The sequence below is a fragment of the Pagrus pagrus genome (genome assembly GCF_965226575.1).
Source record: "Pagrus pagrus genome assembly, chromosome: 17".
NCBI lineage: Eukaryota > Metazoa > Chordata > Actinopteri > Spariformes > Sparidae > Pagrus > Pagrus pagrus.
This window is the reverse complement of record NC_140201.1, coordinates 14,587,866-14,657,071: the sequence shown is the minus strand read 5'-3', so window position 1 is coordinate 14,657,071 and position 69,206 is coordinate 14,587,866. Positions and strand designations below refer to the sequence as shown.

The following is a 69,206-nucleotide window of genomic DNA, read 5'->3' as shown; positions in this document are numbered from 1 at the left end:
CAGGCAAACCACAACAGTCAGGCATGTTAGGAAAAATTCATTTTGATAAAACGCACAAAGCCCTGTGTCTGCAAGCTGTTTAACAGTTCGTTAATGCATTGGTTATTTATTTATTTTTTTAATGTCTTCTTGGAGATAAGGGCAGAACTGTACTCAAAATGGGAACCTCCTGATTGCTCTGTATATCTACTTCCAAATGCATTTGAAGGAACATATCTATAAATTGCTCATTAAACTTCATAATACTCATCACTTATACTTATCACACACACTATACATCACGAGTAGCATTACCATGAATGAAAATTTACAGTCGATATAATACAAAAGTATGACAGCAATATATTTGTTTTATGACGACCTGCCCTGGAGAACTTCTCTAAGTGTATACGACAACATTTTAACTGACTTGATTCTAAAGGTAGCAACAGTAACCATGTTAAGTTAAAGCCTCTCCTTTATTCAGTTAAAGACAGTGAGCAAAACGTTTAACCAAAAGTAGTTACCAGCCAGGTTCGTCCCAGGTGAGTGAAAAATCATCTGTTTCATCAATTATCATATCATCTTGTGTCTAGTAGCTAAGCTAATGTCAGTTAGGGCTGCAGTCAGGCTGAGTAATGCTGGCTAGCTGATGGATTGACTGTCCAGCTTCTCAAAGCATAAGCTAACATTAGCTAGCTTAATGATGTGATGATATATCTCTGTCTGATTACTGGGTATGTATGTAATACTTTAGAAACGTTTGATGGTAATTGATTGATGGTAAACATTTTGAGGAATTTATGAAGCTATGGTGGGAAGAGAGATTTCTGTCAACCTGGTTCAATTCATCTTTCATCAAGTGTTAAAGATGCAGTGTCTAAGACGGTCATTTTTTTTTGTTGCAAATTTGTCATGTTCAACTTTTTTTTACATGCATGATTTACCTTATAATAAATACCATGACTGCTGTTTAATTCATAATGCAGGATACAAAAAAATACTGTCAGTAAGTTTGCAGCACTTCAAAGTATACTGATTATTCCTGATTAGTCCCCCCCAATTGATAAAATGCCATACTATACTAAACTAGGCTATTTTTGGCCTCTTGTCCACATGTCAGTAGAGATTTAGGTACCTGGAATGTGGTTTTGGGGGTTTTTAAGAACGCCTTCTAAGGGACTGATTTGTCAAAACTGCATTACCATGGGTATATTGTGAAATAATGTCATCACCTGAATTCAGGTGTGCCAATTGTGGCTTTGTGTAATGAGCATGCTTGAAACAACAAACAAAAACTCGTAGGAAAAACCGACTGCTTACTAGACTAAACACTTACGTGTTATGCTTTGTGTGTGTGCAGGACCGCTTCCACCCAGGCTCGCTGAATTCAAGCACTGATGCGGAGACCTTATTTGACTTGGCCAAACAGGCAGCACAGATTGACTGCAAATCAAATGTGCAGGTATTCTTTACCAGAATTTTAATTTCTGTACCATTTATATAGCTTCATGTACCTTCACACCTTTCACAGGAGTCAGGTGGTCAGGAGGAAGGGGACATTAAAAAATCTAAGCTCTCAGGAGAATGCAGATGTTGAGCAAGTATCTACTTCAACAAGCAGTGCATGAAAAGTAAAAGAAGGAGAAATACATTCTTCCCAGACAGAGGATCCCAGAAGATAATTTTGCCTTGTAAACAAACTAAATTGTAATAAACTAGAAAGCAAGTCTAGAAGAAGGGGAGAAGAGTTTTTAGCTGAACTATTTAGTTTGAATTTATTATATTTTTCTTATTGATTATGTCTGAGGTGCTGTCACGCAAACCTACTGAATAATAGCGAATAATAGTGTCAAGGCCAGGTACATCATAATAAAAGATGGAAGGTCCGTGGAGTGGAAACCCACCTGGACCTAAAGTATATAAGCTGAACGATCAGACAGAGTGTTTCAGTCTACCCAGGGGTAACCCATGGTGTTTGTGGCCTGTTTTGTGAATAAACACCTTTTGTGTGAGGGAGTGCGTGTACGCTTGTGCGTGCGTATGTGTGTGTGTGTTTCTCCTGGTTGACTTGGCCCTACGTGTTGATTTGGAGTGTCCACGTGGTTATGTGTGTGTGTTCTTATCAAGTGTGATGTCAGTTGTATTTCCCAATCTATTGTTTATCTCAGACCCCAAAGCAGAATAACGCATTCATTCAGTTACAATACTGGTCATCTAGTCGGGCCACAATTCTCAATATAATCCAGAAACGGCTTCTAATACATCAATCAAACGTTTCTAACTTTTGGCACGATCTAATACAATTCTATCTTTGTTGTACCTTGATTGTAATTCAATTATAATTGCTGTTGGGACTTCTTGAAAGCCTTGCCATTGCGTTTACCCTAATTTTAACCTTAAACAATGACGACATTCTCCTTGTCAAAGACACAGCTGCATGTTTAGCGACACAGATGATATGTTGTACTGTCTGGTACATCTTTCTGTTGTGCCCACTCTTGCAAGTGTAAGAATAAGCCTCAGAAAGCCAATTCTTGTTTGTGAGTTGTTGTGACAACAGTGTAAATAGTGGCAGTTACTTGAGTCCCATGTGTGAGAGTTGACTGTGTAGCTTCATGTAACATTTCTAATCTGATTTCATAGGAAATAAAATTGGACAAGCCCATCTGGGAGCCCTGCGACTACGAGAAAGGTAATTATGTGTATTGCAGTGAATTACTTAATATTTCACATTGGCATTGATTTGGTTCCTTGCCAATTATTTTGCTATTTTGATCCAGCGGTACCCATCCTACGGTCTGCAAAGAGGAGACATGGGAATGGTAGGCTTGAACCCCCAATAATACCTCGAAGGAAGCTGTGTAAGTCAATTTTCTAGTATATGTTTGTTGATTTTTGTTGTTGTTTATTTTTCTTTTTTGTAACTTGGTGTAGCGGCTAAGAAAAATACTACGGGAGAACATTTGACTGCCTGTAAATCCACTACAACTTACTTTTTCGCCTCAGCCATTATTTGCTTCATTCATGTCTTTTTGCTTTTGTATTGTTGCATACTGAGTGGATACTTGATAAAGCATTGCAGATAATTCAAATTAAATGCATGTTTTGAAAATCTGTATCTTTCTCAGTCCCCAGAAAACTTTTCAAAGACACGGACAAAGGCCATGTGAGAGACAACAGTAAGGAAAACAGCCAGATGATGCAGCGATCTGTGAAACAGACCAGTCAGAACCCTACAAACAACCGTGAGATCACCAGTACGCACAGTGTAGGAAGTGGAAAAAATGCAGGAAAGGGAGACCACAAGACGCCTCCCTCACCAAGTGGAAAAGAATCAGAGAGGAGAACAGAGGTGTTTTCAAAAACGGGTTCAGAGGAGACAAAGAATGCAGGTAGGGAGACTAACCTGGTGATAAAGGAGGAGAAGATGGAAGAGCCTGTAGTGATAAAGGAGGAGAAGATAGAAGAGCCTATACAGGTGAAGCAAGAAAAGGAAAGAAAGAGGCCAAGCTGCATGTTTGAAAAATCACAGGACGACACATGTTCTAATGAGGATGTGGAGAAAGAAATTGGCCATAAAAGGCAGCGGCTCAACTCCAAACAAGACGCATCTTGCAAAGAACCCCAAAACCTGCCAAGTGTGACCCCGGCAGATAAGCGAAAGAGTGGCAAACCAAATCCCGATAATGCAAAGGATGAAGGTACGTGAATGCCATATTTAAGTTTGTGGAAGATTTTTCTCTGTTTTTGTAACTATAGCAGTCTGTGGTGTTCTTACAGTGCCTTCTACCATGAGCCCCCAACAAGCAGCTCCACTGTGGCAGTATATCCAGATGAAGAACAGAGAGCCTGTGATTGGTCAGTCCAAAATTATGGAGATTTAACCAAACTGGCATGTTCATGACTCACAAATGTGACCCAATCATTTCATTTCTCTTTTTTAATTATTTTTTTTTGGGTAACAACTATCTGGAGAGTTCAACTCCAAATATTAAAGTGTTAAGTCAAAGAGGAAATGGAAAACAGAATGCACTTTTCATATTTTGATTCCCTGTTTTTTTGCATCCATCTAGCCGTGCATTCATTTTCAAACCAAATCATTTCTGCATTTCTGTGAATAAGAACATGTTGAGCCAGAGGGGAGATTAACACCTTAATATTAATTGTATTTCCTTTAGGCTTAGAGGTACTTTTTGAATGCCATTGTGATGAGCATGACCCGATCTACTTCTGTGCATGCTGCTCTCTGAAGATCCAAGAGAAGGACATCATCAGCCATATTACTGGAGCTGACCACCAGAAGCAGTTTCTGATTGTGAGTACATGTTAAATAGTAGGATTTGTGTTTTACACACCTATCTTGCACTTTGGAGAGTGTAAACAGCAGGGGCTGGGGGAGGCATGTGATACATAGTGATCAAACTTGGTCTAGACGTCCTCTGATTAACTAGTTAGTGTTATGCAAATGTGTATCTGCAGGGTTTAAGAGACGGACAGGAATCACCATTTACTGGGCTCTTCCCAGACGTCACTCCCAATGTGTAGCACTAACTGAGAATGCCTAAGGCCCCTTCCAGACCAAATCAGGTGTTGCAGTGTTTTATCCCAGGATTGTACATATGGTGTGGGATGGTCATTCTGTTGTGTAATATAACCATATAACCATAAGTAAGTAGTTAGCGGTTAATGAATGATGGTTAAAACATGTATTACTCTGCACTAGTTGATTGAACATGCACCTATTGATCGAATTGATAATTAAACTACTGAATTGTGTAAACTTGAAGTGAAATATAACCACAAATGTAAGAGTGAAATCATGTAACCAAATATACCACACTTTTATTATTATTTTTAAAAGAAATGCAGTCAGTAGGGCAGTGGAACATATCATGGAGGAGACTTAGAGTTAGAAAAAAACGTCTCACAGCCGCAGCACAGTGGATGCACAGATAGAACAAGGCCACGAAGTGGCAACACAGTAGGTAAGACGTGCAGGGGAAGTCCAGGATAAACAGCTGCAAAGAGACATCAAAGCGTATGCCCGTTGTGACGGTTGTCTTGACCAATGTTGGCATGGGTGGGCACGTGTTTAGCCTCGTGCAGGGAAATACCCGAGTCCGCAAAATTTGATACATAGACTAAGGAAAGAGCAAGGATTGGATAAACCATGGTGCCCAACCCCTATCTTAGTGAATATAAGCAGGATATTTTGTATTGAGAATTCTGTCTGAGAGATCTCATGTTTTAATTGTCGACAATTAAAAATTACTGCACTCAGCTTTGGAGGACTCCTGGATATTATTTCCTTTTTATTGGTGACTTTTTGAAACTCTGAAAAACCTTTTTGAACAAACAAAAGAATAAGAAGTCAAAACACGACAATTTTATGGCCCGTTTGTGTGACATAATGTTGCAAACTTTAACCCTCGCCAGTCCTGAAGGTGACGGTACCTTGAAGCAGTCTCCCAACCGTCAATACACAACAAATGAGAGGCTATTATGTTGCCCCTCCTTCTGAACTCTCTCTGCTGTCTATAGTATTTTCTGTACATATACATCAAATGCTTTGTCGTAGTAATGCCTTCTCCTGTGCATGTTTTTGACATTAGGGGTCACATAAAGTCTCGCCTGCAGCAGTTAAGCAGTTGGAGAAGGACGTCAGACGTTTTGCTGCTTTGTTTGAACAGGATAATGGATATGGAGAAGCTCAGGTTTGGTCATGGTTCTTATATCTGTGGACATCGTTATAACTGTCGTATCATAAATTAAGATAAAAATGAAATCATTTAACTATGGTCAGTCCTGGATTATGTTGGAGAAAAGGTCTAAGTAAAACACCTGAGGAAAAACATTCGATAATGATTTATTGATTGTTATTTATGTCTTGACCCCAGGTGTTTGATCTGGATGAAGAGATTTACAATGAAATCTCAAAACAAAACTTTAACTCGGGTAGGGTTACATCTTTCAGTCATTTTGAGTTATTTTTGGAAAGCGTGTGTGTTCTCACTGTTTTTTTTGCTGTACAGTTATTCTTTATTCTGTTTATTTGTCCACACAGCCATGGAGAAACTGATTGCAGATCAGCCTCAGCAATACAGTTGCCTTGAACTCCCTTCTACCTCAGTCACCCTTCATGCTCAACCTGAAGTCCAATCTGTCAAAGATGACTACCAGGTGAGTCAATCATCAGCATTTGCTGAATTTAAAGAGTGCCTCCCATTCTGAAGCTGTCATTTTAAGAGAAAAGTTACATAATGTTACTTAAACGTGGTCAAACATTTGATCGACAGTAACTGTTTAGTTGCATCGTTCTTTGGCAGCTAAAAATTGAGCAGTCTACTTAAATATGGATGTTTCATTTCAAAGGTGATTGCCATGGAGATCGATGATGATTCGGAAGACTCTGTGGCAAAGCCGTCCTCAGTAACTGCAGCTGTAGTTCCAATGACTGAAACCTACTCCAAAACAACTCAAGCCACCCCTAAATCAAAGGAAGATGACAAAATGAACCAGATTAAAGTGTCTGAGTCAGCTGACAACGCTATCGCCACCATGACTGTTTCCAGAAGTAGTAAAGACTCATCAAGCCTGCATGTGTCCATAAGTGGGGCACACGCAACTTGTTTGCATCCTGAACCCACAGGAAAGGACGTGAAAGCTGAAATAATTTCAAACACATGTTCTGCTGTAACCACCTCAAACAAGTCCACATCGATCATCTCCAAATGTCCCGCCAGGCCAACCAGTTCTACATCCGACACCACCAAATCAAGAGCACCCAACTCCAAACTTAGACCCACCCCCTCCAGCTGTACCACAACCGCAACCACCCCCACCGCCTCCATATCTAGAGAAAATGCCTCCAAATGTGCCACTTCAACCCACACCAAACGGACAGCACCCAAACCCAATTCTTGTTCGACCTCCAAAGTTGATAACACCTCTAAAGGCTCTGAAACTGCGTCCCAAAATCCAGATGCGTCTCAATCCATGTTGACATTGACATATGAAAATACTGGAGCCTCTGCAAAGACTGCACTGAGGAAGAATTCACTGGGGCCGAATGCTGACGTTGCACCAAAGAGTAATGCACCTGCAGCTCCGCACCCGACCGCGATGTCTGTTAGGTCTGACGGCAAGAATCAACACACAGGGCCATCACATACCTCCATGTCTGTCAGGTCGGTAAACAAGAGGCCAACCACAGAGCCATCGCATCACTCTGCAAGTAAGACAAAGCCGAGTGAAGGACCTAGAGTCGGTACGTATGATTATGAATTACATATGGACAATCACTTAGTAAGTCTCTATGAATTGGTTTCTCCTAATTCTAATCCGAGGTTGTTGTATTTGTCTTAATAGGCTTAAACCAGATGATAAGAGTGACATCTGAGGGAAGGCAGCAAGTCTACTGTCAGTTGTGCTCAGTGAAGTTGCGCTCTTCCGGGTCCATTCACTTCAGTGGCTTCACCCACCGGTTAAACTATTTGGTGCGTGCTTGAGAAGTCTTATTGTAGACAGAGTTGAAATCTTGTAAAGCAAGGCTTTATTGCAGACGTTAACTGCGTGCTTTCAATGTTCTTACTAGAAAATGAAGTTCCCTGCGTGGATTAACAAGCCATTGGAGTTGTTGAGCAAATTCGAGAAGGTTGTGGCGGCCTACTTTGCTGAAGAGGAGAAGGACCAGAGCATGCAGGTGACCATTCAAAATGACCCAGAACTGACAGTCTGTGTGTGGTTGTTAATCTGCTTTAATGGTGATGATAATGATAATGATACAACATGTAGACAAATCTATAGATGGAATTTACTTATTATCAAGCCAAAAATGACAGAAGAAATAATTGTTGTCTTCCAGTGAAATCTACCAGTTACTGTCCATAACACACAAATTCAACAAGTTTCTTCCAATACATCTGTGGGCTGATTTATCCTGGACATATAGATTATAATTGAAGCAAGATGTCAGAGCAATTTCTTGTGAACAGACCACCAAGAGTAGTCTTTCTTTATTCAAACACTTGCTAGTGGACGCTTTAACCATTAACATGCAATCTTTCTGGCTGAAGGCACAAAACATCCTCTTGTGGGTTTTCTTATACACGTGCACACAACCCAAACTTACACCCACATCTGCAGTCCATGCATCGCCACACTTTACAGTAATTAGCTTTTGGGGCTCCAAGCCAAGGATGAGACAAGGAGGGTTGATAACATAAGAAACACAAAAACAAGGCATAACTCCTTACCCTCCCTGTCCATATTGGCACCATGATTATGTCCAAAGCAACTTTCCTGGCCTGACGGGTGATGTAAGGAGTCAGTCACTTGAAGGATGTCCCAATGTGCAGTATTTGTCCACTACACAAGATACAACGCATTTTCTTTTGTAGGAGCTTTGCCATCAAACATACAATTTGTCGTTAGTTGTTTATGTAAATGAAACCGATAAATGCAGAATGGGTATGATTTTCCACCTAGAACAGTGAATCCACACCTTTTTGAGTCCCGACTCTCAAAAAAATGAGGTTGCTGTTCATGTTTCTGGTCACCAGCCTTTGTAAAGTCCACAGCCAATAACAGCATGCAGGTTATGAGGGCTGCAGGTGGTACACTGTGTCAGGGGGCCGTGTGCTTCTGGTGTTGTTGAGCTGGGGAGGAGGGGCCGACTTTGAATCTTGTGTTTGCAAACCCTAACTGAGAAATCTTACCCACTCTGTCTTTAAGAAATGATCGAATATCCAAAGGAATCAGGATTGATGGCATAACACAGAGGACTGCAGACTTGTGACAGAAAAGATGTTCGGTGGCGTGTGATTTTTAATTATCATTGTATGTCTTTCTTTCTGCTAGAAAATAGAAGTAAAGATTGAGGAGTACAACAAGCTGGCCACTCTTCCAGATAATGAAGGTAAATGTAGTTCTTGGCAGCACCGTGGTGCAGTGGTTAGCAGCTTATATTCTCATACATTTTATCTAAAAAAAACACAATCAAAATATTTTTTTAAAGGAAAACTTTGACAATATTCTGTGCTGACTAACTACTAGATGCAATGTAAAAAATATAGAATTTTAATTATGATTATATTTTAAAATTGAAGAGAATCACTAAAACTTTGCAAGAAAATATGGTCATTGTCTTGGTGTTAATTCTCTCCTTTTTTTATTCCCAGCTCTAGCCAGACTGAAAGCAATGTTGAGAAAAAGAGAATCACGGACCTCAACCAACAGTGCCGAGACTTTGAGACTGCAAGTCTCCTCCACCAGTCAATGTAAAGTTTCAAGCCCAGATGATGGTAAATCCAAGTGTCAGCTCTCGGCAGCAAGTTTGAAATGTGTCTGCATTTTATGTCCACATAGAAACACATTTTACCCTCACATTCCTGAGTGTATTTTGTTGTCTCTGGACATGTTGTTTCCCTGGCTGAAATATATTATATTAATGATAATTAATGATATTTTCTGGCTTAATAGTTTTGACAACAAGAGAAATGTATTATACGTCTTTTTGATGTTGTGAGAACACCTGTGGGTAAGACTTAATAATAATCATCATTAATAAATGGTAGATTTACAGTTGAATAAACTTTAGTTCAAGTTATTTCATTGTTAACAATGAAATGTTTCATAAACCATTTATAAAGCATTTCATTGTTTGTGAAAATGCAACTTGTGTTTATAATACTGTTGATAATTAGATTACAAAGCATTGCATAGTTGTAACAGTGATATAATATTAACTAAAGTTTAATTAACTATACATAACCATTTATTAATGATGGTTATTATGAAGTGTTGCTGCCCTGTGAATGAAAAACAAAAGTATGGAATTACATCATACCAATTACAGCAATTTTGTCTTTATTGTCAATTACAGAGATGTCTGTTTCTACTGATAACCAATCAGAGCAGGACAAACATCAGCTCCATACACTATTGGTCCAGAGTCCAGGTGAAAACCCTTATGCTTACACATATTGTTCCAGACTGTTGAGTCCATGCTACAGTTATTAACATAATGCTGTTCTCCGTTCAGAAACTGAGGATAGAAATCTTGCTGCGGGTCAGTCAGACGGAGCCCGGAGCTTGAAGATCTCAGAGACAGAAGCTGATGACCGGATTTCAGACCCGCTTCCCACCTCTCATAATAAAAATCAACCAGATCTACCAGACCTCATCGTTACTCCTAGCGTTCACGACGCAGACTTAGCAGGTATGTCTGTGTATCGTCACCAGGGTTGCCAGGTCTGTGTGACAAAACCAGCCCAATACGGGAGCTCAAAATATGCCCTTTCCAAAAACCATATACTGTTCAGTGCAGACCAGTTTATTGTAATATCTACAAAGTAACTGTTGTCTTAACGACTCATATTCATATTCTAATTATGTGCCCTTATCTAAGCTACCATCCATCAGGACTGTCTCCTTACCAGGGATATGCTTTGAGCTCCCTTTTGGTGTGTTTTGTGGCCTCTAGCTAATGAGGTGCTTGTCCTTGGGTGCGTTTTAGATGTCTTTCACAGCTGCACCTGTGTGAGTGAGTTTTGCTGTATTCTTATCAAGGCTTCTTGGATGGACTAAGATGGCGTCGATCCAAATACTCATTAGTGCACTGCAGCTGTGTCGGCGTGAGCTTTATCTGAACTCCCCTCTTGGCTGCCTTTTGGTTACATGATTCCCCTACTTGAATTTAATGTATTTTATTCATATACTTATAGTAAATACATGTATAGATTGGATATGTGTTTGCAGTTAGTATTTTAGTTTACCTTATCTGAACTGATGCACCTTATCCTGTTAATTCACAACTTTTTTTATGATATACACAATATATATTTGTGTTAACAGGTTTTGTATTTGCTGAACTAAAGTTGCAATTTGTAGTTTTTCAAAAATTCCAGGTAGTATTTTGCTATATTAATAGGGTAATAATACAAATTCAAAAATATTGATTTATTGCTATGACTGAATACACAAGCCATCCTCAGAGAAGAATAAGGTCCCCACAACAATTCTGCTTGAAAACCGCTAACCTGGCAACCCTGGTCATAACATCACATTCCCTGACAGAAGATCATAATTATCATATTTCCAGCTGGACTAATACGATCTCCTCTTTTTTTAGTCAGTAATAAACAGGAAGCAACGGAGTGTGCAGTGGAGCCCCAGGCTACGGTTGACTTCACCCCTGCTACTGAGGTTCCAGGTAAACAAGGAGCCTTCCCTCTCAGCTGTTGTGTCTTCCAGTGTCTTGCTATTGTTTGTACCTTTTCCTCCTCCTTCTGCGTCAACACTCATTTACACAATCCACCATCTCTCACATCCCTCCCTCCCAGCAGTCAAAATGGAGACACCTCAGAGTTATGCAGATCCTCCTACGACTGACTCAGAGTCAAGTGGATTTGCCCAAATCCCTGACCTATGCCAAGAGAGAAGTGACCCAGAATTACAGGACACTCAGAAGACATCACCTGCAAATGTCTTTGAAACAGACCTGCTCCCTTCTGCTGCTTCAGTGAATACAGAACAGCAGAACCAATCCAGACCCAGCGAGAATACAGAAGATGCACCAAAACGTTCGGGATGCAGCCCAGAGACCAGACACAGCGCATCACAGGAATTAACAGGGATCTTGAAAGGTAGGTGTAGGTGCATAGATGAGTCTGTGGTGGTTGTTTTAGAAATTTAGAAATTGCTGTATAGATTTGACGTCTGTATGATTCTCTGTGAGGAAGTCGGATGAGAGTCACTCTCTTAGGTAACATAGGGTTAGGGTTAGAGGTAATAAAGGGCCATTGTCCTGGAGAAAACATGATCACCACTTGAATGTGTGACTGATTGATTCAGCACTGTTGTCCTGTTGTTTATCTGAGGTTATAAATGTCAAAAGAATCTGGGTCTTCTCTCTATGCCGCATATATCAAAGCGATCTGATTCATCACACTGAGTCTGTAATTCTTCAGAGAATTAGCAACTCTCAAACTTAGGAGAATTTCCTTTACAGCCATTTAAAACACTGATTTGTTCTATGGTATTTCCGTCACAGGGGAAATAATTCAGGGCACCAGTCATTTGTCCACATACTTGACATTGAAGGGACTGAACAATGCAGAAATCATAGGTGGGTGTGTCCATACTTACAAAGCAAACCCTCTACACTCCTTTAATTTCATTTCATAAAAGCATACAGTGTGTTAAAGACGGTGTGTCCTCATCAGGTCTGGACTCTGTGTGGGAGTGTCGAGGGATTTCTCGGTCCCCGTTCTTCTTGTGCGAGAGCTGCAGCTTGAGGCTCTCCCACAATCACATCTGTGACCACATGGTCAGCCGAATTCACCAGGACAATTATGTGGTGAGTGGCATCTCAATAAAACAACAGAAGTAAAGTTTGCTCCCAACATTTGCCACCATTTCTCACCTCTTTTCTTTTTTTTTTTTAAATAACATGACGTGTATGTCTTACAGCTGAGAAAGTACCCTCAGCATATGGAGTTTTGGTGTAATGATGACCTGACTGATGAAAATAAACTTGTAATTCTAAAGGGGGTCGTCTCAATGATCGCAAAGCGGGAGCGTTTCAAAAAGATGGATGCGCAGGTAACTAATTATGTTCATGTATGATGCATGTTATCTCAAATTTTCTTGGGGTAATGTGGGCAAGATATGGGTCATGATGTATTTTAACATGTTTATTGTCTTTTTGAAAGAGTGTGTCATTTATGGTGTTAAGGAATTGTTAATTAATACTTCACAATTGTGATTTATTTGTTGAGAAAAATAGAGTATATGCACAAAGTGGAACTTGTTTCCCTGTTTGTGTTTCACAAAGGTTATACTGCTGAGACAGGACTCCTATGAGCATGTTCTGGCAGCTCCATTCAGTGAAGGTATCAATGAACTAATTATCCATTGGTCTACAGAGATTATGATGATCCACGGGAGTATGTCTAAGTTTCAACTGTGCTGTTTGCTTTTAGCTTTAAAAATGGTGCAAGACATCAAGAGAGAACTGAACCGGCGCGTCTTCTGTCCATCCATCAGTATCCCGCAACAAAATGGTGACTCTCATTGGCCCAGTCACAGGGTCATTAATTTCTCCTTCGTATAACTAAATTGACCTGTGCAAGCAGAACATGGGTATGAGCGATGGGTTTTCCTTTCTGTTGCACAGACCAGCAGCCTGAGGAGCGGCAGAGTCGAGAGGAATCTCTTTCCACAGAGATGCAATCAACAAGGATACTTGAGACGGACCAAAGATGCGACAATGGTATTATGTTTTCTTTTTTTTTCACAGCTCCCTCTAGTAATGTTTTTTTTAATACTACTTCAGAAAAAAGTGACCCAGAGTTTAACTGAGTGATGATATTAAGTCTATGTTGACTTATTTCATTACTTTTGAGCTTGTCCATAATCAAGGCTTTGAATCTAAACTAATGGGATTTTGTGACTTATGTGACCAGCTAACCAGAAACTGGTATGACTTGTACATTACTTGCAGGTTTGCCTTGGTATTTCTCTGTCAATTAGAAGTACACATATATTCATATCTAATGAAAAATCTTCTTTAATTTGTGCATCTTTTCCTTTCTCTAAGCTGTAATAAGTTTAAGCTTTTCTTGTGCTAATTGTTTTCCTCTCTCGTGCCTTTTTAGAAGAGAGACAAAAAACAGAAAAACGTCACTTTGAAGAGACTGCGGGGGGTGGAGATTTGGATTGTGTCAAACTAAGAAAAGGCTCAAGTAATGTGGATGTCACCACAGTCTACTCAGAGGCTGATTCTGTCGTCTCTCCACCTCCTGGTGCTGGCACACGTCACAGTTTACAAGAGACCTGCAGTAGCTCTTGCGTGCAACCAGATCCCAGGCAACCTGCCTCTCAGAGACAGAGGTCTACCCCTGAGTTGCAAGTGAATCAGGAAGACGTGCGCTCAGAGTCCCCATCTTCCTCTAGTGTTAGTCCTAAAACTAATCAAACCCTGTCTGTGTCTGCCAGAGATGAATGCTTTCCAACCAGGAAAAGACTAGCTGACACATCTCTTGAAACACTAGTCAGACATGTCTCCAACAGCCCCCAAATCGAGGACCATTTACCAGCCAAACGCACATGCAGCTCACTGCAGCCCAGCATCGAACCAGCCTCCAAGTCCACGCCTGTTAACCCTGCTGCAACCCCCACCATCCTGTGCTCTAAGGACAAAGACGCCGTACCCATATCTATCGAACAAGGTGTATCCAATGTGGACCAGGTACAGTTTGAGGACTTAATTTCTCTGATGAAAAAGGTGAAGTCTGAGAAGGATGTGTCCCCTTGCAAGTCGGGTCCAGATAATACTGGGACGACAACCTCCTGTGCTGGCAATTCATTTGAAAGTGGCATGGAAACAGGATGGGATTCAGAGACTGTGCGGTTTAAATCTAAAATGGAAAAAAAACAAAACAGATGGGATGCAAAGCGGCAGTTGATTAAAATTACAGTGAAAAATAATCCACTCTCCTCCGAGTCATCAGAGAGGATTTGTTCAGCAGCGGCTCCTGTGGTCTCCAACAATGAGAGCCAACTCATTAACCCTACTACCACCTCTGTGTTCTCCACCGAAAGCTCATTTGTTGAGGGCTGTTTAGAGACGGACAACCTTTTTCTCGGAGCCACTGAAGCCAAGGCAGTGGGTACCATGATGCCTGCCACTGCGGACCCCAGTCACACACAGCAAAGTGTCGCTGCTCAGTTTGAAAATGTAAGCCAGATAAAGGCTACTACCATCCACAGTTTGGTCTCCAACCCGAACCCAGTCCAGATGCCACAGCCAGAGACTGTAAACACTGTGGATCGTCAGTTGCCCATTAACGCCATCATAACCCCCAGATTGGGCCACAAACACAAGAAAATTTCAGGCAGCTGTATTGTACAGGACCGTGCTAACCATCCGATCGCTCACAGTTTGCCCACAGTTGCAACAGCAAATCCCAGTGACGCACTAGCAGTTTCAGGAGGGTATGGTCCGTACAGCCAAATGGCTTACATCTCAAATGGACAGGTTTCAGTGTTTCCTTCTTATGTTGCAGGCTACTCAACACCAGACACCCCTCCTGTCACTGAGAGTTTATACCATCATCAAGGGTACACACCAAATGTTTTATACCGGAGCCAGATTTACCCAACGCAGGAAGCAAACTGCTTTGGACACTTAGCAACTCCAATAAGCCCAGAATGTGTGACACTTGAGTTGCAGCAGCTATTGCAACAGCAGCAGCAAATCCAGCAGCAGTTAATGCAGCTGTTAATGCAGCAGCAGCACCAGCACCAGCACTCTTCATGGACAGGTGCTGTTCCTGAAGTTGGCACCGGAGCAAATGAGGCCGCCTACTCTAGCGCCATTCCATTAACCAATCCAGCTGACGTTCACAAACATTAGTTGACCTGAACAACTACAGACTCAACAGAACGGACCTAATGCAGAATGGCAGCAACATAATAACACGGTACAAATCCCAGAGTTTATCTCAGCCCTCCTGCTGTTTATCCTGGAGGTGTAAATATTAACTCAGTGTGTTTTTATGTGTGAATATAAACGCACTTCTGCTTTGAGTTTTTTTATCTGGATGGTGACGGAGCATGCACACTTCCATGATCCCTGACCCCGTCGCCTCATCAGGGCGTATAAGAGCAGCTAAAGAACAAAATCTGGAGACTAAGCCCAGAGATCCATTTATTTTTTTGTACCAAAAATATTCCTGTTTGATATTGTTCCCTTTTTCAATTTCTGTTACATTTTTACATCTTGAAAACAATAAATATTCAAGCGTTACTTGTTTTACTCGTTACAATCACATTTTTCCTTTTACACCTGTAACCAAAGGGAAAGATTAGCTCTGCTATTCTTATTTTATTGATATATGCTGTTCTGTTGCTATATATTTTTTTAAGGTGTAAAATAATCCTCATTAGTATTTGGGGCAACTTGTTTCATTATCTTTTATTGTGTGTGTTCACATACACACGGTGGTGTACATGTGAGTTCTGCTGTGTTACATCAAATGTGAAGATTTGTTAATTCCAGTCATCTACTGTGATTTTTGTAATTGTTTCATCTTCATATATTATTCTTTTAAATAAAGTTCCTTGAAAATTGAGAGTGTCTAATAGGTGTCTAACTTTCACTTTCCTGTGGTAGACAGATGCATAACCTGAGAAAGTTGGCCTTGATATGCAGAGCACACTGGGCCTTTCAGTCTCGCAGGCTGACTGACGCACCATTGACTGATTCTGATGTAAACTTCAGCAGTAGACTACCTTCTCATTCCTATACAGCCCTTAGTTTTAATCATCACAGGGAAGACCGTGATATTCAATCAATGCTACTAATGGATAGGCCCTGACCGTGTGGTTACAAATTTACTGGACGAGGGCACAATTGCGCATCCAGCATTGAACCAGCCTCCAATACCGCTCCCGCAAACCCTGCTGCAACCTCCACCCTCCAGTCTCCTAAAGACAAGGATGCAGGAACCAGATATAATGGACAAGATATCATTTTGATGCCCTTTATATTTTTCTTGCACACTGCCCTCAGACAATGTCAGCCTTTTTGCAATAGTAGAATGATGCATAGCTTCACGGTTCCTCATTTAGCAGGAATATGAAAGTATCTGCTGTGTTTAAAAAAAATAGATCAGAAACGAATTCATGCATTTTCTTTGCAGGAAGCTCTTTAAATAAAAGGAAGTACAGCACACTGATCAGCCACAACATTAAAAAAACAACAGGTTAAGTGAATGAAAAGGAAAGATACCTCAAGTTTGTACCCAAGCTCAGTACTTAATTACTTGTTTTTACGTGTTCTTACATTCCACCACTATCAGTGTGCGATCAACCAGTGCTGGAGAAATGTATGACCACGGAGGAATGTTTAAATGTGTCTTTTAAGCTGAAGGCAGATGGTATGTTTTATTGTCATGCGCCTGGTTGTGAAGAAAGATAGGCCTCCGACCAGACTCCCCAGATTGTACTGAAGGATAAATAATGTTGACCTGGGAGTTTTCTCCAGCTGGTGTGATCCTGGAGGACCTTTGTTGTTTTTAAAAAGCATGTATGTAGTGCTGAGATGTCAAACTGTGCCAAATGTTCTCCTAAAATCTCCTCTGATCAGACATGTTTTGCACTAAACTTGCATTTATTCAAGTAAGGAAAACTGCAGCTCACTGAGTTATTTCTTTATTCATCGAAGCGAAGATTTGTCTGAAGTATAAGGCTTTCACATCAACCAGGTACAATGTGTTTCTTGACTGTAAAGGAACTTGTATTTCTACAACATTGGCCTTCCCTCTTTGTCTTTGTGACGGAGAAGATGGAGGGAGGAGAGCGTTTCTGGGACATGCTTTGTTTCAATGTCAGTTCATCAAGTTGTGTCTATCCTCCTCCGCACGGGTGGTATTTGCTGGCGCTTTGAGGTCATGCGCATCAAGGCCAGACAACTGCATGGCTTTTATTTCTGGGAGAAATTCTTCTACACTTGTAATGGAAAATTATATTACTCGACTCTCGTATGAGAAATGATTAAACTCTTAGATCATTACTATGTTTTACATTGTCTTCATAAGTTCTTCCCACATCCTTGAATGTTGTATTTGTACTATCTTCTCTGGCCTTCTTGTTTTCTAGCCACAGATAACGGATCCTGGTACAGGTGTGAAGGACACGGGGCATTCCTTTCTCCCTATCACAAAGGGTTCTAAGCTGAAAATCACATTATGTTTATGTAGTTAAGTTCCCCTTAACTGTAATAATTGAATTAAAACATATGGCTTTTGTATAAGTCTGCATCAGTTTAATTTAGGAGTCTGTAAGGGAAATTCTCCTTGTTGAGGAAGAGAGTTGCTAATTCTCCTGCTCCTGTTTGTGGGGGCTTAAGGAAGGCGGCTGATGTTGAGGAGGTCTGTGAGAAGACAGAGTCGTTAATCAGCTCTGTTTGTGCGCAAAAGGTTAGCTGGAGAGTAAGGTACTGAACCAGAGTTAATTCTTATGCCAGATGTGTGGAGCTGGTTCAATGTAAACATGTCCATAAAGGGAAAGAGAGACACAGTCAGGTCAGCTTTAGGTTGTAAGGTCAAGAAGTGACATCAGAGTTAGGTAAGTTATAGAAGACGAGACAGTCCAAAGGGGCCGGAGGCAGATCAACTCCTCTTTTGCCTATTGGATAGATGGACCCTCAATTCACCAAAGTGACCAATTAAAAGAAGTAGGTAGGTGCAGGCGAAAGGGATCTAAAAAGGCCTGCGCGTACAGAGAAAGTTAGGTGGGTACTTGTACAGATTTCCTAGATTGGAGAGGATTTCTGGTAGAGCAGAGGGCAAAGCTTTAGGCAGAACTTTGTCAGATATTGGGAACACCGGGTGCGGGCGCACTGGTTCGGACGCAGGCTTGAAAACTGTTTCAATAAAGATTGTTCTGTCCATCCACCTAGCTTTGCCTCCGCATATTCTGTTATCATCAAACTACACGACCCGACACCTTTGATGAAGAAAGCCCAGAAACAACAGAAGCATGGAGAGAAGGACCGAAGTGTTCTCTGCAGTCTTCCAAATGTTTCCGACTTAAATACAACAGAATAGGGGTTACATACTTTAATGACAGTTGTTAATCATTTCTTCCCAAAACAATGCCCCCCTGATGTTTGTGTTGATCATGCCTTTCCCAGGACAGTGACCCATTGATGCTTTATTGGAATGTATATGTCATCCTATCTACCTTCCTGTATCCACCTCAGGCAAAGAGAAGTGCCCCTCATGTGAAATATTGTACTTTATACTCCATTACGTGTGTGCCAGCTTTACTGATAGGAAAAGCTGGCACAAAAAGCAAATATTTGCATATTTGACAAACTGGAATTTAGCGTTGTAGGATGAATACCATGTCCTGCATTGTTTTAACATGAGAATGCGGGCTACAACCTGAGGGTCTGTAAACGATCCCCTTTATATAGAGTCGAATATGAATGTAGACTTATATTTAGAGAATAAGCTTTATAAAGTCGACAATTTGAGTGAAACAGGCCTGATGTCTGTCAGGTTTAGACTGGCTTCAACTTAAATCAGAGTCAAGAAACACTGTTGAGAGACCATCATGTCACCTAAAGGCCCTGCAAACACAAGTTCTACATACATGTGAAAGATGACTTCTGACATTGCATGAATGTTTTGAGTTTCTCAGCCTCTTTAAACTTTAAACTGCCTTCCACTGCAGACATTACCTTCACTATGAATGCTTTGGATCTGAAATTGGTCCTCACAAAGATAGCACACAGGTTCACACACACACAGACACACAGACACAGACACACACATACACCCTGTTGTCTGATTGGTCAGAGAGCAGACTGAACTCTCTCTCACTTCTCTTGGCTCTACAGGAAATCAATCAATCAGTGGAAGTAACTTCGTCTCGTCTTTGTTGAAGGTGTTTCGGTACCAGTGGACCTCAGACACAAACAGGAGGACACTCACTTTTTTACGGTAAGTGAACGCGTCTGTTGTTTTGCTAGTTTTAATCGAACACGAGCTGAACAGTTGGGTCACAGTAACGGTACCCGTCACTATTTATGGTAAGTGCCAATAAATAGATAAATAAATAAATAAATAAATAAATAAATAAATAAATAAAATCACATTAAAGTCGAGCTCACGTTTGTTTAAAGTGATAGGTAACGACTGAAATGTAATAATTAGCAATTTCCTTCAAAGTTAACGATAATTGACGGTAAACATCAGTTAACTGAAAGAGTCAACTAGCTAGCTAACTAATGTTTTTAGCTCAACGACAAACAGAAAGCTTTTCCAACATGTGTCGAAAAAGATTCTGGTAATTCAACTTTTACTTGTGGTGTCACAAGTGACACAAATCACCAGTTTCCTGGGTTAAAGTCCTGTCTTTACGTTAGCTAGAGCTGCTCAGCCAGATAGTGGCGTAACGTTAATTATCTTTTTTTTTATTTGGTTGTTTGACTACACCTGGGTTATGGTTGCTGAGATTGAGGAAGAGTTTTAATTTTACCCTTTAAATTCACACTGGAGCATGAAACCACAATGATTAAGTAATCAGCTAAAAACATGTTGACTCGGGGTTTTAATTGCTGTTTTTCTTAGATTTAAAAACTTTAAAAATCCCTTTCAGAACCTCATTGCAGGGAGAACATGGTGCTGTCCAGACAGTGTGATGATATTGCAGCTCCACCTGGTGGTTAATTTAGAGTCTGGATGTTTTATTGAAATGTAACTGAAACACTGAAAAAACAACGTTTGACCCAAAGCTCACAATAATTTGAAGTAGTAACACGTTTTCATACAAGATGGGTGAGTCAAGATGAGTAATTTCTCATTAAATGATCCATAAGAACAGAATTAGGGATGCACAGTTATTTATTCTGATTATTTTTGACAGACATTGCGATTAAAATATAATCAACGATTAGTTGATTTTCATTTTCACTGAAAAACTTTTTAAATCATGATGATGTGACATTTGTTGGGGTCTGTACCAAACAAACATGTTTTCTTACATAGAGAACAAGATGTGTAGGCCAGGGCAACATGCGACAATGACTACTTCATTATATGCTGTTTTGTCACACATTGCTTCTTTATCAAAACATTTCAGCTTCTTGTGATTTGGATATTGCACATAGCTGTATTGCTATTTTGGATTATTTTGCAGTTAATTGTGCAGCCCTACAGAATATATTTTCATCTTTTACACCATCCCAGGTTTGACCAAAACTACACCCTCCCCCACTGCAGAGAAGAAACACACAAAGATCAGCGTCTGTCTCTGTAAAAGAATGTGTGGGAGTCTTAATGCTGTCCAAGAGACATATAAACCATATCCTGGAGTATGTTAGTTTCCTATAAATAGCCATATATGCACACAATATGGACTAAATGTACTGAGAAGTTTCTCACCGTGAATGATAACACTGTTAACAAACAGTAATGAGTGTAACATAAATTGAAATGATCTTAATTCACTTTGCAAAGGCACAAAGTGTAAAGTATGTTGCATACTAGCAGTTGTATACTGGATATTATCTGGACTCTGTCTTTGATCATTTAGATTAGTAAGCGTATGCTTGAGCGTCTTCATCAGGAAACATGAGGGTTCACGATGACCTTCACTTGTGTCCAACTCTTGGTGTATTTGTTGCACTCTCTGTGGTAGTGATGATTAGAAGGACCTTGAAGATGTGCTCAGAGCTGCCCTCCCATATGTCACATTAACAAACTGGTTCTATCCGGTAAATGGAGGAAGATTTGTCATGTTTTTGGGCTGAACAAGTTCTGCTTTTTTATTCATCACAAGTGAAGATTGAAGAAAGTCTCACAAATAAGAAGTTGTTTTTTCTGGTATTTAACTGAGTTTCACTTGTGTGGGCACTATACTTCTACCACCACAAAGAGGCGTCTAGGCTATGAGCAAAGTTTTTATACACTGTACATCAACAGTTTTTCAGAGTCCTGGCATACATAATGAAACCCTTACTACCTACGTGACTCCTGTCGATGTCAGTGCACCTCCATGTGTTTGCAAATATTTATGTCCAACAATCAGTGTGCTCTTCACATCTTATCAAAGTCACTGTCCTGCCTTACATGCAGAGCAAGAGAAGTGCTGGGCACAGAATAACTTATTACACCATTAGGTATGACATGACATAAAAAACTGTATGTTTCCATGAAATATGCTTTTTCTTCATCACTCAGTGTTCATTTCATCACTTCAACTGTGTGCAGGTGGTGATTCTACAACGGCATCATGCAGCCGGTAGAGGCACTAAAGGGTACGTCTTTGATTTTCTGCATGTGTGCTACCATGCTTACACCATTTTTTGTAATGATGTTTGTCTGATGCATTCACTGTTTTTAGGGGTTTCTACTCAAAGCCAGCTGGTGGATTCTCTGAAGGTGTATCTGAACAACAAGAACAGACTACAACCCATTATTGGTATGTCGCGACAAATCCCTGTTTTGGATATATGTTCTCAGTCGTGTATGTATGTGTGTGTGTGTGTATTGAAATAATTTGTCATTTTAACTACATTCAGGTCTGGGCAGTTTAATAGAATGTGTGAAAGCAGGTACACACAAAGGAGAAGCACTTTACCTGTGTGAGGTGTGTGCGTGTCGAGTCAGTAAGGCTGACATCCGTAACCACATCATGGGAAGCCTCCACAGATACAACTACATTGTAAGTAGCACTGTAGAGGAAGTCATGATGGCAAGTTCATCTGCGGCTCTGATTTAGTTCCTTGACAGGTGGTCTGTTTTGCTTGACAGAAAATCTGGCACCCCCACTTAGTGTCTGAATGGAAGGAGAACTCTGACCTTTCTAAGCTGGCCTGGCCACTGATGGAGAGAGCCAAGATACTTGAGGGAACTGAGGGACCAGGAGATGTTCATGTATGTTGTTTTGACTGTGCATGTGTTTTGTGTTTGAGTGTTTTGGTTATGAGTACTCATCTTTTTGCACCTTCATATTAAGTTGTTAGAGGTTGAAGATGCCGTCTACCGGAGGATGGCTACATGCAGTGAGAATGATGGTCAGTGGCTATTCACTTGTTTGGAACAGTGGTCTTAACCTCTACGATGTCCTTTAATCCCAATCTCGGTCTTCCCAGTTGCCTATGTCTGTCACTCTCTTTGTTTTTTGTGGCATTATTTCCATTTGTACGTATTCCTTTTAAAAAAAAAAAAAACTCCAAATGGTTTTCTTTCTCTCTCTAACACTTCAGCAGTATATCTGATAAATATCTTAAGAGATGGACAGGGTAAACCTGGGAGCCATTCAGAGCTGGAGCCGTCTCCCATCCAATCAAGTAGGATTGTATTACTTGCCCGGAACCAACAGAGATCATCCAGGACGAGCATCAGGAGCTCAGAAGGCTGGTTAAACAACATGTCTACGTCACTGTCGGACGATGCCCAGGTGTCACCTGAACCTCCTTTGCTGTCTGAGAACAGCAACAGCCCTCTTGATGACTATACAGGAGGCAAGCCTCTTATTGGTAAGCACAAATGTCAGCAGTATTTAAGTAAGTACCGTACACAGTTACAGTAGGTTGTAGGAAGATGCTTCCACTCATATTGTTGAAATGCACTGAAGCTTAAAATACTAAAATTATATGATAAACTTGGGTATGGATAATTTTAAAGGAAAAGTTCACCATTTTAGGAAATACATTTTTTCGCTTTTTGTCTGATGAGAAGATCGATACCACCCTCACGTGTGAGTGGTATTGATCATGTTATCAGACTTTTGCCGACCTGACAACCTGTATGCAAAAAGCTGGTGATATCTTGTCTCAGACTCAAGTCTAACTCTAAGAGGAAGCAGCAATAAGCCTACAATGTGTAGCCTATGCTATCACTGCAGTTATTTAGTAATGAAAAGAGCTGATAAGAGATTTGATTATTGGCTGCACACACATGTACGTGACATGATACTTTTTAAATTTTGGTAGAAAGTGAATTGGTGTATTTTCCAAAAACTCAAACCATTGCTCCTTATTTGTTTTCACAACAGGTCTTTTCCGCGTGGTCGAGTGCAGAAGCGAAGCTGGCCACACATACTGTTTCTTATGTCACTGCTGCCGCATCAGGTCCAACAAAAAGGACATCATTGATCACCTGACCAGTTCATCCCATCTCATGAACTACTTGGTCAGTTTGTTGTGGATCATTAATATGTACAAGACCACAAATCCTTTTCCATTCAAATTCTTTAGAGAACATGCTACGTTGAACTATAAGTGAACTGAAAACATCTGTGTTTAGATGGAAACTCATCCTGAGCAGGTGGACGTAATAACGGCAGACATTAATGATAATTGTCAGCTTCTCCAATCACTGGCCAGGGAAGTGGAGCAAGATGAGGGCAGAGGAGAGCTGAAGGTATCATATTATTCTTATCTTATTTTCTTTACCACAAAGGTCTAAAGTTCACTTGTACTCATCTGTCATGTTTATCGTGTAATGTTTCCAGGTGGTAAACGCACCAGAATTACTCTGTATCCAACTGACTGGCAAAAGTTACCACTGGTGTAAGTACAGATGCATGTCCAGCCACTGTTTTCTTGTTTGGCCTTAAAAGCATTCACATCTTTAGTTCCAAATCTCTGCTCGAGAGGAGTGATTCCTGATGTAAGTATGACGCGTAATTAACTCTCGCCTTTCACATTACACTGGTTATGTTTTCTCTGTGTAATACTTTTCGCTGTGCATCTAATGATGCGCCACAAGCTCTGAAGTTTGAAACAACCTGTTCACCCTTTTTTAACTTTATTCTTTGTTTTTCTCTTAATACCCCTTAACTCCTTTATTTTATCTTTGTTCAAACATTTCAGTGATTCTTTTCCAGCATTCAACCATTCAACCAGTTATTTGAACTCATTACTTATTCGTTCACCTCAGTTGACTTATGCATGTTTGTATTTTTTTTCTTTGTATACCCCTTGTATTGTTTTTCATCTTTTTAAGGCATAAAGATGCTGTGTAATGGATGGACACATACTAATATCCAAAAGAAGAGAATGGCTTCCAAAGGTGTGTGTGTCTTTGGAAGCAACAGTACACTTAAAGGGGTCGAAAACTGTTTTTTTCTCAAGTAATTGAATATTTTTCTGATTTCCTTTCACGCTCTGTGGGTCCAATTTACACTTTTCTTTAAGGACTAACTGTGGTCAAGACTTCAAATCAAGGAATGCCAGAGAAGTGTGCCGTAGTGATGAACATTACATCAAAGAGGAAGAAGAAGAGGAAACCTAAAAATACTGTGTTCAAGGTAAGCCTGCCTATTACCAAAGGTTCAGTGCTGCTGGAGAGGACGTCTTTCAGCGTGGACAGCCTGCCTGTGGCATCCGGATACTTGCCTCCATCCGACTCAGATCTCACCCCCTCACCAGAGTCTCAGGCAGAGGACTGTGAGTTTGAGAGGGACACTGCAGATAACCTCGCAGAACTCACGCCAGAAGAACTTCAGCAAGACCTCTATAGTGGAGATGCCGAAGCTGGTCAATACATGGGACCGGAGAGAAACTTTGCTTGTTATTATCAAAAGGTGGATGGTTATTTCAATGACAATGAGTATTTCAATCAGTCTGAATCCCGAACTTGGACAAATGACCCAAGGATTTACGGGGAAAACAATGACAACAGAGAGTGCGGTTCTCAAGAAAGATCAAGTGAGACGTTTGAAGGTCCACAGACACAAAATAACTGGCTGTCGCCTGCTGTTTCCTACATTCAGGACTGGACAGCGTATAACTCTTCCTATGGACGTGGGGAGGGTTGCACTGAGCAGTGGTACAGTTCAACTTCACAGAATAGAGTTGACACAAGAGCTGCAGAGTCAAGAGAGGAGAGACAGAGTGAGATGAGCTCAGATGCTACGCAGTATTATTGTCAACAACAGCCCCAAGATCAGTACATGGCACAAAATCACACAAGTCTTGTGACAGGCAGTGTGGGGCAGCATGGTTCGTCTGGAGAATTAGCTCCACATGTAGGAGCTTCTTGGGTCAACATGCATCCTCATGTAGGAGGCTCCCTTTCTCACAGTGGCAACATTGCACCAATGCCGGGGGTACAGTTTCTTCAGTATGAACAGAGACCATGGCAAACATACATGGGGTACAGCATTGGTCATGTCCAGACAGCTCCGCAAAGTTACATGATGCAACCTACAGCCCAGCAAGCAATGCAAGTCGGTCAAGGAGTGATGTCTGACCCCAACCACAATACTGGACCTGTGGAAAATCCTGACCAGCAACTTCCTCATCCAGCTGTGATATGGAGCTCACGGTAATCTAAATTTCAGAATTGCTGGTTTGTTAATTTTAGATTGAACAACTCCATTTATGCGTTTATCCCATCAGAAATGGGAATCTCCTACTAGAGCGATGTTTTGCGTGTAATGGTACAACTTTCTTGGCCACTTTTTGTACCCTTAATTCAGCTTTGTCAGTTTGGACTGGTAGTTTCAACATTCTTTATATGACATATTGATTTTACAAGAGACTGATATTGCCTTCCCTTTCACAAATATTTAAAAACGGATGAGATTTTGGACCATTGCACTGAAATGAGCCTTTATTTTGTCATATTTGCTGGGATGCACTTGGACATACAGCGTGTGTGAGTGTAGCTGTTGCATCATCTGGTTACGAAAACAGAAGCTAGTGCTGAGAATTGTAAAAGTGACTCAAGCAATACATGCAGAAGTGGGGATAATGAGATGATATAAAATGAAATGTACAGTACTAGAATTTCGTTCATATATTTCTAAGTTTCATATGCATCATAACCAAGTGAGGTTGACAAACAGGCCCCATACTTTGTTTAACAGTTGGCAGTTTTTCAGTGTTTTTTTTTTTTTTCTTCTTTTTTTTGTAAATTGTATTGCTTCAGAACAACAAGTGAGAAAGTTTGAAATCTCACTCAGGCTGTGCTTTATAGCCGTCACAAAATATAGTTAACTACCTACACTTACGTTTTCTGTTTCTTTTGGACCATTATGTTATGTACAGGCTGTGCCTGAATAACTCCAAAAAATGTATTAAATAAGTGACGGCTCACTTTAGGTTTGTGCCTGAATACATTTTTATCAACTTTTGAAAAACAATGTCCTTACTGTGAATCAAGGTCAAATGTTTACTGGCTTGATTTTGACCTCTTTTGTCTACCACTGAAGATCGTATATTTATGTTGAGTATGATGTATGATTGACATGAGATCAAATATTGATTTCTTTTGTTATTTGGAGTAACTAAGTAATTACATTCATTTTATGTTGCTTTATACTTCAACTGTATGACATTTCAGAGTGAATTATTGTACTTCTATATTTACTTAAATGCTATAGCTACATTGATTTAACATAAACATATGATCAACTTTATTATCTATGATGCATTGTTACAGATTAACCTGGTTCTCAGGTGTGTTGCTGATTGGACCTACTCAGATTGAAAGTGTCAAAAGCCATTCTGTGCTTTACGTGCGCTCATCATGTACTTAATGATGAAATTGTCAACTGTCCCGTAACAAAGCTAACAAGTACAGCCTAAAGTCCTGACTATTTTTTTTTTTTTAAACCTGCAATACAGGGCTTTACCTTGTAACAGCATGTTCACACTGTGATATTGTTACTTTAGTAAAACATTTCAACTTCGTCCACAACTGCTTACTGTGATGTGTTTGAAGTCTGCTGTATAAAGTCTCCGAGCTCAACAGCACCTCTTCAACTGTTTACACAGCCTTTGACCAAACCTGGACCCCCCATTAATGCCTTCATAAACAAGATTTGTTCAGACCATTACACAATTGCTATACAGTGTGCGGTTAACTTACCAGCGTTAGGTAATACAGGAACCCACTAAAAGCGTCATTCAACAGTTATATTATGTTGCTATAAACAAGGAATGTATTTGTGAGCATTTGATATAGTAAGTTGATTTTTGTAAACGTATTTAGTTTACATGTGGGAGGTTGAATATAGCTATCCTATCCTCCTTCACTAAACCCATTGACTACATTAGTAATCGCTTATTGCATGACACCTGAGGGGGCATTGAGGGTGAAAAGGGATATATAGTCTAGGACCATAGATGTGCACTGACAGTTGCCACATTATTATGCATTTATTTATTCGCTTGCGTTCAACTGAACTTAAAAATGAATGTGATAAATATCTGATATGCCAGAGCCAATGCTTGGCGTTAGTTACAGATGGTGGTCAGGTAGTTTTTTCATATTGAAATCTGTAAGTTCCATGCGACGTGAACGCAACACAGCTGCCGTACGGAAGCCCCTCATGCAGGTTGCCTTGGTCCGCCCCGAGCTAAAGCAGCAAGGCAGCCGCCCCACGCTACTGGGAGGACGGCGGTAGCTAGTTAGCTTAAACACCCGGTCTTTTCATAGGAAAGGTAGCGTTTGACATTTATTCTAGATGGCTACATTTACCCTAGTGACTTGCTAACTTGCTGTAGACAACACATCTGGGAGAAACCTTAAAGCTGCCTCTCCCAGGGTCTCGTACTCCTCCTGAATCTCGTCAAGATGTCAGCTTTCTCTGAGGCGGCTTTAGAAAAGAAACTGTCCGAGCTTAGCAACTCTCAGCAAAGTGTGCAGACGTTGTCGTTGTGGCTCATTCATCACAGAAAACACTCGAAGACTATTGTTAATGTTTGGTTCAACGAACTGAAAAAAGGTAAGTTTGACGTGAGCTAGCTAGTTTACCCACAATTAAAGACCGCTAACATGATTGTACAAGTCGCAAACAAGTGACCTGTAACGTTAGCCGTTGGCTACAGGAGCTGGCTAACTCCGGCTAAAGCCTTAAAGTTAGCTGTTACTGTACAAACTATCTTAGCCAATGTTGGAGTAGATCGATTATGAGCTGTTGTTAGCAAAGCCATGCTAAAGCTAGCCAACTTATACAAGTTACTGGTAAGCATTGGCTAACAGTAACGTTAAGTTGCCCTGAAGCCACTAGTGTGTTCTAGGTTCGTCTATTTATGTGTTAGCCATGTTTTGACCAATGACATTACTCTGTAAATTCACCCTAGGATTTCTACATTTCTAAGATTTTACATTATCTAAGATCTAAGATAGTGTAAGCCTTAGTAAACAAAATAACAGCTGTCTAGTCAATAGTTAAGCGCTGATATAAGGCTGTTGTAGTATTTATCACGGTTGGTGGAGACAAAAACAGAGCATGTAGCTCCCCATCTGTGAGCTCTGTAACTATGCAGTTGTAAGGTAACATGTTTGACATCACTGCTCTAAAATGTGATCATAACTATGTTTAAATCTCGTTCTACTGCCCCCAAGTGGCCAAAAATTAACTAATGCAGCTTTAAAGCGGCTATGATCAAGATATTTATATACCAAAATGACCATGTGAAAATACGTATACAAGTGTGAAAGCGGGTCATTCGAACCTATCACCTGCAGCTCTGCTCAGTTTTACTCAGCTTCAAAGCAATTTTCAGGTCATTGTTCAGCCGTCCGGCCTGCAACTTTACTATTTCGCTCTGAACTATCTCACAGAGTTGTTTTAAAGTGCATCATGCGTCTGTGTTGAGCGAGAACTACAAAACCCCCTTTCACTTTACCCTCTCAGCACCAAACAACAGACAGAGTTAATGGCTATCTAGTGAACACATTGGAGGTTTTGCAGCCTCAGGAACTAGCTTCACTAAAAACAGAGCTGGAAGAGATTGTATATTGGACATGCATTCAACAGGTGGACACAACCTCGAATGACTGATAATGTTGCTCTGTATATGGTGGATCTGCACTGAGCAACTGTTTACTACCAAATTTGCCATATCAGTTTAAAAGGTGGTAATGTGTCCATGTTTGGTTCACAGTGTTTGTTTCTCCTTCCCCCAAGTGGCCAAAAAAACCCAGTTTTTGCAGGTTTTAGTTCACCCGACATCCACTTTCTTTCCTGATAGACTGCTGAGAAGTTCACCTTCAGCGATGTTGTACTTAAAACACTTTCCTCTTAAACGACACTGAATACCAGAAATAGGCGGGGCACGTGGGATAGTGCACAATCCTGGATCAGGATTTGAAATAAAGTAACCTCCAATGTGAGCAGTTGGCCAGTGTTACACATGCTAGTTAGATAATATAGTTTCTGCTGTTTGAAGCTGCTTGGAGGGACTGAATATCTTGTGGGATACAAAGACACTTTACCCAGGTCAAAATTGGTTTCTCAATTATGTTTTTCTTTCAGGCACATACATACTTGGTTAAGAATAAGTAATCAATGATATATGTTTGGCTTGTAAATATTTAACTCCATCAAACGGGTAGGTAGCACCATGACAGCAACATAAATTTTTTTCCCGAGATTGAATAATAAACACAGTGCGATCAGTGAATTGCAATGTTAATTGGATATGTGTTAATAATAGTTTCCTAAATCAAAAAACATGTCACAAATATTAAAAGTCTTTCACTGTGCTGGCCTGTGGATTTGTAACACATTTGTGTACTAAGGTGCCATTCAAAGCATGTCAGTTGGAAGATATATGCAACTATCTTAAAATTGATTACTGTAAGCAGACCGATCCACATTAAATCATAGTTACAGTATAATTGAGCTTTTGTATATATTTTTTGGTGTGCCAGTATTAGTTGTGGCTAATACTGGCACACCTTTCCTCGGGGGGCTAGTCAACAACCTAATGATATCTCAAGTGGATGTTGTATTTTAGGAGCTAGTCTTAGGCGTGAATGACTGTGGGGATAGAGATGGAACATTTCTCTGGAGCTTTATGGTGAGCTCAGTGTTGACTGTGACCAGTCCAAAAACAACAAAGACATATGCATTATCACTTGTAGGATGTGACTGTAGGAGGTACATGTTTGTGGATGAAACCCAAATGGAAAAAGACTTACAAAACAAGCAGTGATTAGAGAGAACAGAGTAAATAATGACTTGAGAAATTATATTCCTTAACTCCCAAACCCCTGTGGCCTCGGATGTAACTATAGTGAATAATAAACTAGGATGTATGACTGAATGCTTCTGAATAGCCTCATTCTCAATAAGATAGCTGTGAGGGAGTTTGCTTACATACAAAATGGTCTGACTTGGGGCGTACAACATGGAAATGCATTTACGAATTGCTGTTGTTTTTCCTTGAAACCACTTCTCAGAGGAAGAATCAAATCTGTAATACTTTTAGTACTTTTTAGTTTTCGTAAGTTAATTGATGAATCATTAGTTATTATCTTAAAATGATTAACCTGTGATTTAAACCACACCTGTTGTGCTTTTCCTACCACTGTGGTGCTCAGCTTAAATTTCAGTCTTGTAAATCATAACCAAATGCCTCTGTGTAATATGTACGTTTGATTGCATGCAGCTCAGGTATCACGCAAGCTGACCTTCCTTTACTTGGCCAATGACGTCATTCAGAACAGCAAAAAGAAAGGACCAGAGTTCACCCAGGACTTTGCACCGGTCATTGTTGATGCATTCAAACATGTATACAGGTCAGACTTCATATCACAAATCATTAGTACGTCTATATTGTCTACATTTCTGTAAATGACTCCAGAAGATGTATTGTTGAGTTAGTAGTGGGTTAGAGTAAGAGTGGATAATGTGTTTGTTTATTGTTTGTCTGGTTTTTAAATAATGTCATTTTTTATGTATTGATATACAATTTTGATTTTAGAATGGACGTAAGAAATTGTAGACAGATTCCTCAAATGGTGATTTTAAAAAACACTAAAAACAGGTTATTAAAAAGTGATTCACATCACCCTGCCAGTATCGTAAGGCTACTGATAATCCTTCAAAACGACTTAATATTAATGTGATGTTACAAAGCTGTTTTTGTCTGTCCAGAGATGGCGAGGAGGGCTGTAAGAAACAGTTGGGTCGAGTTTTGTCCATCTGGCAGGAGAGAGCTGTGTACGAAAACAACCTGCTGGATCAGCTCTCACAAGTCCTAGGTAAATTCACTCAACACTAACGTGTACCAGCACAGGCTGTAAGAAGTGCTCATACCTCAGCCAAGGCCCAACAGTCCCCTTTTGTACTCACTCATCACCATCCATCTAAGTGCGCCTGATTGTTTTTCATCAAGATCCATGTATTATTCTGAGAATTTTGTGATGCATTAATTAAATGAGTTTTCTGAACGCTACACAGAGCCCCTTTAAATAGAATTTGCGCCATTGTGACGTTTTCTCTGTCTATTCTTTTAAATCCTAGATGGCGAAAAGAAGACTAAGAAGAGGACATATGAGGAGATCCAACCAGATGATGAGGACTTTGCTACCCAGAGTTCCCCAGCTGAGCCCCCACAGGTGCTGACATAGACAAATAGTGTAATCATACTTACAAGATGTACTCTTAGCCACATAGAGGTAATTTACTGATACTTTATTAAAGTTGATACAGCTGCCGCTGGATGTGTTGCAATACTTCCTGTCTGTGCCACCTCTCCAATATTTGTCATGTTTGACGCAAACTCATTCTAACTATCCTCTGCCTTCTTCCTTTACCCCTCTCCTGCTTTTGCTCCTCTCACCCCTCATCCCTGCTTATCACTCTCTCTCTCCCTCAGACAGCAGAGTTAATCCGAGCTCTTCAGGAGCTGGAAAATGCAGCCTCTGGCGACTCAGTGCTGCGTCAGCGCATCTCCTCCCTTCCTGCTGAGGTGCAGGACACGTCACTGCTTCATAGGATCACAGGTAGGAGGCAGGGCACAGCACGCAATTGTATACTAAATGTATACACACACAAGCGCGCTAACACATGTACTTATTAGTTCATCAAGTACAGTAATTGTTTTCATGGGTAGAGATAGTTCACTAAACTTTAATGATCTTTGTTTGGAAAATGGTATATTTAATATAATTTGACACTTTACACATTAAAAGGCTTCAAAACACAGCAACCTTGCCTTAACTTGAAAAAATTGAGGTGCCCTTGAGCTCAACTGAAACTGTCTCGAACTACGCAGATAATAATGTCTCCATCTACCGCAGGAAACAATGTTTGATTTGCCAGTGATTATACCGTATCTATTTACATTGGGTACCAGTATTGATTTATAGCTGAATGACCTCCAGTTGACCCCCCTTGACTGGTTATGTTTAAGCATTATGCCCTGCTCTCTGTCCGCTTCGTACTTTAGATAAGGAGTCAGGGGAGCGGCTCTCCCGGCTGGTGGAAGAGGCCTGCATGCTGCTAGCAGACTACAGTGGCCGCTTGGCGGCAGAGATCGACGACAGGAGGCAGCTCACACGCACACTCACAGTCTTCCTGCAAAGTCAGAAGGACGGCCTGACCCAGAACGAGCAGAAACTCGAAGTGCGTAAATCACTTTTTCTTTCTTTTAATTACTGATTGTTTATCTGTGTCTGCGTCACCTTTGAGTCACCATTATTGATTCTCCGTGTTCATCCGTCTGTGTATGTGTTCTCACACTTCTTGTCTGTCAACCTTTTTGACATAACATTTCTTTTCATTTATTTCAGCATGTTGCTTACTTCTGTAGAGTTTCTGTTTTGTTGCTAAATCAGACTTTAGATTTCAGTTTTGCAAAACAATGAGCAGAAAGATTCTTGATTGAAATCCAAGTTAGATTTTCCCCTGTCACTGGGAAATGCTTGTCCTTTTAGCCTTTGTCATTTAACTCAGTTCAGTCTTCACTCAATGTGGACTTACTTCCCACAAGGTAAGTATAGACCAAAATATTTGATCTTGAAAAACTTAACTACAGAATTTTTGTTGTTGTTGTTTTATCATGGACATTCTTTTTAACTGTCCAGCCTTTATCCACAGGACACCAAGAGGAAAAAGTATTTCATATTTGTATATTCACTCAGTCTTTTGTAATAAAAAAACAAAAACAAACTGAAAATAAAAAATAAAACTGATTTTGTGAGTGGTTTTATTTTGCTGTAACTTGCAGCTCCTGGTGTGCAAATTTTCATTTTCAGAGATGGTCTTCAATGATGGTATTCCTTTTTTTTTAGTTGTAGTATTGACACAAAGTAAACGCTAGCTTCACACTCGAGGTTAAAATAAGCTCAATCCAATAGCAGTCTTAGGTGTGCTCAGAAATAGGAAAACTAATACATGTCAATCCAAAGCCAAGAAAAGAGAAGTCAGGTTTTAGGAGTCTGAGTATAAAGCAAGATTATTTCCCCTGTGAACAAAACTAACTCATTGAGGAGGTTTTTGTCAGTATTGATGACACGATGTGATGTATTGGTAGCTTCCTGTGGCCTAAGGAAATGTGTTCTTGCACAACACACTTACTTGCATCAGCTGTTTGGCAAACATGGTCAGTACAATAAGCACATGTGTGCAGCAAAGCCAGAGCGAAGATGAAACATTTGAGTGATTGGTTTTATTTACTACAGAGTCAAATAAAGCTAAAGACATGAACCCCCTTTGCTTAATACATTCAGCAGCCATTAGTGTGTTTCACAGATGAAAGTGGAAGTAAAAGCAGGCAGCATAGACCTGAGGTTTCATTTTTTTTTCTAAATGTCATCACACTTTTAGTAGTTAAAAAGAGGACAAATGGGTTGTAAGCTTAACAGCCAAAAATATGTATTTAACTGGCTCACACAACCTTTTACACATATGTGGTGGTTTCAGATGAGACCACATGTTTTTTTATGGTAGTGTTGGGCCAAATTAAAACTGAAACTAAAATTGTGTTATTAAACTTCAGTTAGACATTTAACTAACACTGCAGCCTGTAATGTACAAAGCGATAGTTAATGCATTAGTGATATGAGCTTACTTTCATTTTTATGTGGTCTTCATACCAATGAATTAGATTATTTAATCACATTGCTTACAACGTTTTACTGTGTTCCTCTAAACTGCTGTTGAGACTTTAGAAAAAAACTCCTTCAGACTTTCGGATCTCTGAGTTCTGATGGTCTTTTTCTGCTGTGGACTTTTTCAGGAATACAAACGCAAACTGGCGAGGGTGACCCAGGTGCGGAAGGAGTTGCGTTCACGGCTGAACAATCTACCAGGAGGACTCTACAAGTCTTCAAACTGACTCAAGTTTAACCTCCTGATCAGACACCTTACCCATCTGCTACTGAAACATCTCAACCCATCTCTTAGATATTTGATCAATGACAATTACCATACCTGATTTTGGAAAGTGTCTGTGTTCCCCTGTATGGTGACCTCTGGTTCTCATTCTGTCAAAGTTTATTTATCCACATGACGTTTATTAACAGAAAATGTCTTCTTTTTCTTGTCTGCGTGCTCATCTTAGTGTGCTGTATGTTGTCAGTACATTGTAAATCAAGGTTTACAATAACCATACACAGGCCTCTCATGCTTTGGCCCCTGCACATCAGCTTTAAAGTGGTATGGGTGATACTGGTGTGATATTTTTGTATTTATAGTGACTTAAGATTATGCACCAGAGTGTATCCCCTTAGTATGATCATTCATAATAATTTTCTGTATTTTAGATTGCCGTCATGACTTTATTTTACCATTCCTGTAACTGTATCTGCCTAACTCTTGGTTATAGATCATTGCAACATTTGTTTTTTTTATGCAGTGTGATATGGCCTTCTCAAGAGAACCTGTGAAACCATTCAGAAACCATACTCTAAAGCTGAGTAGTAAGCCATGTCCCTGAAAGCGCATCAAAAATATGTAATTATTGTTTACGTAAAGCCTCTTTGTGAGAGGGCGTGTGTGTGTACATAGTTAAATTTGCATGTAAATATAATGGGCGTTATACCTGTAAGTGCTTATATTTGTATCCATGTCAACATGGCTTGCGACAAATTACTGAGGCACTTCTTATCAGTGATGCTGCACCCACTGTACTGAAATATTGAGCAATGGAGTGCGTTGTCTTGTTTACTGTACCATACTGCTCCATAGATTGATCCTTAAGTCTACACCATGCTGTGCAGATGCCTCACACAGCTTGATAGGCGCCCCAGTTTCCAAAGCCAGACTTAAGCTGTTTGTTTTTGTACATACTGAGCAAACTCTTCTTAGAACCAAATAAACAGAAAAAAAGTACAAACCATTGCAGTCCTGTCCTCAGTGTGTGCCATGAAGTCTGATTGCAACTAACATCCTGGCCGACAGGGGGCGTATACGGACGCCCATCAGGTTTAATGGCGTCTTCCGTGTTTCCTGTGGGGTGCGCTCGTTTTTAATACCGTGTTGGGTTCTTTGACATTGATTGCTGGTTACCATGACGACCCCGCTCATGCGAGTGTCCAAGGAAAAGATGAGCGAACGTACAGGAAGTGCCCACATGATTTGTTGTTTTAATAATGCCGTCGGACGTAAACAGAAATAGCTGAAGTCCTTACAATACATGCAATATAAACCACGCACAGGCTAATTCGATAGTGTGAGCAAGATAACACCGCGCGAATTGCGAGCTTACAGCCTAACTTTGCCGTTTCAAACAAGTTTGGTAGCTTCGGTATCTTCCGCCTGGTTCTGCTAGCTTGTTAAACGTCGCGAAGCTACGAGTGGTGTCTTGCAACGTTAACGGTAACGCACGTCGTTTAACATCCAACCAGCAATGGACGCTCTCGAAACACCGTACGACGAAGAGGCTGACTTCATCGAATGCACGGTAAGCTAGCTAACGTTAGCTAACATGCACCTAGCTAGCTTAGCCAATTGAATCTGACGTCTGCAAGGTGCAAGATAGAAATGTAGTAGTGTGGTTATCACATGGGCTTAAATTAGCTTCTGTCTACAGCCATCAAATACAGTATAACACAGCCGACCTGCAATAAACCAAATAAACCCTCCTCTTCATAGGGGTTACAATTAACGTTAGTTTTACCGAAGCTGTAGTTTACATGTGGTTTGTGATGCTGTCTGCTAGAACTGCGTAACACTAACACGATGCCATCCCGTTTACAGCAACAAATAAAAAGACTAATTTAATTATGTGCAACTTACCTAATAAGCTGTTAACACATCGTACTTGGGTAGGATATTTATAGATGCATGTTTTCTCTTTTGATCCAGGTCTGTGAAAAATCCATAAGAGGCGATACCTTGTTCAAGATACACCTGACTTCACCAGGACATATAAAGGTACACAGCATTATTAACTGATGGAGGAAGATCAACAGTCTATGAAAGTTGTGTGTCTACAACTTATGTTCAGTTACAGACTTAAAAGTTATTGGTAAAGGTAGTTAAGCACTTTACTGTCTAACTAGTGTTTTTACCATGATTTGTGTTTATTTCCTTTTTGTTCAGTCACAGGTTTTCTACAACTTAGAGAAAAAACTTAAAGCAGGAAACAAGGACCATCTCAAAGTGATATTTTGCTATTGTTGAAGTCATTGACAGCATCTCAATTTTGGATCCTGGCCATCATGACTGAATGACTGAGTTCAGTCACAGGGAAAATGAAGGTTTACCAACCTTTGTCTTTGGTCATCATTAAGACTATTGCCTCTTTCACACACAGTTCCTGGTTAGGTACTGGGGTAACCTTTCAGGCACCGCTAGTGATTTATCACTATTCTCACATGCAGCTACGTTCACTTCCGTGTTGCTCCTTTTCACACATGCCATGGCAATCCTGGGATAGATAGGAAAAGGGACAGTCCAGCAGATGGGGGTAATTCAAAATGAATGGATCCCAACCGCCATAACACTCAAATGGAGGGAGAAGATGGGGCAAGGCCGGCTATACATGTACGTGGTGGAAGACGTCTTGTTATTTCCAGGAACATGGCGAGTGAGGAGCTGTTTTGTGGCAGTGTTCTTGAAATGTATTTAATATTCAACAAGTTTTAATGTTCTTTCGTGATCTACATGGCTCAAAACATGCATCCGATACATTAAAAAGGAACATCAGAAGAGCGTCGGATGCTGAACTGGACAGAAGTAGATTGGACATCAGATTCAAATACATCATCAGTAGAGTTGTGAGTGCTTAATTTGATCCGAGTCAAAGCATCTTTCTTCAAAGGGACGTAACCCTTCATGTGCTTGCAGTGTTACTGCTTTCATTCACAACACAGCTGTGCTGGCATTTTCCCTGAAATGTAAAAAGGTACATATTTCCCTGAATATTGATCCCTGTTCCTGTTGACACATGACCCTGTGCAGGAAATGTTGCTGGACAGGGACAGACCAAGTTTATGGCACACAAGAAGACAACATTTTAACACATTTAGGTCCGACTGACCTTCATGACCTGATACATATTTGCCTCATTGTTTCACATCATCATATGCAATTGATTATGATGGAGCAAACTTGATTGCAAGAACAGCAGGTTTTGATTATTTCGATTCGGAAGAAGCCATGTGTTTTCTGGAGGCCATCATCCGTTCCTGGACTTGCATTTTTCTTGGTCCTCATCAGCCAAGTATTGGGATTAAAGGCTACAACAGCAGAGGTTATAGCCATGACCACTTCCAGAATGGTTGTTGGTGGTTTTGTACACGACAATCAGAAATCCTGGATACTTGAGATCATTGGAATGACTTGAGTAAAGCTTAAGTCTCCAATTGACGAATCTGGTCAAGTGACCTTAGTCGTCCAGTGAAGCACTATTTTGTGAGAGATCTTATTATTTTTGCAAGTCCTCTGAGGGGTTTTCTCATACTGAGAAAGTCTTTAACTGAAACATGTTCTGGAAATTATCTGTGTCTGCAGAGAAATGTTTCCAACTCCTTTTGGAAATTTGTCACCTCAAGGCCTTTTACGATTTCTGGACAACTGTCTATACAGTGTGTACTGCTGGAAACTCAGTACAGGAAGACCTGAAGGGCTTTTTCATTGGCCCTTTTAGACGAGCTGAGTCAAACCATGCCCAGCTGATCTGCATGACTGTTGCCAGTATAAAACTGCTGAGTTGAGTTTGAGTCGTGTCGGAGAAAGACCATATCCATAGTTGGGTCAGAGCGTGACTGCCTCCAAGCAGGTTGCGGTGACATCAAATGAGCTTTGTCATCATTCAAGGATAAACAGTAGTTTCCTCTTCTTCCCCTAGATCAATTTTGTCACCCTGTCTCCATTTTTCAAGGGGTAGATGCCAGGGAAAATCTTCAGAGCAGCCTGTAAAATCCATGATGATAAGTAGCTGGCTGCCAACAAGTGTTTCACAGTGCAGTAGTAAACAGTGTGAGAGTGGTGCTTTTAAACCTCATCGACTCAAGACATGCAGGTCATCAAATGAAGACATCTTTCAAGCAGTTATCCTTGTTGTACTGGAGATCCACCGACAGAATACATAAGCACGGAGAATAATCAGACAACTGAGCATTACAGATACTGATACCTTGTTCATGCTGTGTAGCACTTAAGTCCTTTTCAGTATTGGCAGAGTGCACTGCCTACACGACCATTGAAATAATGCACACAAGCAAAAGTTGCTTCCTCTTTTGGTCGTTTTGGTTGTCTTGAAGAAAACTGGATACGGCTTCTCTGCATACAAATTCATTTTCACATCTGGTCTTTAACAGTTAATATAACCTTTTTCCAGGATAGCGGCTTCATAGATGCAGTTCTGTTAAAAATACTTGCAGACGCACACATTCATTTTTACTTAACTACCTTATTTCCTTATGCACTAATTATGAACAAAACTCATGTATAATCGGTGAGGATGCTCACCTCTGCTGCATCTCAAGTGAGCTGTGGTTCTGGTTAACCATTATGTGTGAAAAATATTTTTCCATGATATAACTCTTTCTCTGTTTGTAGCAGTGGTGAACTCTAACCAGTATCCTGTTTACCCAGAACTGACTGACTCAATTTTTATTGCTCTCCCTTTGTTCCTGGCAGAAAGAGGATGCCTTGGTTGCTGCGGGTAAGTAGACGTCATCCTGAGCCTTGTCATTTTGTTCTTCTCTGGCCTTGAGTATATTTGCTGTCTTTTCTGGCAGGTCGTTCAGTCCGCACACAAAGGTAACAGAGGTCGCTCTTATCTGTTGCCTGGTTTTAATGTTTCAGTCTAGGTCATGTTTAGATCAATGGTTGTGATCCGTTAATAATAGTCACAATGGTTAACAGCTGTCCAAATCCAGCACATCTGAGTTCCAGACTGATGCAGGTCTCATGATAAATTAAGTGCCAGAACTGGCAGAACATCCTAGGTATTGAAACGGCCTTAAGCTAGTCAGAGTGCAGTTAACTGGAACTGATTGTCAGCTCCATTGTCACATGGACGGCCTGTTGTGTTTATACCTTGTTTATGGTGGAGGGTAGACATTTCACTGTGCACCTTGTCTTGGGGAATGAGATGATTGCTCTCTGCAGTTGAAGCATGCTGGGGAAAATATCTCTGGGACAAAAGATCTCATTGACTGATGGATAAGCATACCTTTTATGGCATGCTGAAAGTTTGTTAGTTCGGGTCTTGTAATCACATAATGTGCACTGGGCTTCTGCAACGAAAATTGCTTAACATTAACTTAAAGTGTTGGATGAGAAACTTCTAGTATAGTGATCAGTCACTGATTGTCTAGGAGGAAATTACCTCCATTTGGACTGACACACACACTCATTTACCAGCGGGAGAACGATTATATAGCTACCACCTGGACTGGATGCAGCCTCAAATGCACTGGCATCAGGAACTTGGATAGCAGGTGAGCTGTGCTCAGCGCACTGTGAGCTTGGCTTCTTCTGCTGTGTAGCCTGGTTTTTCAGTTGGGAGTCTGTGGGCACAACTGGCTGGCTTTGAGGAAGCGCCTCATTTTCATAGGGGTGCAGTCTCATGATGAAATACATTAGGGGCTCTGTTCCACCTGTCTGTAATTGGACAGGTTGTGGACAGTTAAACATTTACACAAGTTTGCTACAATCATCACCAATAGTCTTCCTCTAGGAGGTTGATTTGAGACCTGTTGGTGTCCTTTTGAGTTAACACTTCATGTTAATAACAAATGCCACTTCTTCGCGCATTTTTTAAATGGGTGGCACTTGCACGGAACTGGGCAGCACAGGCTCACTGGTGCCTACAAGGCAGCCCCAAATTTCTTTGCAGTCAAATTTGGCAACTACATAAATCACTACAGCTACAAAAATTGCTGGAACATCGTAACCTGGGTCCAGAGTTTTGAATCCTTCTACTTCAGTGAGTTTACTGATACGTCTGACATCGTGACATGAAACAACGCCAATCCAAGAAGCATAAACGATTAGCCAAACAGCGCCACTGGTTGGACTGTCAACCATCTTCAAGCTGTGAGCCGGAACCAAGGAAAACAGTTGCAACCACTTTAGACAAGATGGAAACTGCTACCAAGGCTGTCTATGTCTAGTCAATATTGCTGCTTTTGCTCTTCTCCAATCCAAAAAAAACATCTGTGTGGACTTAAAAAGACATTCTTTTCAGGCGGTCACATTGGTGTCTAATGATTGGCTAGGAATAATCCAACCCTATTCCTACATCGAAGTCGGTTGGAGTCGAGGCAGTGTCAGACTGAAGATGGACGAGATGACAAACAAGTGCCCCATCACTCGCCAAAATCTCTGCAGTACAACCCAGAGAAGCCAATGCCTTCAAGAAATATCAGCAATGTGTTGTGCAACCCTTCACATCAAACAAGCTGATTGTTTGAGCTGACATTTTGTTGCGTCACGTTATTTGCGTCTATATAAAAGAAACGGCCACAAAAATGTTTCCCGACAATCCCTGTGCACTTATGCTAATGTGCAGCCTGGGGAAGCATGTTCCAGTTTTACTTGTCTAAGATTGTGGTGTATGCTCAAATACAGAAAGGTGGCTTTCTGTTTGTTGAAACTGAGCAGACAGTTGTGGCAAGCTCATACTTGGAGTGAACATGTATTTTTTGCAACTATTTTTCTGATTTTTTTTTTTTTTTTTGTATGTTATTGGAAAATGTATTTTTCCTCTATTGTTGGTAATCAAGACAACATCAGAATTTTGCTGCGTTTGTCATAAGATGCCACAGGAGTCCAAGGCCGTAACACCTCACCAGGTGTTACTTATTTTTCAAGGTAATGTTCGTATACCGTAAAATCATCTTGGTCAACATTTCTTCACCTTAAGATATCTATACAGCAACACCAAAGAATCATGAGATACAGAAGATTGCACCCCACGTTTGTTTGAAAGAGATGACTTCTCTGCTGAAGTAAGTAGAGCAGAATTCGAGGACGGGAGCGTGCAATGGTGAATCGTTGGAGATCATACATAATGACATATATGGGAACTCATTTATTGTGGCCAGATTTCTGAGGAATTCAACCCGTCTGCAGCAGTTACAGAAAATGGTCTTTGCTTATTACACTTGGCCTGTGATATGCATTGAATATGGGATCATGCACTATTGAGGCTTGAGGGAGATGGTTGTGACATCAAGTGCATATTAAGGAAATTAATGAATTCATTCAATCCATGGGTAATACTATGCACTGTACATATAATACTTTAACTTTCTGTTGCAATGCTAACTACCAGTGTTTTGTTTACTCAGGGCTTGCTGTCAGACAGCGCAACGTACCAATATTTGAGGACATCATACATTATCTGGATTACATGAAATTTGAGGAGCCCATCATTGGTAGTTAACTTGATACCAATTTTCTGAACCATTTTTTCCATGTTAAGTTGATTCCTATTTAATTGTTTTTGCTGTTTGTTTTTTTGTCCTTAGGTTTGAGCTATTTGGAAGAATTGCCTTGTATTAATCCACAAGATGGCCCCAGATATACATGTAGGCTATGTCATCAGACTGCAATCCTAACAGAAATGGTCCGTCATGTGATTGGACGCAAACATCGGCAGAAATATGTGGTAAGCATTGTGACCATTTTCAGAAAACTCTAGTCAAACTTTTAAGAGTTCCTGCTTTGCTTTTTGATTTAGAAAGTGAAATTAAGTGAGAATGCCTTACGTGTGTGTGTGTGTGTGTGTGTGTGTGTGTAGGAACTGAAACGACCAGACTTGGTGACCTGGGATAAACAAAACATTATCACCCAAGGAGGGAAGATCATCCGAGCCAGAGCAGAGATAATAGAGAGACAAGATGGACGAGGAACTCCAGTGGTGGGAAATAACAGATTTTAACAACCACACATATTATAAACTATATATATATATATATATATATATATATACTTTTAAAATCATAACAAAATAATATTGTGAGTAATTTGCATTGTTGATGTTTTTTGTGTTTCAGCTGATGGCGAAAAGGGGAATAGAAGGCAAATCAAACATCTCAAGAGGTACGTTCATACTGTGAATTCTGTGTAGTAATGGACAATGGTTAAGATATAGGTGAGGTTTGTGTTCTCACATAGCATCACAGCTCTAGCATTTCTGACCATAGACAAATGTGAAGAAATGTCAGGGCCAGAGTTTCACCATAAATACTAAAGGATGGTCCTTGCAAAAATGTGATGATGTACTTCACATTTGCATTTCGAGGTGGATATTAATGATCATTCATCAGTTGTACTTTTTTTTTTTTACCTTATTATTGTTAAGAATGCCTTTACATTCTTTTGACACAAGACATGTACAGAGTAGAACATTATACACTTAATAAACTTAGCATAGATATCAATACCAGTGTATCTGGAGTGAGCCTTACTAATAATTACAATGAATTTCTTCCACAAACTCACACATGATGACAAATTATTTCATTTAGTCCCACAAACTGTATAATTCAGTGTTTGGGAGCATGAAATACTGTTTTGGGAATCTAATGTGACCTTCTTCATTCACCTTCTTAAAAAATGCTTTGTTTGTCAACAAATGATGAAATGACCTCTGCTGTAAATCAGAAAGAATACTTGAGGGCCAAATATCACCTGCAGTTGAACAGTTTAGGAGTCACAGCACGTAGGAAGAGGTTGAAGGCCTTTGCACCTTTTAAAGGCACTATTAACAGAAAATATGCACATTAGTCTATACTGAGTTATATTTTATGTAACTAAAATATGTTTACTCTTGTTTTCTAGTTCCCCCTAGGCAGAGGCAAAATATCTCTCAGAGTTTGGCCAAACAAAATGTGACATCAAACCTACCAAAACTCATGGACTTTCAGGATGAGTTCTCTCAACGAGGGAGATATCCCCAAGGGCAGCAAAATGCACCCCCACTCCATCCAGAAGACCCTTACATGTTGAACCGAGCCAGACCAATGCACCAGCGGAAAGAATTTCTCAGCCATGACCGTTTAGGAGAGGAGCTGCGGAGGCCAGATTACAGGGAAAGTGATATGTGCAGACGAGAGTATGTGGAACCTGATTATCCTAGGGAGTATGAAGAGGAATATGTTGAAGATCCACAAAGAAGAGCCATGCTTGAGCCCGTTGGCACCCCAAGGTATGATTCACAAACAGAGATGCCTCGTGGCCAGGCTCAGCATAAAGAGTATTACCCTGAAGAGGCTCCTCCTTACAGGAAGCCCTACCCAGAAAGAGATCTGCTGAAGGAGTTCTACTCTGAGGAGGTGAGGCGTGGGCAAGTTCGTTCTGCCGAGCATCAGCCTTCACAGCTGGCATATCCAGAAGGTGATAACCACAGTTGGTCTCTGGACAGGGAATCTGGTAGACATGACAGTATGGATAGAGCAGGTAGGCAGGGATCGAGTGAACCAGAGGCCAAGAGGAGGAGCTTCCCCGCACATATGCAGACTGACAGTTCTCGTGAGCATTTGTTTAGTGTAATCAGAGATTATGGCCACAAAATTAGAGAACCATATCAAGAGGAGGCAGATGCTAACCCTGCGCCAAGCAGACCAGGACCCCCCAACTCCCAGAGACAGGTGGAAGTTAGCAGGCCCATGCCTGACATCCCAGAGCCATTCCGACGCTTCCTCAAACGGGCCGCTGATGATGAAGAACAGGGTAAAAGAAAAAGAAAGAGTCGCTTCTCTGATGCCACTGCAGAGGAGATGGAAACCACAAAGGACATGTGAGTGACGATGTACCTTGTCATTTAAGTGTTAAGATATCTTTCTTTTACTTTTGATACTTTTGAAACATGTTATATTGTCATTAATATTTTTCTTGATGTGTTTGATTTCTTCTTAAAAGGTTCAGTGATGAGTACGGATCTCCAAATCCAAAGTTTGGTAGCCGTCCAAGACCAGTTGGTACACCATTGAGACCTGAAATCCATAGAATACAAAATCCTGACATGTACTCAGAATCACAGGTAATTAATTGGATGAATTAGTTACTTAGTCAATTAACAAGTAACCTGTTAATATTTTTCATTATGTGCTATATATGTTATAGTGATGCCAAACCTGTTTGTGTTTTTTAGAGCCCACATCATACTGAAAGCTTCCAAAGAGGAGGCTCTGAGTCAGCGGGTGTCTTTGACATGCTGGTGAGATCATGAATCCTTATCTGGATCGCACATGGCAGTGATGTACTATAAGTTATGTTACCATTCATTGCAGGGTGGATCCTAACTATGTCTTTTTCACCCATCACTTTTCTCTATTAGAAAAACGTTGAAATTGAGAATGCACAAGAGGCTGACTTCCTGAAGAACAAACTGTGTGACCTGCTGAAAGAATTCAAGGCCAAAAAATCAGACAAAAATGGGGTATGTGTAGCCCTGTGCAGGGTCAGACTTTCTCAGGAAACATGTAGTTTAATTTCCTGCAAAGCAGTAGAAATTAATTACAGACGCATTTGTTTTTGTTGTAGCAAAACAGCCGTGGTAGAGCAGACATCTCCAAGGACTACAACAACTTGAAGCCGAATCCAGAGCTGCCTACCAGATACCAGTATGAGACAACACGCAGAGAAGATTTAGACCTTAGACGACCAGAAGAGCCCTACTTTCATGAAGATCACAGAGAAAGAGGCTGGGAGCAGCATGAGCATATACCTGATGAGCGGCTGCAAGAATACCACCATCCTGTACATGGGGAACCCAGACACCCAAACTCAAACAGAAGCCGTTATGAGGGTAAAATGTGAAATGTATATTTATATAAAGGATTGATTTTTTTAAACACACTGCATACCAGACATTGAGTTAGTTCATACTCACCGTTTGTTTTTCTTTCAGAGGTTTTTGGGCGACCTGCTACTCATCCAGATGAGCCAGCTCGTTATCCAGAAAGGTTTCAAGAACCCATGCACCCTCGTGACTACCAACCTGCTGCTGAGGAGTTTTTGGACTCCCACTCTTCTGCACCTCCCCTCCTCATGGAACGAGGACCCAGGATGGACAGGGGCCCTCGTCCCCGGTACTCCAACCTGGACAAAATCACCTCCACACTCCTGGAACTTGTGGGAAGGAAATAATCAACAGATTTGTTTGATGAAATATTTGGATAGAAATATTAGTTGACGTTAAATTGCATTCTTTCTTTTTACTCTGTTCTTTTTTTCCTGTTTACTTAAACATTAAAACATGTATCTACTGCAACTGTCATGTCTTTAATTCTTCATATCACTGTCATCACCAGCAGTAAAAGTGCCAATACTTTTATTGTTTTTTGCAATATGAGTCTTTAGCTGTGTGGCAGTTTATTTAACTTCAACTTAATTGAACAGATCCTAATTGATTATAGAGTCTTCTGCATTTGTAAATAATGGGGTCCAATGTAGAAGTCAAACGAAAACATTACAACATTTTGGCTCTAAATCTGTCACGTCAGTTTAACCTGTTGTTGCTAATTAGCAGCAGTGGCATTCATTTTCTATATCGGTGTTATGCAGTGCAATTGTACATGAGTGTGTATGTTGCTCAACTGGCTCACGTTAACTGCCACATTAAAATGTGAGTCACTGTAGTTTCTACCAGTTCACTAGTATTTCACTATAATAATACTGGGGGATTAATACATTGACCACACATTATTCTCCATATCCCATTGTAATTTAGTGAATTTAATGACAACCGGTGGAGACGCCGGTGCTCAGGGAACGTAACTGCGACGTCATCACGTATACGCACTCAACTCTTTCCGGTTCGAGCCGCAGCCATCTTGTTTCCCCTTGCTAGCTAAATAAAATAAATAATACGCTGAGCCGGACTTCTCTTCGAACCCGTAAAACAAAGTGAGTAAGAAATTAAAATGCGTGTGTGTCTAGAGCGTTTACGAGAATGGAGCCCGTGTTGGGTGGAAGTAGGGGCAATTACTTCGCTTCTTTTCATTTGCTGTTCTTGACCAATAGACGATTGTTTTGGAAGATGAACATAGGCGCCATTTCCCTCCCCGCTCTCTGAGGCGCTTATTGGTGGCCCGCTGAAGGGATCACGGGCGGTCAGGAAACTGATGTTTGGTGTCCACCATGTTGGCTCCTATGTAGCTGATTGTCAGACGGACTGGCTATTTCTAACCGACCCCGAATGGCGTCAGTTGCAGAACGAGCTTAGCCCTAAAAACCTTGATTGGTGGAATCTAGTCCGAGGTTTGATTGGTCTGAAGGACAGATCCAAACGTTGTCTTTATTGGTTAGATTGCTTCTTCCTAGCTTTGGAAAGCTTTGCAAACTTTCATTTGATGGCAGGACACGTTGTCCAGTGGTAATTAAAATTACACACTCAGCGGATGTCCACCTGTGTTGCACTACAGTCGCCAGTGTGCATCTCCAACAAGCTAACATTAACTTCACTAACGTTAGCACGAAGTGACAGTGGCCACCGTAACGTTAGCCAGCAGTGCTAACTCTTGTGTTTGTCCTCAGTGTGTAGCAGCCGATATGCCACAGTTCGCACTACATTGCGTTTTAATACTAAGTTTATTTAGGGCAACCATAGGTTTACTGATAATTAAAATCTTCCGTCTGCGTGACTGGGATGGGGCATTGGTTTCTGTCTCCTGCTAGCCGCTTTGTTCGTCCTAACTGGCTTATAATGCATACTGTAGCGACCTAGTTAAAGTGAAACATCGCATTAAAGGCTAACGCCTTAAAGCACAAAGTTGCCCTTACACCCAGTGTAGGTTAAATGCATTTTAACATCGATATGCCATTATGAAGTGTGTCTTTGTTTTCTGAATCAAGTCAGTGTAAGCATCACTGCTGTTCTTAATTACACTTAATGTATATACCATATGATGCTTAAATAATTTAATAGTTTTAGCCACAATATAAGAACAGAATAAAATCACCTGCACTTTTTGGATTAGTTAGATTTTGTCATCAATAATTGGAAAATACTTAAAATATATTATATATCCATATAACCACAAGTGAACATAAGAATTTCCAAGGTGCCTCAGCGTGTCCTATTCATTGTTAGCATTGGAGACAAATACTGTGTACAGCTTGCAGCCTTTCCTACAGCTGTAGTTTGCTTTATTAATCTATCAGAGGTGTAATAATGTTCTGTTCTCATTTCACTGTTCTCTGTGCGTGTTTAATCTAGCTGCTACATTATATTTAAAATGACTGAATGAGGGTCAGTCATACCTTAGGGAGCTTAATCTGCGTAACCAGTGTGCAAATCAGCCAGCTAACCCCTAAGTCATGCAGGTGTGCATGTGTTTTTGCATGTTTGTCGGTGAATGCATGGCTTGGCCTGGCTTTCCCTGCGGGTGCTGTTTGTTTATGAAACCCATAGTCTGGCTGGTGTATGTTTATCTCTAAACAGCATCACTGAGAGCAAACATGTCCCTGCTATGGGCGGCACAGGTCATGGGAAGGTCTCATTTGTACGGTGACCTTGCCAGGTGTCATTACTGAGGCATTTTGGGTAGCCAGAATACATCTACACTGAGCACGGCTCTGGCATGGCAGCCACGCTGGAGAGATTAATCTTTGTGCAGCTCCACTCTAATCATTAACAGGATGGCTGTAGTACCTGCTCTTGTCCCCATGCTCCTCACAAAAATAGAAAAGGGAACATTTAGCTTTGTTTCTCTTGAGTCTCTATCTTGTTCGCTCGCCCTCTCTCCACTTGTTCCACCCCTCCCATCCTGTAACAACTCTCCTCTCTGTCCTTCTCCATCCTTCCGGTTCCCCTCCCCCTCTAGATTTTTCATTGATGGGGCAGGTTTTCTCTCTTTCTCTCTCACTTAAGCTTGTTGTGTTCCTCACTACAGTCGGGATTTGCAGTAATATGCAGAATAAAGCTTCACGTCATACCACCATCCTTTGCACAAGTGATCGCTTAAAGGCTTCTCTGGCCAGAATGTCATTACAATAGCACCTTCAGTTTCTGTCACTTCTAGACACTTTATTATCTTATTTTTCTGTGTCCTATTAAGTTTGCATATAGGATGTGGAATTATTGATGTAGTTGGTGTTGTATAAGTCATGCACATGAGCGGCAGTGACCTGCTTTGGTGTTCTAAAGTAAAGGTTACTGTGTAGAAAGTATGCACATTGAACCAAGGTAAGTTAACAAGAAGGGCATTGTATGACATTGGTGACGGTTTTTTTTTTTTGATGACGTTTTAATGGTGGAAGCTGCTGTGAGCATACTTTTTTGGGGTCAAGACAACAATGTCTTTGTTTACACACTTTCTCCCATATCTCTCAAGTCTTGTTTATCCACAAATAGCAGGAGAATCAAATGCACTCTTTCCTTACCCCCCTCCTCTGTGGCTTCTCACCAGTCAGCTGATTTTTCCTCACCTTGTTCTGAGGCTCTGCAACGATCTGTTGTGCAGTAATTCGTTTGTGTGTAAATTTGATCGACACCATAATTTGGGGTTCATTGGATTGATGTGGTTAGGGTAAGTTGCATAACTAAATGTTCCCATGAGTCATAAGAATTTGTTGAATTAAGTTAAACTAATTCATATTCCAAGTGAATAATGAGTGATCATGCATGCAGACTGTTTTTTTCCTCTGCTAGCATAATATTAACAGTACAATGAATCTCATTATAACAAGTAGGCTGGTTAGAGGCTGGATGTTTGTGGTGTGACTGTGAGCAATGAGAAAGCAAGGACAAAATGTGTGTGTGTATGTGGATGTGCATGTATACCTGTGCACACGTATGAGACAGCGAGTCTGCCTAGTATGCTTTTGTACTTTAAATCATGTGGATGCAACATGCGGCATCCATTCTGGCACTTGCCTCAGCCAGTGAGGGCCAGCGTGGCTGCCTGCATCACTGTGCTGTCAGCCTGTAGCAGCAGAGAGGAGGCGGGGCAGAGGGAGACATTTAGTTTGACATTGTAAATAAGCAGAGAGCAGTTGTCAGAGAGCAGCCCGTGGAACCATTCTCATCCGTCCAGCAGCAGGAGAGGCAGGGGACCGCCTGAGGACAAACAATGCCGAGGCAAGCAACCAATAGCACGCCCTCGCACACTCCCTGAAGAGCTTTCCACAACTTTATTTGCTCTTTTTCACCTATTCTCCTCTCTACTCTCTCTTCCTCTTTTCTTTTCCCTGACCCCTATCCTGCAGCTCAAGGTAACTTAGAGCAGGAAGTTGGCTGTCGGTAAAAGGGGGTTGGGCGGAGGAAAGGGGAGGAGCGGGGGATGTGTCAGAGCTGATTGGTGTGTGCAACATCCAGTTGCATAGCGGGACCTTGTCTTCTCATTGGCTGCAAGTGTCAGAGTGAGGTGGGAGTCGGGTGTGAGGCGGGGTTTGAGTATCATGTAGCATGCTAGATTGATTACTCTTGAATGTTAAAGGGGAAGGAGGCTAGAGATTTTTGTCTGTGAGTCGGGAGTGCCGCTGTACTGTTTGCCTGCTGTTGCCTGCTGCTGCTGCTGCTGGCTTTCTGTTCCCTCTCGCCCGGGCCAGGGGTCAGCTCAAAGACAAACGCATGGGGTCACTGGCGAGAGAGGGGGGAGAGGGGTGAGAGAGTGAAAAAGACAGAGAAAGGGAAAAGGTCAGTGAGTTGAGGGGACTTGGTCAGAAGAGAAACAGGAAAGACGGGGCAGTATGTTTAGGCAGGAGGAGGACGTTGGGGGGCTGCTGAAGGAGACGGGGCAATGTGTAAAGGGAGAGTGGATACAGAGAAGGGGGAGGGGTAGAGGAAGGGGGGCTTGCTCTTCTCTGTGTGTCCAGGCTGAAAGCCTTTTTAAAGCCGTCCAGTGGAGCCAGAGTGCCTTTTGTCTGTTGATACGATCAGGGGGACTGGAGGAAGTGAAGGAGCTTGAGAGAGTTTTTCTGTCAACCTCTGTGTCTCTTCTTCCTGCCGCCGTCGCTGCTCTCAAGGAGACTTGGACAGGGCTATCTGTTTCCCTCTATTCTGCTCTGCTCCAACAGGGCAGACCGTTCACCATGAAGGGCACAGGGGTAAGTCCGACCGCTGGAAACACACACACAGAAAGAAGAGAAGACCTGTCAAGTTTGTTAGGCTTTGAGTTTAAGAATAAATTGTTCATCTCTGTTCACTTTCTGATGTCTCTCCATCACGTTCTGCAGTGATGTGACGGTGTCTGTCCTTTACAGCCGTCCTCAGTCCCCCTCCCTCTCCTGTCCTGTAGTACTCTCCTTGGAGGATTGGTGTGTGTGTGTGTGTGTGTGTGCGCGCGCGCGTCTGCCTCATCCATTTCCTTCAGTTATCACTTCAGTACACGTTGACACTTCTATACAGAATGGACGGTGGTTTTATAAAAATCTGTGATTGTTGTTCATGCTTTTTTGCAAAGTAACAATGCAGAGTGAAGTCTGTCTGTCTTTGGCTGTCACTTGTTGTGTTTTGACTTTGAACCGCCATGCACACAGACTTCAACACTTGCATGGCTGCCAGACTCTGTGCTCAGATGCACTTCACTGTCTTGGCGGTGTTGATATCCTGGGGGGCCTGTGGCCGCAGTGGCTCCCGGAGCTGGCCCGGACCCCCGCTTTTCCCCCGGACGTCCTTGTTTACACACTTGCGCCAGACAGTGACGCAGAGCTGAGAGGCAAAGATGGCATCCGTGTTGAAAGGAGATTTGCTGCAAACGGAGGACTCCGAGAGAATATCTCTCAGTGTTGTTGTCACTGTTGGTGTCAGGGGTCCCCAGGGGCGGAGGTGCAGCTGGTTGCAGTGACCTCAGGACCCCCCCAGGCCCCCGCCCCGACAGTGCCAGACACCCAGATGGGACAGACTGTCAGCCTGTCAGCTTCAGGGGCAGAGGAGGCTAATAGTTTGATCTGATCTCTTCTGATGGAATCTTTGGAGGGCGCCTCTTCTCTCCCTCGCCTCTGACTCCTTTTCTCTCCCCCTCCCTTGCTCCCTAATTGAAAGTTTCCATTGGTGCCTTTGACAAAACCAAGTCCCGTTGGGGAAAGAGGGAGAGAGAGAGTGCGGGAGATTGAGAGAGGGAGACTAAAAATAACTCTTAAGTTGAAGCCCTTGCTGCCAAATCCCAGGGTTGGCTGCTGTCTGCATGCGATTTGAATATCATTTGTGCCCCGGACTATACCGTGGCCACACCGGGGGGAGAAAAAAGTCAACGAAAGGCGCTAAACACTTTGACGTAGCTTTCCGCTTATCACTAAGGTGACCACTACCGCCGAATGTTCACTCTTTTGCCCTTGCCCCCCCTCCCTGTGTTTTTACATGTGTAAACTGTCACTAAAGCCAGTGTGGGCAGCCAGGGGGTGTCAGCTATGTTCCTGCATATAATATGCAGGTAGCTTTAGCCCTGCCTACACTGACGCCAGAGACTGGGCCTAGCATTGGATGAAGGTCACAGGAATGTGAGATTGGCTCCTGCAGTCTCTCTGTCAGCAACGAGAAGGAAACATGTAGAGGGAGATGAGAGGACACAGCAGAAGCGAAACTCAAAGGGGGATACGAAACATCGCTAATATGTACAGTATCAGATGTTTTTATTAAGCTTCTTAGAAAGTACACAGCTTGAACCACTGGGGTCACTTAAGTGCTGCAGTGAAAGTTGAAAAACCTGTCCTTTTCTATCCTCCCCCTCTCCCTCCCCTTCTCTCTTTCATCTCTCTCTCTCTCCCTCCTCCCTCTCTGGTTTCTCTCTCTCTCCTCTGTTGAATGACCTTGGGAGATCAGTGACTAGCACTTCCTGGAGTTGGCTTGAAGCAGAACCAAGGGCAAAGTTTGCAGGGCCGTTTGATTGGCCGGTTCGGTCCAGCCGTGCCAAAGTGATGTTGCATCGCAGGTCACAGTCAGTCATTATCACCCTGTTCTTTCTTTTTTTTTTTATCACAAAACATTTGCACCAACATCTGTGAAATTGTTTTGCATGTCCCAGTAGTTAATCTGTAATTCCTGGCTGGGAACTTCTTGTTTTTTTTGTTTTGCCTGAGTAGATCATTTACCCTGCATGCTGTAACCGTGCCAGTTTCTGTGTGGTATTTGTGAGTGGGTTCATCGAGGTGAGCGCTTTAATAGTTTACAATTTGTAAATACGCACCTGATTTATGGTGATAATTCGAAACTAATCAGTATGACGTTTGTTACCTAGTATACTAGTATTTATTCAATCTATACAGTTATAATAAAACTGACATACTGAATGTTAAACATCTCCAGTTTCTCGGTGGTCCAATGATATATCCCTGGTTTATGTTAATGCGTGTTCTGCAAACAGAGTTGCATTTGTTTTTCTGCTTAGGAGGCCAGTTAAAACCCAGCAGACTTTAACCTTTAGTGACCTTCCTGCCGAACTGCCCACTCTGCATCACTGACAGTTTCACACAGCAGCATGTGGAAAAATGACCTCCTGCTAAAGACATGTCAGTGTAGCAACACTCACCACATAGCTGGTACCATATCATATAAAAGAGAAAAAATATGTGTTTCGGTTGATTTCATCATATATAGTGAAACAAGGTGGCAACCACTGCATGTGGGTACATACTGGCTCTTTGTACAGCCTAATGCTCTAACTGTTAGTAACCCTGAAGCATAACTATGTGGACAGTTACTTTAAGGTCACAGTATGGGAGAAATATATCATCTGTTTCTGTTGTTGCAGTCATTGAATTTAAAGAGAGCTGTAAAAAAAAACACCATGTATACTATCTAGGATTACCTGAAATATGCTTATATAAAAAAGAAATGTAGTGAGCTGGATTTTGATTGTACTAATTTACAATTTATATTTATTTTTTGTATTGTTTAAGACCGTTGTCACATCTTCTCACACTCTTTTGTGAATAAATAAATAAATCAAATCAAACAGACGTATCAAGTAAAAGGCTGCACTGATTATATCGCTAAGCTGTGTAGGACTGCAAAGTTATGAGATCATCACGTAATCATCATGTAATGTAGCAAAAAATATACATTACAATGACCCTTAGTGGAATGGAAACGGAAGGGTTTTTTTGGTTGAGCAAACACTTAATTATGATTCAGCAAAATAGTATGTGTTACCCTGATATAATTTGAAATTTATTTAAAAAAACAAAAACACTGATAGGTTACAATTCAATACTGTATATAAGCAAATTTACACAATGTGGTAATCATCAACCTTAATACCACGGTATACCTTGAAAATGATATAATGCTGCAATCTTCAAGCTTTGAGATTAAGTTCCTCTGTGACCAAGGTTCAAAAATACAAACTCATTGCAGATCATGGTACCTGCAACACATTTTTTGCCTTAATTTAATATATGCATCTTTATTTCCGTGTTGGTTAGGTCCTCTCAATTCACATCTGTTCCTATGTAAAGTGTCAACTCTGCTTCAGGGAAACATCTGGGGTGAGATGAGTTCTTCTTCAGCCAAACAACAATGTTATAGTGAAACACCTCAGGGAAAAGTTCACTCCTCTGCCACAAATCTTCTGGTTGTCCTAAACTGCCTCATTACCTGTCAACTGCACTCAGCAAAATTAAGCTCAATTTGCACTGATCATCAGGTCATTAAAAGGTCATTAAAAGGGCATTTAACTGCAGAACATTTCACTTTAACCAAAGACCAATTCATTAATTGTACTCTCTTTTGTAGCAATTTCTTTCTGCAGAAAGTGACACGGGAACCATTGTCTCTTTGCCCCTTCCTTGCCCTTTTACCAATCTTAAAGTACAAATGAATATGGCTAAGTGATACTATCTTGTTGTTTTTTCCGGTCTCCTGCCTGTGCTGCTATCAGGTTTATTTCGAGAGGAATTGAAGGCTCATGTAAAGTGGTGTGATGTCAGAGTTGGAGCGAGTCGCTGATGCTGCTGTGAGTGGCCACTTGATGTGACGTGCCAGTGAGCGAGAGAGGGAGGGAGGGAGAACGAGGGAGGGAGAGCAAGAGAGGATATGTGCAGGACGGGGATGGCAGAACAAAATTAGCGCTGATTCAGCTGCTGCAAGCGGAGCAGCATTGACTTTCTCAGAGAAGTTGGAAGAGGAGTGATCAGGTGAAAGTAAGTAAGACAGAGCAAGAGAGAAGCACACACACACCTACGAGTGACAGAGAGAGATGGGAAGTACTGGAGAGGAGACAGGAAGAGAGATGTAGAGCCACTCAAAGGAGGAAGAGCAAGTTGCTGTGTTGGACAGTGTCGACAAAGCACAGACATCACATTTGTCCTCAAAGACTCACACACACAGCAGAGTTCATAGGAAACCCAACACCGGCATCTCTCTGTCTCGATGACCCGATGAAGGACAACTGAACCGCAGGGAAGAGGAGGAGAGGAGAGATGCATAGCGCAAAAAACACAATGTCCCCTAATATAGCAGCTTAGAACAGCACAGCAGAGATGAGTTTGTCAGGATCATTACAACAGAATGATGTACAGTATTATCTAGACGCTCACATGAAAGCACAATACATTTACATTTGTCGAAACTTTATTTATAGGGACTTACAATGCTAGGCTTGAACTGGACTAACGAGCTTTGACAAATTCTTAGTACAGATTTCCATTTAAGTAGCACTTCAACGCTTCCTATAGATTAGCTATACAGAAGCAAATAGGACTTATCACTGCAGATAAAATAAGACATCTTGACACTGGCTTTCTGTAGTTGTCTGCATCAACCTCCAGACCTTTTACAACGTTTATAACGCTGACATTTATTAGCTTTCGGGGAGTTTCAAAATTGATTTTCTCTGTGCAGCGGATAGCCCCACTCAGAGTGTTTGTTTGACTAGTCTAGGCCGAGACCATAGAAGGTGTTGCAGAAGTCAGCAGAAGACATCCGAGGGCTCCCACGCAAACTTTCCATTGATGCAAAGCCTTGGGAAATATGGTAATATTGGTGTACTGAAGGTAGAACATGTTAGCTAGCTGGAGGAGCAATGCTCAAGGGCGTGTTGATACTTAGCCCTTCTCTTGTCTCTCACACATACGTTGTTCTGTTTCTCTTTCCCCTCTCACGCTTCAGCCTGCCTCTCGCCACACTTGCCTTCTCATTTCTTCTCACATATATTGACTTCCCCTCCGCCCCCCCACCCTCCTACTGCTGTGGTTAGTGCATGGCCGTATGTTTAGATTGAAGGTCACAGGGTCAGAGAGGGGGTTGGGGCGTATGTGTGATTTAATAACAAGCTCCCCCTCTGTGAGTGTTTTAAAAGAAGAAGCAGGAGTTTTAAGAAGAGGCATGTGAATAAGGAGGGGTGGCCTGCATGTTTTCTTATCTTTTTTATTTATCAATTGAATCATTTTCTATTTTAACTCCTCCTCTGTTTCCTCTGGGCAACTGCGTTGTTACCATGGTAATTAGCCTGATGGTTGTCTGTAGTGCTGTCAAGTGAATTGCCTAATTATTACTCCTTATCAGGCTACCAGTAGGAGAGAACCACACAAGCTGGCAGACAGCACACACACACACACAGATACACAAGGTTGTCTTGTTCAAAATGATCACAAGATCAAGTGCTGATACGGGTGTTGAAACGCTGTTTAGCTGGAAAAACAAAAAGCTCTCATTGCTCTTATTTTTTTCACCCTATTTGCATGGTCATGGTTTTGCACTGAGGCAGTGAAGAAAAACGCCAGATGTTGGTTCACCCGATGGGCAGAGGTGGAAAAACTACAATTCCCATCAGTCCTTCCTGCCCCGTGGAATGCTGGGATTGTTCTAGTGACTGCAGGATCTCAATCAACCTTGAAATGCAACTGGACACTGGAGCGTCAGACAGAAGGGGAGACATTGTCAAGGTCAATCACTAGCCTGGCATGCCGTAGCTACAAGCGGCCTGATTGATTTATATAAAGCCAACCCCCCCCCGCTGCCATTCTGTCTCATTGATTTAGGGTACTCTCTGTCCAAAACCCTATGACAGAACAGGACGCAGCAGTGCTTCTTCTATATTATTCAGTAACTTCCACAACTGCCAGAGATGCAGTCTTTCCTGTCAAAAATCAATCGGGTTAAAGGCCTGCTTTCTGAATTACTGATTTATCTGTGTAAAATATTTACAACCGCACTTAAGTGGTACGGATAAAGGAGCTGATGTGGTCCCAAAGTCAACACAATCCCCTACAACGCTGACACTGGATGGAGGGCTAGACTTGGAGGCTGTCTTTTGTTTTGTGTTTGCCTGTCAGCTGGACCAGAGCTGCAGCCATTCACGCTTGTTGGCCCAGAGTGAGAAAAGAAAGAGGAGATAAAGAGGAGACCCCCCCTTCTCCTAACACTCTTTTTCTTTGTTCTGTCATGTCTCTCGCCGCGTCTCCATCTTTCTGTCTTGTTTGACCCACATAGCCAGTTTGCACAGCAGTCTGACTGCGGCCCCGTCGGTCTCTTACCTCCCCCTGTTAAAGCCTTTGGCACTTTGTCTTAGCGCTGGATTAATGCTGAACTGGACATGGCACTACGAGCCCTCCCTCAGCAACGCACGCACACACACACGAAAACACAACCCGTCTCTCTTGAGTAGCTCCACACACTCATCTCTTGTTCTCCCCCCCCCCTCCTCCATGTTTCTTTTTCTTCTCCCTTCTGCCAGATCTTTTCAGCGAGGTAGAGAGTAAAGGGAGAGAGTGAAAGAGTGCGATCCAGACACTCCGAGCTCTGCATGCTCAGACAGGCAGGCCAATATTCCCCCAGCAGATTCCTGGCATGCCATAGTAACCTGCTGGATCCTCTTTCAAACCGTCAGACCCCTTGTAGAAGCACTGGCTTTTATGTCTACATGCATGTGTGTGCGTTACAGTTGGCTTCCTTCATTGTACAACTTTCTGTGTGCGTTCGAAGTGTGCGTCCACAAAAAAGTTGATTGCTGTTGTTAAGGAATCGTTTCTCTATGACACAAGCACACACGCATATCTCAGATCTGTAACTTTAGCGTTGTCCTCAGTGTATCGGGTCACTGGCAGCAACTGACTTCCACATGACACACTTGTGTTTGCAAACGAGCTGCTGCTATGTGCTGAAGGTGATAGAGCCATTCATAATCAGGGAGTTTGCAGCCAGTCTGGTGGCGGACATGTCAATATCCCGCAAGAACAAGAATAGAAGTCCGCTGGGGCTCTATTTTAGATTTCACTGTATTATAATTATAGGCTGTGATGGAATATGTGGTTCTGACACACGTGAAGCGCTCTGGGCAGCACAGGCCTGGGTCAGACTGACACTGTATTCTCTGACCTGTCTGAATCATCACATCACATCTTTGTATTTGTGTTTTGTAATAACTAACCTTGTGCTTCCACCTCTCTCCTCCCCTGTCATTCCTCGGTGCAGCAGAGTAGAGGATGTCCGCCGATGCGTTTGGAGCCGGGGGCAGCGATGCCCAGCAAACCCTGCAGTCCTTCTGGCCTCGAGTCATGGAGGAGATCAGGAACCTGACTGTGGTACGCTATGGCCATTGAAACAGACACACACATTTGTCACACACTATTTAACTCTTAAGATTCATTGGTTTCATGTGGTTTCAAACACACACGCAAGCAAATACTTAAGGACAACTTCTATCACGTTCTATTGTTTGTCCCTAACACAACGGCTATCCATTATTTCCAGAAGGATTTTCGTGTGCAGGAGTTACCTCTGGCTCGAATCAAGAAAATCATGAAGCTGGATGAGGATGTCAAGGTAAGAGAACAGCCTAAATAATTGTTAATTTTGATAAAAATTATTACTATTATTATTAGGGGCAAGTATACGAAAGGAACCACAGAGCTCGAATACAATTCCTGCTACAAAACTGAGAAATTCAATTTACTACAAATCTGACTGAAGCCAGTATTTCTGAGTTTGGTGTTGTTCCTGGAACATCATAATTCATGTTGCTCCAGGACCATTATTTCAACTTATGAAACGGCTTAGTCCACATCTGAAGCAAGCTGTTGTGGCTGAGTGGGTTGACTATTGTGACTCTCACTCAGGAAATCAGGGTTCATATCTCGTTCGGAACATTCACGATACAGTTGTACAGCGTGTATTATTTTACGCTAATTTACCTCTGATTTTCCGTTTCTTTTTAGTATTCTGTGTCTGTTTGGTTAAGTTTAGGAAACAATACTACTTGGCGTTTTTTTCCCCTTCTCTTATTGCAACGGATTATCAGCCTCAACTGTTCGTAGTCTCTAAAGAGAAAGCCTTGGAACATGTGTGTGTGGCTTGAATGTGTCGTGTCAAGAGCAGCACTATCCCCTTAGTTAAGCAGCAGCTTAAAGTGGTAAAGAGATCAGGAGATCTCTAACATATCTGAAGACAAGACCCTTCTGTCAGCCCTGACACAGCAGCTTTCACTGCATGTGTACATGTGAGCGCTGTGGTTTCATTACAGTCAATGTTGTACATTTCAGCTTTACATTTAAAAGTGGAGTGCCATTAAGAGGTGTTGTCGAGCACAAACAAAGGTTTGAAGGTAACCAACAATTACACTGAAAAGAATAATAACGTTCAAGTATGTAAGTGAATAATGATGACATTCTCCTACTAAGCAATATAGCTCTGTTTGAGTAGTGTTTTGGGCTTACACATTGTTGTTATTATTAATAATGGTCTTTTTAAAGATAAATGCTCATTTTGCAGCACTTTTGAATGCGATGTGGCCATTTGTTACTCCTGAGTGACTCACGTTATAGCTGATATGTGATTGATGTTGTTGTCTGTGGGCGTATTTAACTCCATCTCCTCTGCACAGATGATCAGTGCAGAGGCTCCGGTCCTGTTTGCCAAGGCGGCTCAGATCTTCATCACAGAGCTTACCCTCAGAGCGTGGATCCACACTGAGGACAACAAGAGACGCACGCTACAGGTCAGACACACTCGAAGAGATGTGTGAACAGTGTTCCTGTCGTTCTTTTTTCACTCCTTCACACGTTCTGCTCTGATCAGATCACGTTTCTTCTTACTCTCTTTCTGCGCCATTAGTTGGTATTGTCACATCTGTTAATGGTAATAATTACACCTCCTTTTTCTTCCTTCTTTATATTTCTACCATCTTTTTCTTTTTGACTCCTCTCCCACACCCTTGCATCATTGGCCTGTTTGTTGTGCCTGTGTCTGTGTGCATACATAAGCAGAGGCCCCCATACCAGCATCCCCTTGAGGACTATCCCTCTGTTTAGTTCTTTCTCCCTCCATTGACTTTGAAAGCAAAGCTAGGCGGGTGCTGCTGACCCACTTTTCCCTCCGGTGCCATTTTGCCTGCTCTGCTGTCCCAAAGTTGAATAAGATGGACTCTGGAATGATGTGAAGTGGAGAAAGGAAAACAGAGAACATGAATGTACTGATGGGAACGTTCGGGAAAATCAGACAAGAGCTTGTCTCACCTGGACGTCAAGAGAGGGAAAACTGTGGAGCAGAACATGAAAGCCCTTAAGTCCACTTTATCCATTCACATACCTCTGAGAGATTAGCCCATGGATATGTGTGTGTGTATGCCAACGCAGGTAGAAAAAGAGGCTGGAAAAAAGTGTTATCTCACTCATCACAGTCAGTCTAAGAGGGGTGTTGAAGACCTACTTTGGAAGTGTGGTCTCTTTGCTGTTGTCTTGACTTAGTCCTTTTTTAGCATGAAACTCTCCATTGTTGGAACTCTGCACTTTATGCTTTAAATAGAAACTTCATTTACTGTGCAGGTTTTTACATGTTAATTACATTTTACACCAAAGATAATGCATTAGGGATGCGTGACGGTTGAACCACACGAATGTGTGATTTTCTTGTGACTAAGTGAGGGAAAACCTCCATTTCCACATGTTCACACATACACGCACACACACGCAGAGGCCTATTGTGAAGAGGGCACGCCAGTTGGGGTCGCCATAGCAACGCTCATCAATAGAACAAGTGTAGATGTGACCTGGTGTTACCAGATATTAATCAAGCTACTATAAATAGCCTGTAGTGCAGGGAGGGCCATGGTGGGGGGTCCTGACAGCCAATATCCTGTGGAAAATTCCACAGAGACAGCACACTGCTGTGGATATAGGAAGCAGCAGAGGCTGTGCTGACGAGGACTCGAGCACGTCATTGCGTCGTGTTCATTTCCACCCAACACACACACACAAGCTCTATGAATGTGATGCAAGGGTGATTGTTTATTATGGATCAATTTGTCTTTAGCAACTGTTGGTTTGAATAAAGTTTTTAAACTCTCAAATAACATAGTTAGAGCTTTAACTAATGATTGTTTTCACTATGTTTAATCTGGAAACTAGAGGCGGATATATCAGGATATAGCCTAAAAATATCATGATATTATTTTAAGACCGATTTATCTCTTTTGCTGATTAATCAGCACCGATGGGCCTTTTTACAAACTATCGGTTCTGATAGTGGCTGTTTGCTGCGACTGTGTATATGACAGATTAATATATTTTTTTACATATTTATTATTTTGACTTAAATGTTCAGTTCACAGTTATTTCATTTCTAATAAGGTCAAAGATTGCTCTTTTCTGATTGGCCAGTCAATCTGCATTCAGCTTTTTCTTCTCAAAACTATTGCCATTGTATCAGCCTTTGAAAGTCCACCGTCAGTCGCCCTCTACTGGAAAGAAAGAAATCCTCACACATGAGAAGCTGAAACAAGCAACTCTTTGGTATCTTTTGCTTGAGAAGTGACTCAAAAGATGAATTGAGTATTAAAATAGTCTGTGATACATTTTTTGTTGACTTGTCGATTCAGTTTAAACTTATCATCTCTTCCCTTGAGCTCAGTTTTGAAAGCAAATACCTGCTACAGTGCTACTGGGAACTTGGTTTCAATTCCACAGTAGCCCCTTGTGTGGCTATTCTGGGAAAGTTGACCTTAGGACATGAAGCGTGGTTATATATAGGTCCCTGCATATATTGAATTAGCACAATTAAAGCCTGACCTCATCATTTGACCATGTGTGTCTGTTGTGTTTGCAGAGGAACGACATTGCCATGGCCATAACAAAGTTTGACCAGTTTGACTTCCTGATTGACATTGTGCCCCGCGACGACCTGAAGCCACCTAAACGGCAGGTAGGAAAGCACACAGTGCCAGGAAAGCAAATGATTCACAAGGTGTTGTTTGGAAAATAATTTGCTTACAGTTAGCAAAGGAAAGGAGCTGATCGTTCGGGGTCATAATCCCAGGTGCTTTACTATTGTTGGCAACCCGGAGGTGCTGTAAACATCCTTGACTGGAAGCTGGGGTTTGGACAGCGAGGGCTTTCAGTCGGATGTTTGCAGCATCTTATTGCCTCTGACAGCCAACAGTAATCTCAGCGATGACTCTCGCACAACTTCATGTCCTCTACAAGGGACTTATCCAAGAAGGATAAAGTCAAGTGCCCTTTCTTACAGAAAACATCACATCATGTTGGAAGTTTTGCTCAAGCAGGACATTGACTTACAAATGTACCATACCAGATGGAGGAGTGAGCGATTTGAATTTGTTGTCAAGTACACTGTCTCCAGGCATGTAAACATCCTACACTCTCAGCTGTGTTGTCATGGAGCTGGGAGAGGGGTGTTTACGCTTCTGGTGATGGAGAAACCTCATCAAGATGAAACCTTGCTCATTAGTTATGAAGCAGCATTATACAGATCACTGTTAACGATAATTGGATGTGTGATCATTGTTAGACCTGTGTTCAAGCCTCCATGCGACAAGCCTCCATGCGACAAGCATCTAACCTGCAAATTCTGACGCTGCAGTTATGTGGCTGACCCAGGATGAGGACAGACAGAAAGAACATTTACACACATAGATCAATAGCTGTCACAAAATTAGATTCGGTATACCTACTGTATATTACAGTAGGGTCAAAGATGCTTGATGGTGGTTTTTTTTTGTTATGTAGCTTTCACGTTGATCATCATTAGGACAATTATGTGTCACAAGTTTCTTAATATTTTATGTTTAAAGTTCACATGATGCATTATCTAATAATTATCTGCTAGTTTACATAAATGTCCAGAACAGAATTATGTATTAAAATAAACACCTAAATGCATATATTCGATGTTTTCTTTACACAAATCTGAAAGATGACATGTTGTGTCAGCAAAATATCCCCAAATCTCAAAATTGACCAGTGTATGAAAACAACGATGTTCACCTGTGGTTCTCCCGTAAAACACATCACCATGTTCAGCCTACCATGCCTCTAGACCTGCAGTCTATGGTATTGACCAGTATAGCGCTTGTAATGGATCTTATGGCCAGATTACATTACTCTTCTCCAGCCACATCCCATCAGTTATTTATCAGACTTACCCTCCTCTACCGTTACACCTGCAACAATAATTCATGGAGATGTAATGAACTGATAGGCCTTCTTCCATGTGTGTGTGCGTGTGTCATCTTCAGGAGGAGATGCGTCAGTCAGTAGCTCCAGCCGAGCCGGTGCAGTACTACTTCACTCTGGCCCAGCAGCCTGGAGCTGTGCAGGTGCAGGGCGCACAGCAGGCCCAGCAGGCCGGCGCACAGACGGCCACGACCATCCAGCCCGGACAGATTATCATCGCACAGCCACAGCAAGGACAGGTACTACTGATGCCTTGTTTTCACAGGGTTTCCCACAGAGTGCAAATGACACACAGCAAGATTCAAAGAAGCAACAACAAAATGATCTTTAGGAAATGATAAAGGCCATGTGGAGAAATGAGTGAATTCCTGACTACAGCTAACAGTCCCCACAGAAACACAAATTACCAGTTGACGAAGTTCACACTGAACTTGCAGTGTGTGTGTGTCTGTAATTTCCCTCTAATTATCTATTCATTTGAAGCAAACTTTTTGAAAAGAAAATAGAATAAAACAGGAATTATTTCCTTTAGTTAGAAGACGGCGATAAAGGCTACATTATGCATGGCTGCAACAGAATAGAGGAAGTGGAAGTTGTAAACTGCAAAGAAACAAGTTGTTTTACAATCACCAACAAACCCCAAAGAGGAAGAAGAAGACAGAAAAAACATCTACGAGGGAATGTGGGAATTCATCTGGAGATGGGAATCTTATGGCATTATCTGGGAAGAGGCCGGTGTTTTACACAACTTCTTCCTCTTGCTTCCCTTTTTTTTCTTATTTTGTAGAAGCAGAAACACCTGATCAGTGCGAGTGAGTTAAATGTTTGCTATGTTAGAAATTACTCAGGAAAGGTGTTTCTATATCCCACTGAGCACATTAACTTTTGTTCAGTAAAAGCAAAATCCCCCTCAAACGAGTGTAAAAGCTTTTTTTGAATGTTGCTGTTTACATCAACCTTTTCTAATGCCCTACTTAAAAATGTGCACAAAAATACAGTACATTGATGGAAATACAGCCTGTGTAACACTCTGAAAAGATTGCCTTCTCCAAATATTACAGGCAGCACATTCTAAACTCCACCCAGTACCTTTCATGCTGCGAAAGGCTGATTTACTCGGGGTCATCACACCTGACTTTATTGATACAAGTCTGAGCTCACATTCAGTAGCTAACCACTCTCCCGTCGGCAAGAATAACTGAACCTCAGAACACACCCAGCGCACATAACTAGACAAACACCCTCCCTGTGAATCCCTACAAAGGAAACATTTAATCTTATATTCCCTTCTCTGGTAATAATTAATATGGTTTGTAATGGAAAATGAAATGTTTACAGACACACAAGGAAAGTCTCTGTAACCGGGCACTATCAGTCCCAGTTTTGCAAATCACGGACTCCACAATTTACACACATAACATGTACAGTGTCAGTGTGTGAATAATGATTCTGAATGATCCTAAAAGCATGAAGTAAGCAGTTAATGTGTTGCCTTATAAGTGAAGGGCAAAGCAAAACACAGGAAAAAATTCAAAGGATGATTATCAAAGTGTGTATGTTTTTTTTCTAATGTTTCTCATCCTCGCTCGTCATTTGCATTCCAGTTAAAGAGAAATGAGCTGACAGTAACAAAAACTGAAAATCAATAGCTGGTCCTTAATGGAACCAAGTCATTAGCACACACATACAAAAACACACACTGCTCATTGCACACACACTCACTCACAGACTTTTTGGGGGGAGTGCGATTCCTCTCTTTAGTAAAGTCTTTTCACCAGTCAGTAAGATAACAAACATGCATATTAGGGGACACCTCTCAGGCGTCTTTCTTTCTAATCGTCTCACTCCTGCTGCTTTTGCTGCCGAGCATGCTCTCTCCTGCTCAGCCACTGCTTGTCATGTAGCTGCACTCTTGGGCTGCCGTGGTACTTCATGCTGCTTCAGCAGGCTGCCTTTAGCTGAGCTGTCATACTCATTTAGACCTGGCCTGATTCACTAGCGTCGCTGCTGCTGCTGCAGTCCCTACTGAGAGCAGGGAGGTCACAGTTTGACACTCACCTTACGTGGACTCCATCATAGGTTATTTACAAGGTGGAACATTTAAAGGTAGACCTCGAGGTAGAAAGTGGAAATTTTAAAGTCGACTCCCCAAAGATGTACTTGGTTTGTGCTTTTGAGATAAAATAATAACTTGGAAGCATCTCAGTCCCTCTGTTGTTACCACATGGCTATGAACCTTTCCCACTTGTCAGTATTTAAGTCACAAGTGTTTGCAAGTGCAAAACAGAGCTGGTCAGTTTGCCACTACCCATCCGGCGCATGCCAGTAGATTTGGTCTATGGAGGGAAGTGTTATCAAGAAATGCTTGAGAATAGGGTTGCCTAAACTTTTTACCTTGGAGGGACAAAACTGAAACTTAATGGTGAACCAGTGACCAGAAGCAGTATTTTTGTATTATTATTAAGATTCAAAATAGAATTTGATTCCCTTAAGTTCTCTTAATTTGCTGACCTCCTGCTCAAAGCATCACTCTGTCCGCCATGCTCAGAAAAAATAAAAACCACTAAAACGGCATACATTTTTTTTTCTAGGAACATCTTGCGGGCCAAATCGAACCTTGTCATGGGCTAAATTGTCCAGCGGGCCTCATTTTTGGCCAGCCCTGCTTTAGAGTCTAGAAGGAAAAAAAGACAAAGAAAAGATGGTGAAATTTAGCATTGGGACAGATGATGGGCAGAGATCTCAATTCAACCCTTTATTTATGCATCCGTGTGTCTGTGTGCAGAGCTTTCAGTGTCACTCGTTGTCGGGGTTGTACCAATTCTGTCATTTTTCTCTCAGGTCACCAACTCTCAAAAGCACTTACGAAACCACGGTTGACATTACTGAAGCTGATGTACATGCCACTGTGATGTACACGCATTCTCCAAAACCTGTCCACGATTATTATTTTGTACCTCTTTCTGACATTGCACCTCAGCTTCTTTATCATTCATAAACATACCATTAAATGTCATTTGCTGCTTATTTGTCACCGCTGCTCTAACACTGAAGCTCTCTTTTCTGCGCAAACACTCCACGCGCTTACGTTCACGTGTTAAGTTGTTGCAGTCGCTGCTTTCTCTCACTGTGTGTCTTTCTCTCATTTTCTCATTCTGTTCTGTCGCCGCCATCAGATGCTGCAAGGTGCCACAATGCAGCAGTTACAGCAGGTGCAGGTGCAATCACAGGGCACACCCATCACGGTAAACACACATGCATTTATATGTTCACTAACCACACACTCGTACCCACGGAGGCCAGTGCTTGTTACGAGCTCTGTTCTGTTCAGGCGACTGAGGTCTGTCGGAGTGATCGCAGCATGAGATCAGGTGGCCGTTTCTAGATAGTGTGACAGACAGAAGAGAAAGAGAGGACCTGAAACCTGCATCGTCACCTTATGTCCCGACTTCTTTTGTACATGCCTGATGATCTTTTAACAGTCTTTTCAAATTTAAGGATAAGCTTCTTGGTTAAAATCTTATTCGAGGGAAATTAGTGATTTCCTGGTGCTTTGCTTTGAGTCAATCATAAACTACATGCCTGTAGCAGCTGTGGTACAGCAACTAATACGTTACATCTCTCCTCCTTTTCATCTCCTTTAGAGTGCGCCTGTGGCTATGCAGGTGAGTGAGGGCCAGCAGGTACAGATTGTCCAAGCTGCTCAAGGTCAAGCTCAGACAGCTCAAGCCCAAGGCCAGACCATGCAGGTCATGCAGCAGATCATAACCAACACAGGAGAGATCCAGCAAATCCCGGTAAGAGTTTCAAGCTGGATAAAAAGTGATGGGAACTAGAGGAGGGATTGCACGAACATGTTTTAGTCAATTATCCATCCTTTGATGGCAATCATAAGTTAAAAGTTAAAAAGTTAACAAAAGTTAACAATTCAACAGAGGCAATTGACTTATTTCCGTTGTTGTTGTCCAGAGGAGGAAAATGGCTGTGACCTCTGTGTTCCAATGACCTTTGCTCTAAACCAAACTCTGTCTCCCCCTTCTGTTGGCTGTGTGTAGGTTCAACTAAACACGGGACAGCTACAGTACATTCGTCTAGCTCAGCCCGTCTCTGGGGCGCAAGTAGTCCAAGGACAGATTCAGACTCTCGCCAACACCCAGCAGGTAATCACCATAGCAACAAAAACAGCTTTATTAAAGCATGATCTGATAACAAAGTATTTATATTGTTCAGTTGTTAAATTAATTGTACAACCCAGTTGTAAAATGATAAAATGATTGAATCTTTAATCTTATGTAACTTCTTTTGTTTTCAGATCACACAGACAGAGGTGCAGCAAGGACAGCAGCAGTTCAACCAGTTTACTGATGGACAGGTAACAAATGCAGTAAATGTAACTGTGATGTTTTGAATTTGGCATCTGACTTAATGTCATTATTTCTGGCTTGTTAGCATTACTAGCATTTCTCATTTTAACACCCCAAATCTGATTTAGACTAAATGTGATTATAGAAAAAAATGAATGACATTTCTAATACAATCAGATAAAGATTTGAATTATTTAAATGTTTTATTTGTTATTTAGAAACGATCTAAACAACACCTAGTAACAACCCAAGAGTTTATTTTATAATCTTAAACCTTGTAGATTCCACAGAGACCATCATCCTCTCTGTCTGTTTCTCTGTTTTACAGCAGTTGTATCAGATTCAGCAGGTGACGATGCCAGCAGGACAGGAGCTGACCCAACCAATGTTCATTCAGTCCACCAACCAGACAGCTGACGCACAGGTCACGCAGGTCACCACTGACTGAGCCCAAGCAGAAACCTTTTCTCCACACACACACAACACGCATACCAGCCCATGTGATGCCGACAGATGCCACCGACTTCGACAACAAATTCTAATGTAGACGAGTGACCCATAATGTTATAACACTCTTTTTTTGTAATAAATTTATTGCACTGGATGAAAAAAACCAAAGGGACACCGATTGACTGCAGAATATCATGTTAAGTTGCATCCATGTACGCATCCACTGCCGCAGCCCCTGACACCAGTCTCTAAGCAGACCAACTCTATTCTTCCTCTCATTCTTAAAACATGAAAGAAGTGTCCATCTCTGTCTACACCACCTGCTCCTGGCGTATCTGTGGTTGAAGTTAGCCGTGGGATTCTTTACCTTTCCTTCTGTGAACACATGAATCATACCCTCTTTATTGTCTTTCATGTAGTTGAAGATGAAATGAAGCCATATACCTCAGATTTCACTTTCTACAGCAAGTCAATCGTAAGGGATCTAAAGAAGAGGTTATAAGGTTCAACAATAATTTCATGTAGTTTCTTTGTTGTGTCGTTTTCCACGTTGACGATGAAGCATGACTTTTTGTTGTAAGGGCTTCGATTTGTATAGGATAACTGCGTGCGTGTGCTTGTATTTCAAGCACACGCTCCACTGTCATCTTTACTCTTCCATTTTGTTTCTTACCTTCGCTGTTTGTTCGCCCCTCTGTCTTTAGAGCGGGGAATCTTTCCCCTGCCTCTGTGCAGTCTCACACAACCTTTCTACCCGGGTGGTTTTGGAGTCTTGTGCCCTGTTTTAAGTCTCATGTACAAACACATGACTCCGTCTGGAGCAAAAGAAAAGAAAAACACCCTTTTTTATAGAACTCATTTTTTCAATACAAGCGTTTTTGTTTTTGAGATGATGTTTCACGCCTCATACCTTCCCCCATCATTGTTTTTGTACAGTAATGATTATTATCAATGTTCTTATTATTATTGTTGTTTTTGCATGTAGTTAAAACTGCCAGCATGACATGCAATAGATAGGTACAATTTTATTTTTGACGTTCCTTTTTTGTAAACAAACTTTGTTTGTGAGAAAAAATAAAAACCATAACTTGTCTAAAAGCCACGTTTTCATGGTGTGTTTCTGAGTTCGTGTCACCAAGTACTAATCTTTGTTTTCACTGTTTTATTTTAGGTAAATTGAAGCACTATACTAGTGCGTGGAGAGTAGACAGGGAGACAGGAGAGAAATGCAAGAGCACACCAAGAGATAAGACTTGAACCAACCCCCCCCCCCCCTACTGTATTTCCAGGTAGACACATCTCATCAACAGAGGAGGAAGACAGTTGATTGTGGATTCTCATGCCCACTTTTCAAATACTGATGCTCTGGGTTGGTGTCCTACTCAAGCT

The 69,206-nt window shown here is 41.5% G+C and overlaps 5 protein-coding genes across 17 annotated transcripts in view; all 5 read left to right on the top strand.

The window, feature by feature from the left end:
• LOC311272461 (uncharacterized protein) overlaps positions 1-16,118 on the top strand; it is a 39,634-nt gene extending 23,516 nt beyond the window's left edge. For 2 of the 5 annotated variants that reach the window (XM_084378886.1, XM_084378890.1), the window contains exons 26-50: positions 1,343-1,444; positions 2,626-2,674; positions 2,763-2,843; positions 3,111-3,683; positions 3,763-3,840; positions 4,161-4,297; positions 5,595-5,696; positions 5,880-5,937; positions 6,047-6,162; positions 6,355-7,249; positions 7,351-7,478; positions 7,577-7,684; positions 8,842-8,899; positions 9,162-9,284; positions 9,866-9,940; positions 10,025-10,201; positions 11,114-11,194; positions 11,325-11,627; positions 12,035-12,109; positions 12,207-12,340; positions 12,454-12,585; positions 12,818-12,875; positions 12,966-13,046; positions 13,160-13,255; positions 13,641-16,118. In XM_084378886.1, coding sequence (XP_084235012.1) covers positions 1,343-1,444; positions 2,626-2,674; positions 2,763-2,843; positions 3,111-3,683; positions 3,763-3,840; positions 4,161-4,297; positions 5,595-5,696; positions 5,880-5,937; positions 6,047-6,162; positions 6,355-7,249; positions 7,351-7,478; positions 7,577-7,684; positions 8,842-8,899; positions 9,162-9,284; positions 9,866-9,940; positions 10,025-10,201; positions 11,114-11,194; positions 11,325-11,627; positions 12,035-12,109; positions 12,207-12,340; positions 12,454-12,585; positions 12,818-12,875; positions 12,966-13,046; positions 13,160-13,255; positions 13,641-15,400 — 5,580 coding nt within the window. In that variant the 3' untranslated portion in view covers positions 15,401-16,118. The remainder of the gene's footprint in view (positions 1-1,342; positions 1,445-2,625; positions 2,675-2,762; positions 2,844-3,110; positions 3,684-3,762; positions 3,841-4,160; positions 4,298-5,594; positions 5,697-5,879; positions 5,938-6,046; positions 6,163-6,354; positions 7,250-7,350; positions 7,479-7,576; positions 7,685-8,841; positions 8,900-9,161; positions 9,285-9,865; positions 9,941-10,024; positions 10,202-11,113; positions 11,195-11,324; positions 11,628-12,034; positions 12,110-12,206; positions 12,341-12,453; positions 12,586-12,817; positions 12,876-12,965; positions 13,047-13,159; positions 13,256-13,640) is intronic. The other 3 variants (XM_084378888.1, XM_084378887.1, XM_084378889.1) reach the window with 3 other exon arrangements.
• A 3,212-nt stretch (positions 16,119-19,330) lies between these two features.
• LOC311272287 (uncharacterized protein) lies at positions 19,331-27,201 on the top strand. Of its 4 annotated transcripts, none has more exons than XM_084378629.1 (12): positions 19,331-19,496; positions 21,768-21,814; positions 21,901-21,978; positions 22,079-22,221; positions 22,311-22,433; positions 22,516-22,573; positions 22,769-23,038; positions 23,557-23,693; positions 23,808-23,924; positions 24,016-24,073; positions 24,510-24,575; positions 24,701-27,201. In XM_084378629.1, the coding sequence occupies exons 2-12, from the start codon at positions 21,790-21,792 to the stop codon at positions 25,834-25,836; spliced, it is 2,211 nt and encodes a 736-aa protein (XP_084234755.1). In that variant the 5' UTR covers positions 19,331-19,496; positions 21,768-21,789; the 3' UTR covers positions 25,837-27,201. The 4 variants fall into 4 exon arrangements, with proteins under 4 accessions (XP_084234755.1, XP_084234752.1, XP_084234754.1 ...); XM_084378626.1 differs by having other exon boundaries at positions 22,766-23,038; XM_084378628.1 differs by having other exon boundaries at positions 21,738-21,814; positions 22,766-23,038.
• Positions 27,202-27,847: 646 nt separating this feature from the next.
• Positions 27,848-35,588, top strand: LOC311272536 (regulation of nuclear pre-mRNA domain-containing protein 1A-like). Its single transcript, XM_084379014.1, has 7 exons — positions 27,848-28,239; positions 30,914-31,043; positions 31,402-31,508; positions 31,771-31,865; positions 32,126-32,252; positions 32,699-32,874; positions 34,490-35,588. The coding sequence occupies exons 1-7, from the start codon at positions 28,089-28,091 to the stop codon at positions 34,586-34,588; spliced, it is 885 nt and encodes a 294-aa protein (XP_084235140.1). The 5' UTR covers positions 27,848-28,088; the 3' UTR covers positions 34,589-35,588.
• Positions 35,589-35,749: 161 nt separating this feature from the next.
• LOC311272534 (uncharacterized protein) lies at positions 35,750-45,928 on the top strand. 2 transcript variants are annotated; one of them, XM_084379010.1, is made up of 13 exons: positions 35,750-36,154; positions 36,559-36,627; positions 39,340-39,364; positions 42,000-42,086; positions 42,180-42,319; positions 42,452-42,571; positions 42,708-42,753; positions 43,495-44,452; positions 44,575-44,695; positions 44,807-44,872; positions 44,993-45,094; positions 45,199-45,463; positions 45,566-45,928. In XM_084379010.1, exons 1-13 carry the CDS (start codon positions 36,101-36,103, stop codon positions 45,802-45,804), a joined length of 2,292 nt encoding a protein of 763 aa, XP_084235136.1. In that variant the 5' UTR covers positions 35,750-36,100; the 3' UTR covers positions 45,805-45,928. The 2 variants fall into 2 exon arrangements, with proteins under 2 accessions (XP_084235136.1, XP_084235137.1); XM_084379011.1 differs by lacking the exon at positions 39,340-39,364 and having other exon boundaries at positions 36,116-36,154.
• Positions 45,929-46,460: 532 nt separating this feature from the next.
• nfyc (nuclear transcription factor Y, gamma) lies at positions 46,461-68,919 on the top strand. 5 transcript variants are annotated; one of them, XM_084380130.1, is made up of 11 exons: positions 46,461-46,563; positions 58,010-58,119; positions 58,292-58,360; positions 59,418-59,531; positions 61,637-61,732; positions 63,066-63,242; positions 66,180-66,248; positions 66,648-66,800; positions 67,059-67,163; positions 67,316-67,375; positions 67,696-68,919. In XM_084380130.1, the coding sequence occupies exons 2-11, from the start codon at positions 58,021-58,023 to the stop codon at positions 67,813-67,815; spliced, it is 1,062 nt and encodes a 353-aa protein (XP_084236256.1). In that variant the 5' UTR covers positions 46,461-46,563; positions 58,010-58,020; the 3' UTR covers positions 67,816-68,919. The 5 variants fall into 5 exon arrangements, with proteins under 5 accessions (XP_084236256.1, XP_084236253.1, XP_084236257.1 ...); XM_084380127.1 differs by having other exon boundaries at positions 58,289-58,360; XM_084380128.1 differs by lacking the exon at positions 46,461-46,563 and adding an exon at positions 49,648-49,738 and having other exon boundaries at positions 58,289-58,360.
• Positions 68,920-69,206: the final 287 nt, after the last annotated feature.

Coding starts and splice junctions, on each gene's coding strand:
- LOC311272536 (XM_084379014.1), top strand. CDS start 28,089: ATGTCAGCTTTCTCTGAGGCGGCTTTAGAAAAGAAACTGTCCGAGCTT. Junction 28,240..30,913: donor GTTCAACGAACTGAAAAAAG/GTAAGTTTGACG, acceptor GATTGCATGCAG/CTCAGGTATCACGCAAGCTG. Junction 32,875..34,489: donor AGAACGAGCAGAAACTCGAA/GTGCGTAAATCA, acceptor GGACTTTTTCAG/GAATACAAACGCAAACTGGC.
- nfyc (XM_084380127.1), top strand. CDS start 58,021: ATGTCCGCCGATGCGTTTGGAGCCGGGGGCAGCGATGCCCAGCAAACC. Junction 59,532..61,636: donor ACAAGAGACGCACGCTACAG/GTCAGACACACT, acceptor TTGTGTTTGCAG/AGGAACGACATTGCCATGGC. Junction 66,249..66,647: donor CACAGGGCACACCCATCACG/GTAAACACACAT, acceptor CATCTCCTTTAG/AGTGCGCCTGTGGCTATGCA.
- LOC311272287 (XM_084378626.1), top strand. CDS start 21,790: ATGCAGCCGGTAGAGGCACTAAAGG. Junction 23,039..23,556: donor AGGAGGCAAGCCTCTTATTG/GTAAGCACAAAT, acceptor TTTTCACAACAG/GTCTTTTCCGCGTGGTCGAG. Junction 24,576..24,700: donor GAAGAGAATGGCTTCCAAAG/GTGTGTGTGTCT, acceptor CTTTTCTTTAAG/GACTAACTGTGGTCAAGACT.
- LOC311272534 (XM_084379010.1), top strand. CDS start 36,101: ATGGACGCTCTCGAAACACCGTACGACGAAGAGGCTGACTTCATCGAA. Junction 44,453..44,574: donor ATGGAAACCACAAAGGACAT/GTGAGTGACGAT, acceptor TCTTCTTAAAAG/GTTCAGTGATGAGTACGGAT. Junction 45,464..45,565: donor AAACAGAAGCCGTTATGAGG/GTAAAATGTGAA, acceptor TTTTTCTTTCAG/AGGTTTTTGGGCGACCTGCT.